This window comes from Salvelinus alpinus, chromosome 5 (assembly GCF_045679555.1).
Source record: "Salvelinus alpinus chromosome 5, SLU_Salpinus.1, whole genome shotgun sequence".
Taxonomy (NCBI): domain Eukaryota; kingdom Metazoa; phylum Chordata; class Actinopteri; order Salmoniformes; family Salmonidae; genus Salvelinus; species Salvelinus alpinus.
Window position 1 is genome coordinate 21953789 of NC_092090.1, and position 72089 is coordinate 22025877.

General features: G+C 42.5%; 1 protein-coding gene, 2 long non-coding RNA genes and 1 gene segment (V, D, J or C); 3 read left to right on the top strand and 1 right to left on the bottom strand.

Annotated features, from left to right (window-relative positions):
• The first annotated feature begins 6454 nt into the window (after nt 1-6454).
• LOC139575720 (uncharacterized) lies at nt 6455-13886 on the top strand. Its single transcript, XR_011674990.1, has 5 exons — nt 6455-6932; nt 8025-8077; nt 10700-11002; nt 11215-11271; nt 12240-13886. It is a non-coding gene; the product is annotated as an uncharacterized lncRNA (long non-coding RNA).
• Nucleotides 13887-19809: 5923 nt separating this feature from the next.
• LOC139575722 (uncharacterized) lies at nt 19810-28895 on the top strand. Of its 2 annotated transcripts, none has more exons than XR_011674992.1 (6): nt 19810-19991; nt 21108-21175; nt 23987-24285; nt 24631-24690; nt 25005-25051; nt 27526-28895. It is a non-coding gene; the product is annotated as an uncharacterized lncRNA (long non-coding RNA). The 2 variants fall into 2 exon arrangements; XR_011674991.1 differs by lacking the exon at nt 19810-19991 and adding an exon at nt 20006-20485.
• Nucleotides 28896-30592: 1697 nt separating this feature from the next.
• Nucleotides 30593-31915, bottom strand: LOC139575721 (Ig kappa chain V-II region 7S34.1-like). The segment is given in 3 exon segments: nt 30593-30753; nt 31085-31435; nt 31596-31915. Coding segments are annotated over 3 exon segments (495 nt in total).
• A 20300-nt stretch (nt 31916-52215) lies between these two features.
• LOC139575268 (aggrecan core protein-like) overlaps nt 52216-72089 on the top strand; it is a 22450-nt gene continuing 2576 nt past the window's right edge. The window contains exons 1-10 of the mRNA XM_071400228.1: nt 52216-52454; nt 63041-63150; nt 63394-63485; nt 65688-65979; nt 66336-66510; nt 67671-67798; nt 68076-68369; nt 69494-70123; nt 70497-70671; nt 71177-71304. Of these exons, the coding sequence (XP_071256329.1) occupies nt 63048-63150; nt 63394-63485; nt 65688-65979; nt 66336-66510; nt 67671-67798; nt 68076-68369; nt 69494-70123; nt 70497-70671; nt 71177-71304 (2017 nt within the window). The 5' untranslated portion in view covers nt 52216-52454; nt 63041-63047. The remainder of the gene's footprint in view (nt 52455-63040; nt 63151-63393; nt 63486-65687; nt 65980-66335; nt 66511-67670; nt 67799-68075; nt 68370-69493; nt 70124-70496; nt 70672-71176; nt 71305-72089) is intronic.

A 72089-nucleotide genomic window follows, 5' to 3' on the forward strand; every position in this document is an offset into this window, starting at 1 on the left:
TCTTTTTAAAAATGGCAGGTGGGGAAGCGAAACCTATTGCGTGATAGTGAGAAGGAGTGATGTTGTGTGGGGAAACCGCTTTTTTTCACTCTATCTGTCCAACTTATCACCTCTAAAATTTAAATAAAACACTATAAAGAGTTTATATAATGTGTCATTACATACCTATTTGAAGGTTTGTGTTGAATTTGAATCGGGTTTTTAGGGCGGTGCTAAAGTGATCTTCAGAAGTAAACAGCGGCTTTGGAGAGTCATGATAGCTTGTAATGATGATGCAAAAAATGACTAGGTATCCCCCCTTACCTTGTCCCTATCTTGTTTTTAAACAGTGAGAGAAGTGCTAGACCTGGTGGAGAGAGGCTGTAAGACAGAATTAGTTGCTTTATGCGTGCTGTACGTTACGCCATGACACGCCACGATGTAACGTACAGCATCGGAGGCGTCCGTTTTTTCAACTTTTCTCCAATACTATAGAGCCATTACCATGTCAATCAATGCTTGAATAGAAACGTAGTTCACACCCCAGATTTTGATGACAACACAGTCGCCATAGTCCACAAAAACAATCACAGTTAGTTTTCTTTGCAGCCTCGTTTGAATATCGCGGTTGTGCATATTTGTACAGAATGGGGTTAGCGTACGTTACTGAAATCGATGGCGCCAACTAAACAGACTTTTTGGGATATAAAGACGGATTTTATCTAACAAAAACGACCATTCATGTTGTATACCTTGGGATTGCGAACAGAGGAATATTTTCAAAAGCCTGTGATTTATTTAATTTTGTGAAGCCTGTGCTGGTTGAAAAACATGTTGATGTGGGGCGCCGTCCTCAGACAATCGCATGGTATGCTTTCGCTGTAAAGCCTATTGTAAATCGGACAACGCAGTTAGATTATGGCTTGGGGGCGCTATTTTCACGTCTGGATGAAATGTGTGCCCAAAGTAAACTGCCTGTTACACAGGCCTAGAAGCTTGGATATGCATATAATTGGTAGATTTGGACAGACACTCTAAAGTTTCTAAAACTGTTTGAATAAAGTCTGTGAGTATAACAGAACTGATTTGGCAGGCGAAACCCCGAGCACAATCCATCCAGGGAACAAAATGTTGATGTTAATCTGTTTTCCATTGGTTTTCTATGGCAAGGTCGTTTTAATAGAAATATCCTTGCAGTTCCTATAGCTTCCACTAGATGTCAACAGTCTTTAGAAATTGGTTGATGTTTTTCTTTAGAGAAATGAAGAAGTAGCCCTGTTATTTTCCTGTGTCACTCTAATGATTTGGTGCGGGTGACCTAGAACATGCTTTCTTTGTTTTCGTCCGGTATTGAACGCTGTTTATCCCGTCTTAAATTGTATTGATTATTTACGTTAAAATATACCTAAAGTTGTATTACGAAAGTTGTTTGAAATGTTTGGACAAAGATTACAGGTAATTTATGAGAGATTTTGTAGTCATGTAGCGTGAGTTGGAACCAGTGTTTTTCTGGATCAAACGCGCCAAATAAATGGACATTTTGGATATATAACGACGGAATTAATCGAACAAAAGGACCATTTGTGATGTTTATGGGACATATTGGAGTGCCAACAGAAGAAGCTCGTCAAAGGTAAGGCATGAATTATATCTTTATTTCTGAGTTTTGTGTCGCGGCTGGCGGGTTGAATTATGATTGTCTGTCTTTGTTTGATGAGGTGCTGTCCTCAGATAATAGCATGGTTTGCTTTCGCCGTAAAGCATTTTTGAAATCTGACACTGTGGCTGGATTAACAACAAGTGTAGCTTTAATTTGGTGTATTGCATGTGTGATTTCATGAGAGTTTAATATTTATAGTAAATTAATTTGAATTTGGCGCTCTGCCATTTCACCGGATGTTGTCAAATTGATCTCACTGAAGGGATTTGATCCATAAGAAGTTTTAACAAGAATTTAAGCTTTTAAATGATATAAGTGTTCATGAGTGTTTAATATTACGATTATTTATTTGAATTGCGCACCCTCCAATTTCACCGGATGTTGTCGACTGGTGTGCCGCTAGCGGGACGCCTATCCCTAAGAGGAACTTCTTCTGTGGATTTTATATGGCGGTTGGCAACCAACTTTAAGGTGCATCACCACCACCAACTGGACTGGAGTACAGAGCAGAGAGTGAAGAATCCTACACAATATTATTGTCTCCCTAAGGAAACGAAATACATAATTAAATACTACATCCCCTGAAGATTTCCCCAGCAGTTCACTTAATCCTGGCTCTTCAACCCCATTACTCCACAAATCTAATAACAATCGCTCCCTTTCCCTACCATATTTCTGCCACTGAAATAGAACGTGTTCCACTGTTTCCATCTCCTCCTGACAATGATCACACCTCCCAGTCGGATGTTTCCCCATCAATTTCAATGTACTATTGAGCCTTGTGTATCCCAGTCTCATCCTTGTGACTACACTTTCCTCCCTTCTCTCTCGGCCTGAGGACCTCCCTGCCCCCACCTTTTCCTGGATCTTATATCGATGTCTTCCTTTTTTCTCCCTGTTCCACAAGTCTTTGTTTTTAACCACTGTTCTTATTCACCCCTTGGCTTCTGCTTTACTGATTGACAGTTCCATCTCAACATTAGGATGTTTAAGAGCCTTCTAGGCGATAACATCCACCTCCTTATTCCCATCTACTCCCACGTAGGCTGGTACCCAGAGGAACATCACAAATACCCCAATCTGTTTCAACCTATACAAACACTGCTGAAACACAAATGAATTTAAGCTCATCAGTGCTGCACAGGAGTCAGAGCAGATGACTATTCTGTCTGGCCTCACCTCCTCCACCCACTCTGCAGCCAATAGTATGACCACCACTCCATTGTGTAAACAGATAAATGATCCATTGCTCTTTCTGTCACTGCCACCTTAAATTCAGGAACACTAAAAGCTGCACCTGTCCTCCCTGTTTTGTGGTCCTTAGATCCATTTGTGAATATATTCAATAAAGCGTAGTATTGTGTTCTTAAATGTTCACTTACAACTGAATCTACTCCTTCATCAACATCTCTTACCCTTTCAAGCAACCCTAGATCTATCACTGGCTGAGGGAGAAACCAAGACGGGATAGCAGAAAGAACCACAGAGGGGCTAAACTCCCTCCCAAACAACCCCATCTCTCTCGCCATGCAATTGCCTATATACCAAAAGCATGTATTCAGGTTTCGTTCATGTTCCCAGTCAACCAAGGAGTAACTTTTTTGTATGATGTGTAACCTTTTGTCCTTGTAGATTTACCCAATATGTCATGGCTAGCTCTTGTCTTCTTAACTTTAACGTCATTTCTCCCAACTGCACCTGCATCGCTGCCACCGGAGAGGACCTCCACAACATATCCTTAGGGCTTGGGCCTGGATTACATCTAGCTTTTTTAAAGATATCTGAGCTGCTGATCCATATGCTACACTTGAATAATCCAGTGATGATCTTAACAGCTATAGCATTTTCAATGCCATTCTGTCAGCCCCCCACTCCATTCCTGACAAGCAACCCATCACATTCAATATTTTCTTTTCTTTGACAACTACGCTGTTAATATGCTCCGCCCATGTCATTCGTATGTCAAACCAGACCCCCAAGAACCTAAACCCTCTCAAGACTCCTTCCATTCAACTTCAAGTATATTTCCTCCTCAACCTTCCTTCTAGAAAAAAACACAGTCTATGTTATCTCAACTGAAAACTTGAAGCCCCACCTGAGGGACCACTGCTCAACTTCACTAATCACTTCTTGAACTCTTCTGGCTGTATGGATAATATTTCTCCCTCTCTTCTACAGTGCCCCATCATCCGCAAACAATGACCTCCCAATATCAGGTCTCACCTGGGAGAATACATCATCAATCATAATGGAGAACAACAAACGACTAATGACACTTCTCTGGGGGGTACCATTATCTACCTTATAGCTTGCTGACAGAGCTCCCCACCCACACTTGCTTTTCCCAAGTGGTTGCACCTTAAAATATAAATGTATAATGTGTCATTCTGTAAGTGCTGTTAATGTGAAGGGGAAACGTCTAGGAGCAACAATGGCTCTGCCGCGAAGTGGTAGGCACACAAGCTCACAGAACGGGACCGCCGAGTGCTGAAGCTTATAGCAAGTAAAAATTGTCTGTCCTCGTTTGCAACACTCACTACTGAGTTCCAAACTGCCTGTGGAAGCAACGTCAGCACAATAACTGTTTGTCGGGAGCTTCATGTAATGGGTTTTCATGGCCGAGCAACTGCACACAAGCCTAAGATCACCATGCGCAATGCCAAGCGTTAGCTACAGTGGTGTAAAGCTTGCCATCATTGGACTGGAGCAGTGGAAATGCATTCTCTGGTGTGATGAATCATCCTTCACCATCTGGCAGTCTGACGGATTAATCTGGGTTTGGCGGATGCCAGGAGAACGCTACCTGCCCCAATGCATAGTGCCAACTAAAGTTTGGTGGAGGAATAATGGCCTGGGGCTGTTTTTCATGGTTAGGGCTACGCCCCTTAGTTCCAGTGAAGGGAAATCTTAACGCTACAGCATACAATGAAAATCTAGACGATTCAGTGCTTCCAACTTTTTGGGGAAGGATCTTTCCTGTTTCAGCATGACAATGCCCCCATGCACAAAGAGAGGTCCATACAGAAATGGTTTGTCGAGATCGGTGTGGAAGAACTTGACTGGCCTGCACAGCTCCCTGACCTCAACCCCATTGAACACCTTTGGGATGAATTGGAACACCGACTGCAAGCCAGGCCTAATCGCCCAACATCAGTGCCCGACCTCACTAATGCTCTTGTGGCTGAATGGAAACAAATCCCTGTAGCAATGTTCCAACATCTAGAGTAGAGGCTGTTATAGCAGCAAAGGGGGGACCAACTCCATATTAAAGACCATGATTTTGGAATGAGATGTTCGACGAGCAGGTGCCCACATACTTTTGGTCACGTATTGTATAAGAATACAAACATAAAGTAAATGGCTCAGTAGAATAGAATAAACATGTTAGCATCAGTATAACACAGGAAGGAACAATTTTTGGGAAGGGGGGTTGGGGGTCAAGTGTTTAAATTGTGCAGCAGCCTAGGCTATTAAGCAATCATAATGAGTCTGGTAGCAGCAGCTGTGATGTGTGTGTGTGTGTGTGTAGCATTAAGCTATGGATCCTGGGACTAAACACCTCCCTCTGCAACTGGATCCTGGACTTTCTGACGGGCCGCCCCCAGGTGGTGAGGGTAGGTTGCAACACATCTGCCACGCTGATCCTCAACACCGGAGCCCCTCAGGGGTGCGTGCTCAGTCCCCTCCTGTACTCCCTGTTCACCCACGACTGCGTGGCCAGACACGACTCCAACACCATCATTAAGTTTGCAGACGACACAACAGTGGTAGGCCTGATCACCGACAACGACGAGACAGCCTATAGGGAGGAGGTCAGAGACCTGGCCGGGTGGTGCCAGAATAACAACCTATCCCTCAACGTAACCAAGACTAAGGATATGATTGTGGACTACAGGAAAAGGAGGACCGAGCCCGCCCCCATTCTCATCAACAGGGCTGTAGTGGTGCAGGTTGTGAGCTTCAAGTTCCTTGGTGTCCACATCACCAACAAACTAGAATGGTCAAACACACAAAGACAGTTGTGAAGAGGGCACAACAAAGCCCTCTTCAGGAAACTAAAAAGATTTGGCATGGGTCCTTAGATCCTCAAAAGGTTCTACAGCTGCAACATCGAGAGCATTCTGACTGGTTGCATCACTACCTGGTACGGCAACTGCTCGGCCTCCGACCGCAAGGCACTACAGAGGGTAGTGCCAGTACATCACTGGGGCTAAGCTGCCTGCCATCCAGGACCTCTACACCAGGCGGTGTCAGTCGAAGGCCCTAAAAATTGTCAAAGACTCCAGCCACCCCAGTCATAGACTGTTCTCTCTACTACCGCATGGCAAGCAGTACCGGAACGCTAAGTCTGGGACCAAAGGGCTTCTCAACAGTTTTTACCCCCAAGCCATAAGACTCATGCACAGGTAATCAAATGGCTAGCCGGACTATTTGCATTGAGTGCCACCCACCAACCCCTCTTTTACGCTACTGCTACTCTCTGTTTATCATATATACATAGTCCCTTTAACCATACCTACATGTACATACTACCTTAATCAGCCCGACTAACCGGTGTCTGTATATAGCCTCTCTACTACCTCACTACTGTTATTTTTCACTGTCTTTTTTACTGTTGTTTTTATTTCTTTACTTATCTATTGTTCACCTAATACCTTTTTTTTTTACTTAAAAATTGCACTGTTGGTTAGAGCCTGTAAGTAAGCATTTCACTGTAAGGTCTACCTACACCTGTTGTGACAAATTGTGACACCTCGGCGCACGTGACAAAAACTTTGATTTGATTTAATGTGTGTGCTTGTGGATGTCTGGGTGGGTGTGTGTTAAGGTAAAGAGAATCAGAGCAGATCCAGTTCAAGTGTTCAGCAGTCTGACGGCTTGTAGACAGAAATTGTCTAAAGCTGTTGGTGTCGGACCTCTTGTTCCGATACAGTCTGCAGGACAGTAGTAGCCTAAGGGAGTGAACAGCTCCTGGCTGGTGTATGTGGGGTCCTTGATGATGATGCGGGCCTTCCTCAGGCACCGTTTCGAGTAGATGTCCTAGATGGAAATGTTTTCTTTGAAAATACAAGTCGTTGGCCCTGGCGGCGCATCGAGCTTATTGCGGTTGGACGCTTGGGTGTATCAGGTTGGGGGGAGGAAAAAGGATGCACTCACTGATATATGAACCGGGGCACAAAACGAACGCTACCTCTGACTCCGCCTACCACTGAACAACTGCCTCCAGTTTCCCGCCACAGCAGTTCAGAAACAGCATGCAGTGAAGAAGTGTGGTGGTCTGGCAATGGCGTTGGTACGTAGACGTATTTATTTTAACTAAGCAAAATGTTTATTTAAAGAGTTTGCTTCGTTTCGTCATGATACCTCAGTTTATTGAGCCAGATGTAAGATTACAAATAATATGCATGAGTTTAACGCTGTTGTAGATGATAGGCAACTAACGTTAACTAGATAAACACATTTTGTATAACTAAATCTAAACGGTTTCCCTTTTTATCTGTGGCTAAAACCTGCCTGAGTGCACTGGGTTTTTAGCTGCTTTCTAGAAAGCACTATGTACTCATGTTAACAGGAATTTTCCCCCTGCATTGATCTGCGTCTTCTGTGGATTGTATATGGCGGTTGGCAACCATCTGGATTGGAGTGTTGGCTCTGCGCTGCTTCGCTATTGGTAGAACTAGAGCGAATATTAACAAAGGAGGCGGTAGTTTACTTGACTGCCGTACGGCGGGAAGTTGATTATCCCCGGCAATGTTAAAATCCTGTAGCTATAGTCATTGCTTCCAGCATACCGCTAGTGCTGTTCGAGTTAGGTTATAGATTTCCAGCACTAAAATTAGTGTTCAGCTGTAACTAATTAATCAAGATGAATTTCCGCAGGTGAGTCTTCTACTTGTTCGTCGATGTATGTGGAAACAATTCTGACCGATATCTACTGTTTAGTCAAGGTTAACTATACTTTTTCTGCGAGTTTGCTCTCTCAGGCAAGCTAGCTAGCTAGCAAGCAGTCAACGCTAGCTACGGTCTCGGCTTGTATCTAGTTAACATGGCTACGTCGCTTTTTTTTCTTCATTGACCGGCGTCTGTGGTAACTTACATTAACGTTAAATCTGACGACATAGATCACTAGCTATAATATCTGTGTAACGTCAGCTAATTTGACCATGATGAAGTAACGTTAACGTTAGATAAGTTAAATACGAAGCCAGAGACCAAATGGGCTAGCAACGATCAGAGCCATCTATTAATAGCTAACTTTAGTTATATGGCTCTGGTTATGAAGTTTCAAACAGGTCTGATGACCTTTTATATTAATAATGGCCCTCTCTTAACAGTCTCTTGGTTATGAACGTTTGTCGATAACAAGTTGTCAATTTCTTTTTAGTTGTCTGAGTGTTGCAGTCATCTGGTTCCTGTCTTTCAGCCAGTCGAACTCAGGTTGGTTTTTAATTAATTAAATCAAATTTTGTCACATGCGCCGAATACAACAGGTGTGTAGACCTTACATTGAAATGCTTATTTACAAGCCCTTTACCAACAATGCAGTTGTAAGAAACGTAAGTGTGAGGTAAATGTATAAGAAATAAAAGTAACAAATCATTAAAGAGCAGCAGTAAAATAACAGTGGTGAGGCTATATACAGGGGGTACCATAGGGATGGTACCAGGTTTCCTCCAGATGTGACGCTTTGCTTTCAGACTAAAGAGATCAATCTTGGTTTCATCAGACCAGATAATTTTGTTTCTCATTGTCAGAGTCCTTTAGGTGCCTTTTGCCAAACTCCAAGTGGGCTGTCATGTGCCTTTTACTGAGGAGTGGCTTCCCTCTGGTCACTCTACCATAAAGGCCTGATTGGTGGAGTGCTGCAGAGATGGTTGTCCTTCTGGAAGGTTCTCCCATATCCACAGAGAACTCTGAAGCTCTGTCAGGGTGACCATCAGGTGCTTGGTCACCGCCCTGACCAAGGCCCTTCTCCCCCGATTGCTCAGTTTGTCTGGGTGGCCAGCTCAAACTTTGTCCGTTTAAGAATGATGGAGGCCACTGTGATCTTCTGGGCTCCCGGGTGGCGCAGCGGTCTAAGGCACTGTATCTCAGTGCAAGAGGTGTCACTACCCTGTTTCAAATCCAGGCTGAATCACATACGGCTGTGATTGGGAGTCCCATAGGGCGGCGCACAATTGGCCCAGTGTCGTCCAAGTTCGGCCGGGGTAGGCCGTCATTGTAAATTATTTACAATGACGGCCAAACCCTTCCCTAACCCGGATGACGCTGGGCCAATTGTGCGCCGCCCTATGGGACTCCCGATCACGGTTGGTTGTGATACAGCCTGGGATTGATGCCTCTAGCACTGCGATGCAGTGTCTTAAACACTGCGCCACTCGGCCTCGAATTAGCCTACACTATAATTCATTAAACTGGACTGGATTATTTTACCACACCTGCATTGCAATCCAATGCATGTACGATTTCTGCAATACACTGATATATACATTGCAGCGCTGTCATTTTTTGCGGCTGTGCTAGAGAAGGCTATATCTGTCTGCTAATACAGGACTAGTGAAGGTCCAGTGAACTACTTTTGTGAAAATATGATATTCAGATTTTTCAGGGGGTGCTGCAGCACCCTCAGCACTCCTACTTCCTGTGGCTATGATCTTAGAGGGGAAAAAACACATGTACATGTTTGTGAGAGTCCCACCTTTCCACAGAGGGGTCCCCCAAGATGTTTGTGGGGGTCGTAGAGCAAAACGGAGAACACCATCGCTACAGACAATTTTGTGTAACTTTCTCATCATTATTCATGATTCATTCAAGACTATCCATAATCATGGTAGCATCCACATTCATTGAGAAGTGTTTAGAAACATTCTATTTTTATTTACAATAAAAATGACACAATACATTATTTACTGTTCATTTCTGTTGGCCACAAAATAATTTGAAACACAAACTGCAAATGCATCCAAAAAGTTTGTAAAGTAACAAGTTTGATGTCATCATTACGTGCCAGGTTTATGAGACCAAATACTACACTTGACTAATTGAATACACATTTAAGTAAATTTGTCCCAATACTTTTGGTCCCCTAAAATGGGGGGCACTATGTACTAAAAGTGCTGTAATTCAGTTCACCTGATTATGGAGGAAAATACGTTGAGTCTGTACCTTTAACCTCCTAGTCATTGTATCAGTTCAAATCCAAAGTGCTGGAGTACCCCCCCCCCCCCCCCCAAAAAAAAGATTTGGTCATTATCCCAATACTTTTGGAGCTCACTGTACAATGCGGAGTAAGCATAGGCCTAGTGTTCTTTTTTGAATGTATTCATTCAAGTACGCAGTGCAGACTGGACCGAGGTCCCCGTGCCGACCGGTTCGGTATGAGTACTGTACCGTTACACTCCTGTTGTAAGTTGGATGCATGTTTGTGTTTTCTGCTGGTGGCTGGTAAAGTTTGCTGTTCTGACCAACTCCATTTTAATTAGCTGAGTGGAATTGAAGGTGTGAAACGCTCTATCCTTAATTGCAATACTGGTTTGGAAACCTTACACTCAACATAATTATCATCCTAAATTACTTTTCAAATAGAACATATACACTTTTACTGTTATCTGTTTTACCATATATTTCAGTATTTTTTTGGTGGGACATAGTTCGAGTGGATGTTTATTTTCTGTTCCTTCCCAAGTTTCCATTTGCTAGCTCGTTTACAAAATGTAACATGGCTGGACTACAGCAGAGGTTCCACCAGCATAAATTTGAGTCAGTCAACATGACTGACGGGGTTGTCCCATTTATAGGTTGCTTAGGGTACATTTTTAACCATCGTTATAGCCTTTTTTTCTTTCTTTTTTTGAATTATTGAAAATAATCTTGACACACTTTATTAGTCAATACATAAAAATACTGCTTTACTTGATTTTTTTCCTGTTCTGTATTGTTGGCTGAGGGAAAGTGTATGTAGATAGCACCAGCATCTTGAAAGTAACATTATTTAATGTTCAATCATTTTTGCTGTGGCTGTAAAAATTGTGCAGTGAATATTTTCTCCTATTTTTACAGTTTTCTTGGAAACACTTCGTTGTCGTGTGGGGGAGTCCTTATCCATAGAAATACCTGATGATGACCAGTGTCCGTTGTCAAACTTCAGTCTATGTACAGAGAAAATTGGCCAAGTGTTCGAGTATAGCAAGAAGCTGTCAGAGTTGACTGTGGATCCACGTTATCAGGACAGGATCCAGTTGAAGAATGACGCCAACGGCCTTGCTGTTGTAATTTGGAATGTAACCAAAGAAGATGAAAAGCAACAGTATTATGTGGACTGTGCATCTACAATTCTAAAGAGATTTGTAATTCAAATTCTAAGTAAGAAGCTTCCTGTCAATCTTTTTAATGAAAAAAAAAAAAGTTGGTTTGGAAGTACATGTGACAGTAGAGCGGTTTCTAAAGTTCCACTGTTGCTTAGCTGTACTGAAGGGATGAAACATCAGCTATAAAGCTGGTATTGCTATTGTAAACATTGCAGCACTATTTAACACAAACTAATTAAGCTTTTTGTTCTTATGGTATATTTTCAGACATTACTGAGAGTTCAACCACTACAGCAGCCCCACAACCATCTACACCCACACGAGGTATTATTGTCACCTGATCTTTAATCTGGAAGAAGATAATGCAGGGTTTCCCAAACTTCAACCGGGGGACCCCGGGGGGGTACACGTTGGCTCTCTTTTTTGCCTCTAGCACTACATAGCTGATTAAAAGAATCAACTTTCATCAAGCTTATTTAAATAAGCTGTGTAGTGCTCGGGCAAAAACCAAAACGTACACCCCTTGGGGTCCCCATGAACAAGTTTGGGAAACATTACATTACATTTACATTTTAGTCATTTAGCAGACGCTCTTATCCAGAGCGACTTACAGTAGAGTGCATACATTTTATTACATTTTTACATACTGAGACAAGGAGATCCCTACCGGCCAAGAGCAGACGCTCTTATCCAGAGCGACTTACAGTAGAGTGTATACATTTTATTACATTTTGTATTGGAATTTTTTTTAAACAATTACCAAAAACGTTACAAAAAATCTGAAAGTAAAAAATAAAAGGCCTAATTCCCTGTTCAAATGTATACATTTCCATGTGTTCTATATTGCTAACGTTCTCTGAATCATTGTTCTCTGAAACACTGAGATAAAGAGAACCATCTTTGTAGTGCAGAAATAATTAGCACACCATATTCTACTGTTCAATAGGACCTTGAAAATCAGAATTGGGTGTTTGAGCAGGGCTGTCACAAAAGCCTGCATACCCATTAGCTCTTCAGATGGAATGTTAGCCACATGTTTTATACAGTAGGTTGACTTACGCAATATTGTGAAAAAATGCCTATCTAATACCACAAGTATTATATCAAAGTCAATGTTAGTTTCGCGACAACAATGACTTCCCTGTAGTAGTGCTATCAAGTCATTTCCTGTCATGAGAAATCATTACATAACATGGGTTTACTTGTATGGAAATTTGTGTTCATTTATATGTTAGTACTAGAACCAGGAAATAATCTAGTACTATAACAGTTCTTTTTTTCTGTGTCTGCAGGTCTACATGTGGAACAGCTTGCTGGGCTGGTACCAGTAGGGGTAGTAGTAGTAGTAGTAGTACTACTAGTAGTAGTAGTACTACTACTAGTAGTAGTAGTAGTATGCATCAGGAAACACAAAAAGTTGAATGAAGATCCTCCCTTGGCCGAGCTCCAAGTTCTAAATCAAAACACATCAATGGACACAGCAGAACAATGAAATGATGTCTTTGTTACTAAGGTTGGCTAGACACTATGATTTTGCCCTGTCTGCGGGCTTGCCATGAGCATTTCTAATCAATCAAACTCAGGGGCATGTTTTTTTGCTGTCTGCTCCGGTGGAATCTTTTTGAAAGGGCTTTCTAAATGCAATGTCCCATTCACTTACTTCTATTGAGCGTTAGCTAGTGGTGGCTTAAGTTATGTGACGTTTTGTAGTGGCTGTTTAAAGGGAACTGAACCATGCATTACTGTTTCTCCTGGCCCAAAGACTACTGGCAGAGTGAGGAGCCTAACAATAAGTTGTGTAAAATCCTAAAGGATCCCTTTAAACCCTCAGCCTTACTGTACAACTACTGTACTTGTATTTTCTTCAACCTTTCTAACGGTTGATCATTGTCAGCATTATGATTACACCTCTTATGATAATGGGATTGGCAAGTTAAAATATTTTGTATAATGAAATACGGACCTATATCATTTTGCACCTGATTTGTTCCAGTGACCCGTTTCAGGACAGTGTTTTAAGCTATATTTTGTATAACCTCCCAAATGAGTTTTTAAACAACTAGACAATCCTCACCTTCCTCAGTATCTCAGGGTCAGTAGCCTACTTTGTAGAAAGTAAGTTAAGAGGGGTTCAATTATGAAACTGTTACTCACCCCTGGTAATATCCCACACTCATTGATCTTCAAAAAGACTACCAGCTGAAAAACGTTTTGATATACACAGTACAAATAATTTATTTGTGATCAAAGGTTTTAATGTCAGCATAGATCAACACTTTTTCTTCTGAATCTCATTTGAAAGTTAACAAATTGGACACATACTGCCTTTTTAAAATTCTCTTTTGAGACAGAACTTTAGGTAGTTCAGGTTTATCGAATCAATATCAATGCTCTTTTGCAGAATGTAGATGTGAAGTGGCCCCTCTTGCTATTCAGACTGGTCGATATCCAAACACTCCCTTAGATAGATGCGTTTTCTTTTTGTAACGATGGTTCCACTCAAACAGAAGCTCATGCCTTGTTTTACTGTGGGTTATACAAGGACATTGGGGATGACTTCTCTTGCCAACTGTCCAGCTATAATGAAATGCTACATTTGATCGGGTAACAATAATGTAAATGTATTTTCAAAGCTTTCTGCATTATCCTCCATCTGAGACCTTTAGAAGTGCCTGAATTCTCTTATCTACTGTACTTTGTTTTTGTTTCTGCAAATGTGTATAGATGTATGAGAACTGATAGCAATAATATTTAGATGATTTAATATATTATAGAGGACGCCAAAGGAAATACTGTGCAATGTTTGACTATTACTGTCTAAGCTCTGTGTGCCACATTGTGTTTTTTAAATCCTATTTTATATTTTCAACCAGTTGTGGAGTGACTTTTTATCCATTTTCTATCTCTAACATTTTGAATAAAATGTTCCTATAATCTGATTTGGTTGATGAGTGTTATATACAGCATAACATAGCAGGTTGTTCAGATAATTAACAAATATTTAGTTAGATTTATGGTAAAGCCCCTACTGTTTTGACAATTGGTCCTTGGATGGATTGGTAGATGTGACACATGATTTTTAAGATCGTATGTCTAAAATAATATTGTTCTATTCAATACATTTCTATCTCCACCACCCTGAACATTTTGCTCATGCAATCAACACGAGTCAAGACACACAAGGTGTGCAACAAATGTGTAAACATCTGTAGTACCCATCGACCACCTACTTAGATGTAAGAAGTGACAGAAGTTTGGCCCAGTGTATCACAGGACAGCTCAAACACCAGAAATTTTATTTTTGTCATCTTTTCTTTTATTATGTTTGGTCCTCTATCCTAATTTATATGCGTTCCTTTTTTCTGGATATTGGTCCACTAGATGGCAGGCTTCAACCAAGTTGTTCCAGAATCCTCAGGATCTATAACAGAGGACATATGTTTCGTTTTTTATCCATCCTCATAAATGTGAAAACAAAGAACAGCTGGATGACAGCGTGAGGTGCACCATGTAAATATTAAGACATTTCAAAAAGCTGATTATGTGAAAATGTTAGAATTATTGGGTGCAAATGATTTCTTAGCAGGTCGTCAACAGGCAGAAGACACACAGAGCAGGGGTGTATTTGTCTTTATAGTGATGGCTACTGAAAGAGTGGCATCAGGACGAAGAACAAACCACATGATCTCGTACTCCAGGGTAATTAATGTCACAGCTAAGGGTGACTGTGTCCCCTGGTTTCACTAGAATCTCATTTTGACCTGCTCCCAAAGCCTCAGAGCATGGACATTTTCATAAGACATTTAAAGGTTTTAAACCTTATTAACAGAATACTTAAACCTAATCAAATATAAACAATGTATCTACGAAGTGGATGAAATACATTTCTACTTACAGCATAGAATTGTTAGAGCTGTTCTCTTGTTCATTGTTTCCTGTCAGTTCCTGAAAGAACTGTGCATAGGATGTGAATGCATCAACACATTTCTTTTTTTCTGTGGGTAACAAGTCCACCTACCACCGGTACAGGAAACAAAGAGGGCCACCGAGAGCCCATCAAGCCATGGTTTGAACTGTATCAGAATGTTAAAAAAAAAAAATGCGCAAAGAACAGCCAATAGCACAATTCTATTGAATAGATACTGGAAATGAACAGCTCCATTTAGTGCAGAGGTCATGGACCAAATACATTGCTGTTAACAAACACTGTGGAATAAAACACAATGTTCTTCATCAAATTCATGAGATTTTTGCAAGTACGCTGTGACAGTGAAGTTTAACATTTACATTTTAGTCAAAACATGCAAAGGAACAGTAAATCTAGTCGTTGTTCTGAGAAATACATTCTTAATGTGCTTTTCTGATTGACTGATATGTCTGGGTGTAAACATTTTAGGAAATGGTTATTGTGCTCCACCACACCCCCAACACTTTCATTTCATGTTTAAGTTTTCTGTAGGTGAGGACTGGGAGGCTGTTCCTGTTACAACGCATGATGAGGACTGTGATGATTCTCATCAAAAGTGAGTATTGTCTATGAAAATCAAAAAATTAATATATGAGACAAATAGTTTGACAATTTAGAATAAAAGCACTATGTATTTAGTTCCACCATTTTGAAAAATCTGTAACACTTTACATTACAGTGCCCTTATTACTGTGTAATTATACTTGTACGTGCAGATGAACAAGTATTGCACAAGTTTGCAAACGTATTACAAATTAATAACAGAAATACCTTATTTACATAAGTATTCAGACCCTCGAGATTCAGAGACTCGAAATTGAGCTCATGTGCATCGTGTTTCCATTGATCATCCTTGAGATGTTTCTACAACTTGATTGGAGTCCACCTGTGGTAAATTCAATTGATTGGACATGATTTGGAAAGGAACACACCTGTCTATATAAGGTCCCACGGTTGACAGTGTATGTCAGAGCAACAACCAAGCCATGAGGTTGAAGGAATTGTCCGTAGAGCTCCGAGACAGGATTGTGTCGAGGCACAGCTCTGGGGAAGGGTACCAAAAAAATTCTGCAGCATTGAAGGTCCCCAAGAACACAGTGGCCTCCATCATTCTTAAATGGAAGAAGTTTAGAACCACCAAGACTCTTCCTAGAGCTGGCCCCCCGGCCAAACTGAGCAATCGGGGGAGATGGGCCTTGGTCAGGGAGGTAACCAAGAAAGGGAAAAGATCTAGTCAATTGTACAACTGAATGCATTCCACTGAAATGTGTCTTCTGCATTCAACCCAACCCCTCTGAATCAGAGAGGTGCAGAGGTCTGCCTTAATCGACATCCATGTATTCGGTACCTGGGAACAGTGGGTTAACTGCCTTGCCCAGGGGCAGAACGACAGATTTTTGCCTTGTGTCATGACGTGGCCCTTTCTGGGTATAGATTGTGGCATCCCCCTCTCTCCCTCTCTCTCCTACACCCAGGTTCTGTTATCTCAGGTCGTAAATTCCTGGCGGAGACTCTCTCCCCGTGGTCCGTGGACACTTAAGGGACGGGTATGATGAGTGTGTTTCATTTGGTGACCTCAGAGAGGACAGGAAACACACATAACTATATCTCTGAATATGTACATTTCTCAATTATGGGGTTTGCATCTAATTCTTGTATAAAATGAATGAGTAAAGATGAAACTATTTGTGAAATGATGTAACATGATGTTAAACCTTTAATGTGAAAGAATTGTATTCCCTAAAGTTTAACTAAGTCATTGGCCCGCCCCCGTGAGCACAGACATGATCTGGCTTCATAGACCCGCCTTTTCTATTGTTACGAATAAAACCCCCTCCTGAGGAAATCCTCTTCAGACCACAAAAACCTCAGTATAAGCTAAGGTTGTAATGGTTGTTGAATTCCTAACCATACCACATGGAGCATTGGCTACACGGCAGGAAATGGTGAGACTCTGAGACTATCGATCCCGACAGAATAAGAGCAAATCTTAGACGGACGACACACTGAGCGTAAATATATATTGATTGCAATTATTCCCGAATGAGTGAGCGTTCATGTGCAAAGGATTAGCATTTCAATTAATATAATCATCAACTGTGTAGTGAATCCTTTTTGTCTTTCCCGCTGTTCTCAGTCCACACCTACTTCCCTTTGTCCACCAAGCCGTCATATCGGCTTAGCCCACTAGGGAACCTTTCCTATCATTTCCTTGTAACCATATCTACTGTGTTGTTTGTTTATGCATTTATGTGATTATTTAGTTAGTAGATAAATTATTAAGCCAATTGGTGTATGAATGTTTCAAAGTAAAGGCTGGGTTCGTGCAGATAAACTAAAATTGTTGGTTATCTTTTTGTGGGGATGTTAACGTTATAAATTCCCCTTATATCTGCAAAAACCTGCCAGGAGCCTGCACTGGGTTTTTAGCTGCATTGGCTAGAAAGGAGAGCAGATGTACAGTCGTGGCCAAAAGTTTTGAGAATGACAGAAATATTAATTTTCACAAAGTTTGCTGCTTCAGTGTCTTTAGATATTTTTGTCAGATGCTACTATGGAATACTGAAGTATAATTACAAGAATTTCATAAGCGTCAACGGCTTTTATTGACAATTACATGAAGTTGATGCAAAGAGTCAATATTTGCAGTGTTGACCCTTCTTTTTCAAGACCTCTGCAATCCGCCCTGGCATGCTGTCAATTAACTTCTGGGCCACATCCTGACTGATGGCAGCCCATTCTTGCATAATTAATGCTTGGAGTTTGTCCGAATTTGTGGGTTTTTGTTTGTCCACCCGCCTCTTTAGGATTGACCACAAGTTCTCAATGGGATTAAGGTCTGGGGAGTTTCCTGTCCATGGACCCAAAATATCGATGTTTTGTTCCCCGAGTCACTTTTGCCTTATGGTAAGGTGCTCCATCATGCTGGAAAAGGCATTGTTTGTCACCAAACTGTTCCTGGATGGTTGGGAGAAGTTGCTCTCGAAGGATGTGTTGGTACCATTCTTTATTCATGGCTGTGTTCTTAGGCAAAATTGTGAGTGAGCCCACTCCCTTGGCTGAGAAGCAACCCCACACATGAATGGTCTCAGGATGCTTTACTTTTGGCATGACACAGGACTGATGGTAGCGCTCACCTTGTCTTCTCCGGACAAGCTTTTTTCCGGATGCCCCAAACAATCGGAAAGGGGATTCATCAGAGAAAATGACTTTACCCCAGTCCTCAGCAGTCCAATCCCTGTACCTTTTTCAGAATATCAGTCTGCCCCTGATGTTTTTCCTGGAGAGAAGTGGCTTCTTTGCTGCCCTTCTTGACACCAGGCCATCCTCCAAAAGTCTTCGCCTCACTGCGTGCAGATGCACTCACACCTGCCTGCTGCCATTCCTGAGCAAGCTCTGTACTGGTGGTGCCCTGATTCCGCAGCTGAATCAACTTTAGGAGACGGTCCTGGCGCTTGCTGGACTTTCTTGGGCGCCCTGAAGCCTTCTTCACAACAATTGAACCGCTCTCCTTGAAGTTCTTGATGGTCCGATAAATGGTTGATTTAGGTGCAATCTTACTGGTAGCAATATCCTTGCCTGTGAAGCCCTGTTTGTGCAAAGCAATGATGACAGCACGTGTTTCCTTGCAGGTAACCATGGTTGACAGAGGAAGAACAATGATTCCAAGCACCACCCTCCTTTTGAAGCTTCCAGTCTGTTATTCGAACTCAATCAGCATGACAGAATGATCTCCAGCCTTGTCCTCGTCAACACTCACACCTGTGTTAACGAGAGAATCACTGACATGATGTCAGCTGTTCCTTTTGTGGCAGGGCTGAAATTCATCCCCCTCCTCTCCCCTGTAACTATTTCCCAGGTCGTTGCTGTAAATGAGAACGTGTTCTCAGTCAACTTACCTGGTAAAATAACAAATAAAATAGAAATATATATAAAAAAAAAAAGAAAACGCGGATATCGACTCTGCAGCTCGAGCATGCTTTTGCGGCACAGTCGATAGCGCACTGGACTTCGGGCTAGAAGGTTGAGGGTTCGAGACCTGCTCCCTGCCTGTTTCATTACATTGGTGTCTTGGTGTCAGAAGTGATCGGACCTTGCATCCCCAACAGTGCATGTGCTTGGCCGGTGAGCTCCTTCCTGTAATACCCTTACTACGAGTTGCGCACGTGAGCGTTGCAAAATATATTTAGAAATCTATGTTATTCAATTATTGCACCCACACTGCTCATGCGTGTCAACGAGCGTCTGTGTTGCCAAGGGCTAAAATAAAATTCATTCCTATTTCTGACGCAGATAGCGCTGCAAGTCCTGCCTCTCCCATCTCCCCATTGGTTTATAGAAGCAGGTACCCACGTGCCATCTCCTCATTGGTTATACCCACGTGGGTGATTGAACGACAAACTTTTTTACCGGTTGTCGTGGTAATACTATGAAAGTTTAGATGCCAATCACCATGTAAATTCAAAGATGAAAAAGCCTGGAAGGAGGAGAGATGACTAGAAACGATTCGGTTGACCGTTTTATGTGTGGATTAATTGCCGGAGTAGAGGACCTTGTGCATTTCAGGTAAAATAACAACTCAATGTTTATATCCCAGGACAAATTAGCTAGCAACAGCAAGCTAGCTAAATAGCTTGCACTTGCTAGCTAATTTGCTCTAACTAGCTAAATTGCCATACATGTTTAATGCTTTTTGACCTGTCCCCAAATTAATGTCATTGGTTCAGAGTTTGTTTTGATATTTTAACCTGCGTGTCGTGATCGCGTTTGGTGTAGGGGGACAAAATACATTTATGCACGATAGCACACGATGGCGCACACGCGCAGCCGGTTTGGGCATGGTGTTACATGAAACCCAAAACAGCTGACCAGACCGGACAAGTCGCGTGCACGAGGGTTGCAAAATAAATTTAGAAACCCATGTTATTCAATTATTGCACCCACACTGCTTGCGCACGCCAACGAGCGTCTGCGACACCAAGGGCTAAAATAGATGTCGTTCCTATTTCTGACTCAGATCGTGCTGCAAGTCCTGCCTCTCCCATCTCCTCATTGGACAGATGCCCCGCTCTGGCAGGTAGAAATAAGTATTGCTTTTGATGAGAACGGTTTATCTAGTTTGAAAATTCAAACATGTATTTGATGGAAAATAGATGTTGGAAATGTTTCTGGACGATCTACCTAGATTCCTTGTTGACAACGTGACCGAGCGGAGCAGATTACTGTTTGATTTGAGAAGGGCGCTCTTCCCTCCCCGCTTTCAATGACCTGACGGCCATTGTTCGGTTGAGACCGGGACAGCGTAATAGAACTCCCTCAATGGCCACTTTAGCGCGAAAATTAAAAACAAGAAAGTGGTATTAGGCAACGAATGGTCGTGACGTCATTCGCTCCAGAGCAATCCTTTAAAAACAAGAAAGTGGTATAGGCGACACGTGAATCTAGATGGTCGTGTCGTCATTCGCTCCAGAGCAATCCTTACATAGCTAGTTAAACACTTTCAAGGCTTGTGTACACAACCCAGTGTAGCTAGCGGGTAGCTTGCTAGTTAATGAAGATGGATTTTCGCTGGTGAGTCTTCTGCTAGTTCGTCGATGTGTTAGCTACTGTAGCTAACGTTTGCTATCTCAGGCAAGCTCGCTAAGAAGACAAGTCGATGTTAACTAACGTTAGCTACCTTGGCTTTTCGAATTGTAAAGTTAGCTAAATTTAGCAAGCTTACGACGTTGTATATTACGATCTTTTTTTCATTGACCGGCGTCTAGTATAAAAGCTATAGCTAGCTAACGTTAGCTAAAGACAAAAGTATCTGTGTAATGTAAGGCTTGAAGTTAGGATAGAGGTTAACTAACGGTAACTGTAGTTAGCTTTCGAAATGATGTCCAGGAGCAAGTGGGTTAGCTTTAGCTAATTTACGTATGTTTCAAACGTAAATTATTGCCTTGTACTTATATCTGGGTCATTCGTTAATTCACGTTACTGAGTAACGCTATATTGATTCGAACTACAATGGAACATGATCCGTTTGCTAAAATTGATGTCAACATCATTGGAGTTAAATTCTTAGCTAAGGATATCATTAACTAATACTAATTAGCTAATACATAAATAATGGTAATATCCTAACAGTCACTTGGTTATAAAGTTACTATGAATGTGATTATTGAAAATGGGTTTGTCAATTTCTCTTTAGGTGTTTGAGTGTTGGCCCAGTTATAATCTGGTTCTTGTCCAGCCTGCCTTCCAGCCAGTTGAAAACAGGTTTGTTTTAATTAATTATACAATTGGAATTTAGTATTTTTATAACATACTTGAAAATGTACTACAACACCAGAAAATTTGTCGAAAAGACTGAGTGCAAAATAGTAGATCCATGTTACCTTCCCTAAAATTCTCATTCCTCAACTAAAATACCTTTTAATCCAAGTTGTAACGCTTCTTGACTAGTGATGAACAATTAACCAAATTTTTTTTTTGGTGGGGTGGGGGGGTATTAAACAACTAATTGACCGATGTCTGTTCAGATTACTTGAATTCCGTTTAGTCCGTTTTTTTGTGCAGCTAACGCGCAGTTTATCTGGAGATAAATCGAATCATTTTGTAGGCAAATCAAATTCGTGAAATGATGCCTTATCTAATTTGAAGAGCTAGTAAAATGATTTTGTCACAGGTCTGCAGCTAGCGTAGCTACACTGAAGAAAAATACTAACGCAACAATTTCAAAGATGTTACAGTTCATATAAGGAATTAATTCATTAGGCCCTATTCTATGGATTTCACATGACTGGGAAAACAGATTCCTTTAAAAAAAAAACATTTAAGGTAGGGGCGTGGATCAGGAAACCAGTCAGTATCAGGTGTAACCACCATTTGTTTGCCTCATGCAGCGACACATCTCCTTTGCATAGTTGATTGTGGAATGTTGTCCCACTCCTCTTCAAAGGCTGTGCAAAGTTGCTGGATATTTGTGTGAACTGGAACACGCTGTCCTACATGTCTATCCAGAGCATCCCAAACATGCTCAATGGGTGAGTATGCTGTCATGGAAGAACTTGGACATTTTCAGCTTCCAGGAATTGTGTACAGATCCTTACGACATGGGGTCATGCGTTATCATGCTGACATGAGGTTATGGTGGAGAATGAATGGCACAATGGGCCTCAGGATCTCGTCACGGTATCTCTGTCCATTCAAGTTGCCATCGATAAAATGCAATAGTATTCATTGTCCATAGCTTATGCGTGGCCATACCATAACCCCACCACCATGGGGCACTCTGTTCACAACGTTGACATCAGTAAACCATTCGCCCACACGATGCCGTACACGCTACGCTGTCTGCCATCTGCCCTGTACATTTGAAACCGGGATTCATCTGTGAAGAGCACACTTCTCCAGAGTGACAGTGGCCGTTGAAGGTGAGCATTGCCAACTGAAGTCAGTTAAGACGCCAAACTGCAGTCAGGTCAAGATCCTGGCAAGGATGACGAGCACAAGGATGAGCTTCCCTGAAACAGTTTCTGACCAAAAAATTATTTGGTTGTATAAACTAGTTATCGTCTGTACGGGTGGCTGGTCTCAGACGATACCACAGGTCAAGACGCCCGGATTTGGAGGTCCTGGGCTGGTGTAGTTAAACGTGGTCTGCGGTTGTGAGCGAAATTAACATTACATTCTCTGGCAACAGCTCTGGTGGACATTCCTGCAATCAGCATGCCAATTGCACACTCCCTCAAAACATGAGACATCTGTGACATTTTGTTGTGACAAAACTGCACGTTTTATTGGCCTTTTTATTTTCCACAGCACAAGGTGCACCTGTGTAATGATCATGCTGTTTTATCAGCTTCTTGATATTACATGCCTGTCAGGTGGATGGATTGTCTTGCCAAAGGGGCAAAGGGGTCTTGGCTCACTAAAAGGGATGTAAACAAATGTGTGCACAATTTAAGAGATACGTTTTTTGTCCATATGGAACATTTCTTTGGTCTTTTATTTCAGCTCATGAAACATGGGACCAACACTTTACATTTTGCATTGAAATTCTTGTTCAGTATAAATAGGATGACTAAAGACAGAACAGTATGGGGAGTACATAGTTAATGTTTGGCTGTTACTGCCTGAGCAGAGATGAGATGATGACTAAGGAATGGAAAAAATAAATTAATCAAACGCAAACTAAGTATATTTTCAATGTTTTGGCAATTTAATGTTCACAATTTTGGGCTTTTGAATTTCTATTTAAAAAGCAAAAACATTATTTGAATGTCATTTCTTATTGCATTTAATGAAAATCTGGGATTTTGCAAATCTTAAACACTCAATTATTATCCAAAATAACTTTAGAGATACAAAATGTTTTTTTCCCACAGATTTTTATTGAACACTGACCAGAGTTCTTATTAGCTCAGGATTCCCCTCTGTAGGAATCTGTGTTTTAAAATGGGGTGATATGAAAGTAGTTTGAGATTTCAAAGGCATATTGCACGTAATGATTATTAACAGTTAGACAGAGCGTCCAAGGTGTTGTACACATTTTCTGCTGTTGTCAATGGTTTGAATGAGAACCCAATGGCTGTATGGCCCCTTGGGTTCTTGAGAGCTAGTTGATAGTCTGAGTGGCTGGTGAATATTTTTTGCCCACCAGACACTGACACTGGTTCACCGAAATCTTAATGTCATGCCCTGGTTACAATGATTAGCTATTGCATGGTCAGCTGTTATATCAATAGCTCGTTTACAAAATGTAACATGGCTGCCCTACAGCAGAGGTTCCACCAGCATAAATTTGAGTCAGTCAACATGACTGACGGGATTGAAGAAAATCTGCCCTTGTCCATTTATAGGTCGCTTAGGGCACATTTTTGACACACCTTATTAGTCAATACATAAAAATACTGCTTTACTTGATTTTTTCCCCCTGTTCTGTAGTGTTGGCTGAGGGAAAGTGTATGTAGATAGCACCAGCATCTTGAAAATAAGCCTGGGGAGTAACATTATTTCATGTTCAATAATTTTTGCTGTGGCTGTAGAAATTGTGCAGTGAATATGGTTTTTCTCATATTTTTACAGTTTTCTTGGATATACTTCGTTGTCGTGTGGGGGAGTCTTTATCCATAGAAATACCTGATGATGACCAGTGTCCTGTGTCAAACTTCAGTGTATGTACAGAGAAAATTGGCCAAGTGTTCGAGTATAGCAAGAAGCTGTCAGTTGACTGTGGATCCACGTTATCAGGACAGGATCCAGTTGAAGAATGACGCCAACGGCCTTGCTGTTGTAATTTGGAATGTAACCAAAGATGATGAAAAGGAACACTTATGTGGACTGTGCTTCTACATTTCTAAAGAGATTTGTAATTCAAATTCCAAGTAAGAAGCCTTCTGTCAATCTTTTTAATGCAAAAAAAAGTTGGTTTGGAAGTACATGTGACAGTAGAGCGGTTTCTAAAGTTCCACTGTTGCTTAGCTGTACTGAAGGGATGAAACATCAGCTATAAAGCTGGTATTGCTATTGTAAACATTGCAGCACTATTTAACACAAACTAAAGAAGCTTATTTTGCTTATGAAGTATTTTCAGATAGTACAACCTCCACACCAGGAGGTATTGTTGTCCCCTGATCTTTGACTAGGAAGTAGATAATAAAGAATTGTTTTTGTAGTACAGAAATATGTTATTCAAGCATGACAAGTGTATTTTGCTTATGTATTTTCAGGAAGTATTGAGAGTTCAACCACCACAGCATTCCCCCAACCATCTACAACCACACCAGGAGGTATAATTGTCACCTGATCTTTAACCTGGAAGTACATAGAGCAGGGTTTACCAAACTCAAACCGGGGGACCCCAGGTGGTACACATTTTGGTAAATTTTTTTCCCCCTAGCACTACACAGCTGATTAAAATAATGAGCTCATCAAGCTTTGATTATTTGAATCAGCTGCATAGTGCTAAGGCAAAAAACAAAACGTGCACCCATTGGGGTCCCCAGGACCAAGTTTGGGAAACGCTGAGATAACCGTTTTTATAGTGCATAAGTATTTGTTATTCAAGCATGACAATTGTATTTAGCTTACAATATATTTTCAGGTAGCACTGACGGTTCAACCACCACAGCAGCCCCCCAACCATACCAGGTATAATCGTCGTTTGATCTTTAAATTGTACTAGATTGCTGAGCAGATTATGAGTTGGTAGTGCTGTAATAGCAGAACTGGGTTCAAATAGTATAAAAAAATTACCAAAAAGCCTCCCGGGTGGCGCAGTGGTCTAGGGCACTGCATCGCAGCGCTAGCTGTGCCACCAGAGACTGGGTTCGCGCCCAGGCTTTGTCGCAGCCGGCCGCGACCGGGAGGTCTGTGGGGCGACGCACAATTGGCCTAGCGTCGTCCGGGTTAGGGAGGGTTTGGACGGTAGGGATATCCTTGTCTCATCGCGCTCCAGCGACTCCTGTGGCGGGCCGGGCGCAGTGCACGCTAGCCTGGTAGCCAGGTGCACGGTGTTTCCTCCGACACATTGGTGCGGCTGGCTTCCGGGTTGGAGGCGCGCTGTGTTAAGAAGCAGTGCGGCTTGGTTGGGTTGTGTTTCGGAGGACGCATGGCTTTCGACCTTCGTCTCTCCCGAGCCCGTACGGGAGTTGTAGCGATGAGACAAGATAGTAATTACTAACAATTGGATACCATGAGATTGGGGAGAAAAAAGGGGGTAAAATAAAAATAAATAAAAAATCTACCAAGCGCTTAATGAGCTTGTGTGTTGCAGTAGAACCAACAGAATTGTATCAAGTGAAAACCCTGTCAATCTGTCATGGAAAGGCCACATTTTAACATCACAGAGACAGCTATGGTGTGAACTAATGCACAGCAACATTCTAAATAACGGGAGATCTGTTTACATTTGAATTAAAATACATTCCAAGTTATTTTGGAATCTTTCATGTAGAACTAGAAAGTAAAGTTGTCAAACTCGATGTTATGATCACCTCTGATCAGGAGTTAGAAGTTGGTCGGATATGGTGTGTGTGCCAATATGTTCTGGAATGTGTATGATTGTATGTATGCGCACATCTGGCTCCTCTGGCCATATTTAGTTTGACAGTTAAGATACTTGACTGCCTTTTGGCTAAGATAAAGTGTAGTATCTGTTACAAAAAATCTGTTCCTGTCAGTTTAATATCTGATACGTCCCTTATCTGGGGACCATTAATGAAACGCTGAGACGCGGTAGTCCTGTTGTGACATGGCTACGCAAACCTCCCCACAATTCCCAACAATGCATCTCCCAGTACGCGTCCTCTATTCATTTGAATGTGTAGACAGTTGGAGAAATTGCTTGAATTCGAAAAGTAAACAATCCCAACGCTCTTATATTTTACAACACTGTTCTGCGTACACATTTGGTACTCTGCTATACCACAGGACTTCTCCTCTTCCTCTCTGTGTACCACCACTTCGGTGATGCCTCAGCAGTCCCCGCTGGCTCACCACACTAAGTTCAGAGTAGTAGCCAGTTGTCCACTCTACAAGCCCTCAGCACTGCAGGATTCCACTATCTCCCATTCCTCTCACACTTCAGGCGGCGACTCAAATGATGTTCTCAAAAGATCAGGAATTTGCAGCCAGCTGAATCAAAACAGATTGTACTGTGTCCAGATGTATTTTTCTAACAAAAACACTAGCCAGCTAGCTAGCCAAGCCAAAAAGTGTTAACCTGTCAGTCAATTTGCAAATCCGTGGCTCCAAAACGCCAGATATATGCAATAAAAACAATGTTATCAAAAACAAGAGATTTTTTTAAATAAACAACAATGTACAAATTTACGGGAGCTCTGTTCTTAAGCCACTACTAGGACACCATGGAAACGATAGAACATGTCCTAAACAACACCTTTCCAGCGCTGCGGGTGCATTACCTTTGTAAAAGTATCATTTGTACAAGTCAATTTGTCATTCGCTCAAGTTTTGGACCACATGAAAGCTGCTGAGATTGCATTCTTCCCTACAATGATACAGAAAACGTTAGCAATATAGAACACATGGAAATTGATAATTAAATCTAATTTTGTCAATATATCTCCCCTGATACCTGAATGCATACGCTACTTTGTAAGATATTAATCACATTAGCTTGCTTCAAAGTATACTAGTCAACATTTTAACTGGGAGTTAGGTCTTTTTCTTTTTTTACTTTCAGGTTTTTCAAAAAGTATTGTAATTGTTTCAATGTTTTATTAATACTTTAGCACACCAGATTCTACTGCTCAATAGGACCTTGAAAATCAGAATTGGGTGTTTGAGCAGGGCTGTCACAAAAGCCTGCATACCCATTAGCTCTTCAGATGGAATGTTAGCCACATGTTTTATACAGTACATTGACTTAGGCATGTTTTTTCACCATATTGCGTATCTAATACCACAAGTATTATATCAAAGTCAATGTTAGTATTGTGACAACAATGACTTCCCTGCAGTAGTGCTATCAAGTCATTTTCTGTCATGACAAATCATGACATAACATTGGTTCAATTGTATGGCAATTTGTGTTAATTTATGTTAATGCTAGAACCAGGAAATAATCGAGTACTATAAGTTATTTTTTTCTGCCTTTAAAGGTCTACCTGTGGAACATCTTGCTTGGCTGGTACTGGTACCAGTATGCCTAGGCGGCGTAGTACTACACATCAGGAATCGTTAACAAAAGTTGAAGGAAGAACCTCTCTGCCGAGCTGTAGATCCCATCGTCCACCTATGTTCTAAATCAAAACACATCAATGGACACAGCAGAACAATGAAATGATGTCTCTGTTACTAAGGCTGGCTAGACACTATGATTTTGCCCTGTTTGCGGGCTTGCCATGAGCATTTCTAATCAATCAAACTTAGGGGCATGTTTTTTGCTGTCTGTTCCGGTGGAATCTTTTTGAAAGTGCTTTCTAAATGCAATGTCCCATTCACTTCTATTGAGCGTTAGCTAGTGGTGGCTTAAGTTATGTGAAGTTTTGAAGTGGCTGTTTAAAGGGAACTGAACCATGCATTACTGTTTCTCCTGGCCCAAAGACTACTGGCATAGTGAGGAGCCTAACAATAAGTTGTGTAAAATCCTAAACGATCCCTTTAAACCCTCAGCCTTACTGTACAACTACTGTACTTGTGATTTTCTTCAACCTTTATAACGGTTGCTCATTGTCAGCATTACATTGTGTTCCCTATTCGGGGAGACGTTTATACAGATGTGCACAATTTACTGTACTGTCATTATACTGTATCACATGTCTGATACCAGAACCATTATGTTCTATTGTATGATTACACCTCTTATGATAATGGGATTGACAAGACTTGTTCAAATACATATTTATGATCAAAGATTTTCTTTAAGGTCAACATAGTTGGATTTATTTATATTTTTTTACTGAAGGTAATTAGAAAGTAACAAATTGTGCACACTGCTGTTTTTAAATGCACTTTTGTGACAACCTGATGCATGTACAGTTATCTAATTAATATTTTTGCTAATGTAGATGTGACGTGGCCCCTCGCGATATTGAGACTGGTCGACACACAAACATTCCCTTCAGATAAACCTGACTGTTCTTTTTGTAAAGATGGTTCCCTTGAAAAATTTGATCTTTTTTGCCAACTTTCCAGCCATAATGAAATGCTACTTTTGATCAGGTAACAATGTGAATGTCTTTTCAAAGCTTGCTGTCTCATCCTCTATCACAGACCTCTTAGAAGTTCCTGAATGTCCTCTTATTTACTGTACTTTGTTTATGTATAGATGGCAATAATGTTTAGATGATTTAATCTATTTTAGAGGATTCCAAGGAATTCTGTGCAATGTTTGACTGACTGTTTTTAGTGTCTCAGCTGTGTGGTCCACAATGTGTTTAAAAAATATATATGTATTTTGTATTGTCAACCAGTTGTGGAGTGACACAAATGTTTCTAACCTTTTGAATAAACTCTTGCTCTTTTCTGATTTGTATCCAGGGTCTATTTGTTATACATTGCATTCCACTTTTTGTTACGTTACAGCCTTATTCTAAAATGGAATATATTTGTTTTTTTCCCTCATCAATCTACACACAATACCCCATAATAACAGAGAACAGGTTTTTTGAAATTGTATCTAATTAATAAAAAATGTAAAATGACTTATATACATAAGTATTCAGACTGGAAATTAAGCTCAGATGCATCCTGTTTCCATTGATCATCCTTGATTGTTTCTAAATCTTGATTGGAGTCCACCTGTGGTAAATTCAATTGATTGGACATGATTTGGAAAGATACACACCTTTCTATATAAGGTCCCACAGTTGACAGTGCATGTAAGAGGTAAAAAACCAAGCCATGCGATCGAAGGAATTGTCCTTAGAGCGCCGACACAGGATTGTGTCGAGGCACAGATCTGGGGAAGGGTATTGAAACATTTCTGCAGCATTGATGTCCCCCAAGAATACAATGGTGTCCATCATGCTTAAATGGAAGAAGTTTGGAACCACCAAGACTTCCTAGAGCTGGCCAAACTGAGCAATCGGGAGAATGACCTTGGACAGGGAGGTGACCAAGATCCTGTTGTTCACTGATAGAGCTCTAGAGTTCCTCTGTGGAGATGGGATAACATTCTAGAAGTACAACCATCTATGCAGCACTCCACCAATCAGGTCTTTATGGTGGAGTGGCCAGATGGAAGCCACTCTTCAGTATAAGGCACATGACAGTCCACTTGGAGTTTGCCAAAAGGTAGCTAAAGGACTGACCATGAGAAACAAGATTCTCTGGTCTGATGAAACCAAGATTGAACTCTTTGGCCTGAATGCCAAATGTCACGTCTGGAGGAAACCTGGCACCATACATACGGTGAAGCATGGTCTGAATACTTATGTAAATGTGATATTTACTTTTTTTTTAATATGTGTATATATATACATGTGCCAAAATTTGTATATTTTTTTGCTTTGTAATTAAATGGTATTGTGTGTAGACTGATGAAGAAAAATATAATTTAATCAATTTTAGAATAAGCTGTAACGTAACAATGCGGAAAAAGTCAAGCGGTCTGAATACATTCCGAATGCACTATATACAGTATAACAGCAGGTTGTTGCGTTTCAGATTAAAATATATATTTATAGTTGCAGATTTATGCTTAAGCCAGTACTGTTTTGATAATTGGTCCTTGGATGGACTGGTAGATATGACGTAAATGATTTAAGATCAGATGTCTAAAATGATCTTGTGCAATACATTTCTATCTCTAACACCCTGAACATACTGGTCATGCAATCAACACTGGAATAGCACCAGAAATAAAAAGATGTGAAACAAATCTGGACACATGTAGATCCCATCGTCCACCTACTTAGATGTATGGAGAGGCAGAAGTTTAACCCCGTGTGTCACAGGAGACTTCATAAAACACCAGAAATGTTACTTTTACTCTCAGCATCTTTACATTTTATTCCTGTTTGTCCTCCTATGCTCACTCTTGGTCCTCTAGATGACAGGCTTCAACCAAATTGTTCCAGAATCCTCATTTTGTCAGGATCTACAGTATAAGAGGACAGCTATTTTTTTTTATCTTCATGAAATGCGCAATAAACACCAATACCTGATTTACAGACAGTGAGTTGCACCACATAAGTATTAAAAAAATACATTTCAGAAAGCTGATTCAATGTGGAAATTTGAATTATTGGGTGCAAATTATTTCTTAACAGGTCGTCAACAGCAGAAGACGCAGAGAGCAGACCCCAGTACAGAGAACATGGGGGCTATGATCAAGATGATAAACCATGACAACTTCATCCCAACAACAGTAGTAGAGAGCTGATCTGAAATGACAGAACATTCATAACAGTTCAACTGTCATTTACAGCGTTCTTGGTGTGTGAATATAAAGATTATCAGATTTTATTATATTTATCACAACTGAAAAACAATTCTAAACATACTGTATTGAAAACAATCAAGAAATGTATCAAGTGCATGTGAGTACATAAATATTATATTTGTTTATTCCTACTGTGTTTTGGTATAGATTTATAATTTAAATACATATCCTGAATGGACTTGAGATTAAACTTTATTGAACCAGGTGTATATTTTTCGAACACTCCCAATGCAAAACCACAGTTATGCAGTCATAATGCAGAGTTTACTCACCATCACTGATAAGGGAGAGCTTGGTCCCACTTCCGATCTCAAATATGTTAGCCCTCTGCTCAACACAGTAGTACAGACCCACGTCACTCTCTGAGATGTTCAGTATGCTCAGATTGCTTCTGAACAGGCCTGTGTCATACACTGACTCGAAACGGTCATCAAACTTTTTGTTGAGGCTCAGGGGTGTATTTGTCTTTATAGTGGTGGCTACTGAAAGAGTGGCATCAGGACGAAGAACAAACCACATGATCTCGTACTCCAGGGTAATGTCACAGCTAAGGGTGACTGTGTCCCCTGGTTTCACTAGAATCTCATTTTGATCTGCTCCAAAAGCCTCACAGAACATGGAACCTTTCATAAAGACATAGACCATATTATTGACTGAGGCTATTTAAATAAAATGTTCATAACACATTTACATTTAAAAAAAATCAAATTAACAGAGAGTACTTAAACCTAATGAAATATAAACAATGTCTCTCCCAAGTGGATAAAATACATTTCTACTTACAGCATAGAATTGTTAGAGCTGTTCTCTTGTTCATTGTTTCCTGTCAGTTCCTGAAAGAAGGATGTGAATGCAAGTTATTTTCTTTTCTGCGTGTACAAGTCCACCTACCACAGGTACAGGAAACAGAGAGGCCCACCGAGAGCCAGTCAAGGAAAGGTTTAAACTGTATCAGAATGTTTTTTTAAACTGCTCTCAAGTGTGTAAGATTCCTCCATTAAATTTAATTTTTTTGCAAGTACGCTGTGACAGTTGAAGCTGAACTATCATTTAAATTTGAGTCTAACCGTGTAGGAAAAGTACATCTAAGCCCAGTTCTGAGAAATACATTCTAAATGTGCTTTTCTGATTGGATGCCTGGGGGTAAAGCTTTTAGGAAGTGGTTATTGTGCTCCATCACACCCCCAACACACTTTCATTTCATGTTTAAGTCAGAGTTTAAGATTTTCTGTAAGTGAGGACTGGGAGGCTGTTCCTGTTACAACGCATGATGAGGACCATGATGATTCTCATCATCAAAAGTGAGTATTGTCTATGAAAATCAAATAATGAATATATGAGACAAATAGTTTGTCCATTTAGAATAAAAGCACTTTATGTACAGTTGAAGTCAGAAGTTTACATACACTTAGGTTGGAGTCATTAAAACTCATTTTTCAACCACTCCACAAACTTCTTGTTAACAAACTATAGTTTGGGCAAGTCAGTTAGGACATCTACTTTGTGCATGACACAAGTAATTTTTCCAACAATTGTTTACAGACAGATTATTTCACTTATAATTCACTGTATCACAATTCCAGTGGGTCAGACGTTTACATACACTAAGTTGACTGTGCCTTTAAACAACTTGGAAAATTCCATTAAATGATGTCATGGCTTTAGAAGCTTGTGATAGGCTAATTGACATCATTTGAGTCAATTGGAGGTGTACCTGTGGATGTATTTCAAGGCCTACCTTCAAACTCAGTGCCTCTTTGCCTGATATCATGGGAAAATCACAAGAAATCAGCCAAGACCTCAGAAAAAAAATTATAGACCTTCACAAGTCTGGTTCATCCTTGGGAGGAATTTCCAAACGCCTGAAGGTACCACGTTCGTCTGTACAAACAATGGTATGCAAGTATAAACACCATGGGACCACGCAGCCGTCATACCGCTCAGGAAGGAGATGCGTTCTGTCTCCTAGAGATGAACGTACTTTGGTGCGAAAAGTGCAAATCAATCCCAGAAAAACAAAAAAGGACCTTGTGAAGATGCTGGAGGAAACAGGTACAAAATATATATCCACAGTAGAACGAGTCCTATATCGACATAACCTGAAAGGCCGCTCAGCAACGAAGAAGCCACTGCTCCAAAACCGCCATAAAAAAGCCAGACAACGGTTTGCAACTGTACATGGGGACAAAGATTGTACTTTTTGGAGAAATTACCTCTAGTTTGATGAAACAAAAATAGAACTGTTTGGCCATAATGACCATCGTTATGTTTGGAGGAAAAAGGGGGAGGCTTGCAAGCCGAAGAACACCATCCCAACTGTGAAGCACGGGGGTGGCAGCATCATGTTGTGGGGGTGCTTTGCTGCAGGAGGGACTGGTGCTCTTCACAAAATAGATGGCATCATGAGGAAGGGAAATTATGTGGATATATTGAAGCAACATCTCAAGACATCTGTCAGGACGTTAAAGCTTGGTCGCAAATGGGTCTTCCAAATGGACAACGACCCCAAGCATACTTCCAAAGTTGTGGCAAAATGGCTTAAGGACAACAAAGTCATGGTATTGGAGTGGCCATCACAAAGCCCTGACATCAATTCTACAGAAAATTTGTGGGAAGAACTGAAAAAGCGTGTGCGAGCAAGGAGGCCTACAAACCTGACTCAGTTACACCAGCTCTGTCAGGAGGAATGGGCCAAAATACACCCAACTTATTGTGTGAAGCTTGTGGTAGGCTACCTGAAACGTTGGACCCAAGTTAAACAATTTAAAGGCAATGCTACCAAATACTAATTGAGCGAATGTCAACTTCTGACCCACTGGGAATTTGATGAAAGAAATAAAAGCTGAAATAAATAATTCTCTCTATTATTATTCTGACATTTCACATTCTTAAAATAAAGTGGTGATCCTAATTGACCAGGGAATAATTTACTAGGATTAAATGTCAGGAATTGTGAAAAACTGAGTTTAAATGTATTTGGCTAAGGTGCATGTAAACTTCCGACTTCAACTCTATTTAGTTTCACCATTTGGAAAAATCTGTAACACTTTACATTACAGTGTCCTTATTACTGTGTAATTATACCTGTACATGCAGATTAACAATATTGTCATTTCTCATTGTTACAGTGTACTTACACTAATTTACAGCAGTAACCTACCCTAAGTAGAGTGTAATGATTGTAATGAGTAATTGCAATACTTAAATTGTACTTACAGGACTAATTACACAGTAATATGAGCACTGTAATGTAAAGTGTTATCAAAACATCATACCGTAAATATTTGTTAACAAAGACCTACATACAGTACAGAGAAGAAGCTAGCCTAACATGGGGGACTGCGATGGTAAAAACTCTCTCTCTCTCTCTCTCTCTCTCTCGATATACATATATATATCGAGAGAGAGAGAGATATATATATATATATATATATATATTACATTTTTATATATATATATAAATTACATTTTTTGTTTTATTCTATAAACTACATACAACATTTCTCCCAAATTCCAAATCAAAATATTGTCATTTAGTGCATTTATTTGCAGAAAATGACAACTGGTCAAAATGTTGTCAGACCTCGAATAATGCAAAGAAAATAAGTTCATATTCATTTTTAAACAACACAACACTTCTTGGCATGCCCTCCACCAGTCTTTCACATTGATGTTGGGTAACTTTATGCCACTCCTGGCGCAAAAGTTCAAGCAGCTTGGCTTTGTTTGATGGCATGTGGCCATCCATCTCCCTCTTGATCACATTCCAGAGGTTTTCAATGGGGTTCAGGTCTGGAGATTGGGCTGGCCATGACAGGGTCTTGATCTGGAGGTCCTCCATCCACACCTTGATTGACCTGGCAGTGTGGCATGGTGCATTGTCCTGCTGGAACAACCAATCCGCAGAGTTGGGGAACATTGTCAGAGCAGAAGGAAGCAAGTTTTCTTCCAGGACAACCTTGTACGTGACTTGATTCATGTGTCCTTCACAAAGACAAATCTGTCTGATTCCAGCCTTGCTGAAGCACCCCCAGATCATCACCGATCCTCCACCACATTTCACAGTGTAGACCTGGAGAGGCCTACAAGTCACAGTGTCTCAAGGGTTTTTCTTTATTTGGACTATTTTCTACATTGTAATATAATAGTGAAAAAAATGAAATAATACATATAGAATCATTTCGTAACCAAAAAAAGTGTTAAACAAATCAAAATATATTTTATATTTGAGTTTCTTCAAATAGCCACCCTTTGCCTTGATGACAGCTTTGCACACTCTTGGTATTCTCTTAACCAGCTTGATGAGGTAGTCACCTGGAATGCATTTCAATTAACAGGTGTGCCTGAATTTCTTTCCTTCTTTTTTTTTTTTTTGCATTTGAGCCAATCAGTTGTGTTGTGACAAGGTAGGGGTGGTATATAGAAGATAGCCCTATTTGGTAAAAGACAAGTCCATATTATGGCAAGAACAACTCAAATAAGCAAAGAGAAATGACAGTCCATCATTACTTTAAGACATGAAGGTCAGTCAGTACAAGAACTTTGAAAGTGCAGTTGCAAAAACCATCAAGTGCTATGATGAAACTGGCTCTCATGAGGATATATATATATATATCGAGAGAGAGAGAGAGAGAGAGAGTTTTTACCATTGCAGTCCCCCATGCCACAGGAAAGGAAGACCCAGAGTTACCTCTGCTACAGAGGATAAGTTCATTAGAGTTAACTGCACCTTAGATTGCAGCCCAAATAAATGCTTCACAGAGTTCAACTAACAGACACATCTCAACATCAACTGTTCAGAGGAGACTGCTTGAATCAGGCCTTCATGGTCGAATTGCTACAAATAAACCACTACTAAAGGACACCAATAATAAGAAGAGACTTGCTTGGGCCAAGAAACACGAGCAATGGATATTAGACCAGTGGAAATCTGTCCTTTGGTCTGATGAGTCCAAATTTTAGGTTTTTGGTTCCAACCGCCATGTCTTTGTGAAAAGCAGAGTAGGTGAACGGATGAGCTCAGCGTGTGTGGTTCCCACCATGAAGCATCGAGGAGGAGGTGTGATGGCGTGGGGGTGCTTTGCTGGTGACACTGTCTGTGATTTATTTAGATTTCAATGCAAACTTAACCAGAATGGCTACCACAGCATTCTGCAGCGATATGCCATCCCATCTGGTTTGCGCTTAGTGGAACTATCATTTGTTCTTCAACAGGACAATGACCCAATACACACCTCCAGGCTGTGTAAGGGCTATTTGTCCAAGAAGGAGAGTGATCGAGTGCTGCATCAGATGACATGGCCTCCACAATCCCCCGACCTCAACCCAATTGAGATGGTTTGGGATGAGTTGGACCGCAGAGTGAAGGAAAAGCAGCCAACAAGTGCTCAGCATATGTGGGAACTCCTTCAAGACTGTTGGAAAACTATTCCTCATGAAGCTGGTTGAGAGAATGCCAAGAGTGTGCAAAGCTGTTATCAAGGCAAAGGGTCACTACTTTGAAGAATATATTTGGATTTGTTTAACACTTTTTTGGTTACTACATGATTCCATATGTGTTATTTCATAGTTTTGATGTCTTTACTGTTATTCTACAATGTATAAAATAGTAAAAAATAAAGAAAAAGTGAAGTAAAGAGCCACATAAAAATGTTTTCAGTGTTTGGTCAATTATGTAATAACATTCCTATAAAGCAGACACGTACCACGCTAACACATGCTCTTCCTTTTCCAGGTGCTTTGCTCTGGGTGATGGCCACAGCTGATGTGACTGTCAAACAGGTGACACTTGGGGGCACCATCAATCTAGAATGTGATATCACGGTGAAATACGACATCATATGGTTTGTCCTGCGTCCCAATACCACACTGTCGCAGGCCACCTTTACCTTTGTTAAACAGGATAAGAATCTAAGATCCACGGCCCAATATGGCAGCCGCTTTGTGCCTGTATATAACAAAGCCGTGCCAACTGTTGACCTGACCATATGGAACCTAACAGACAGTGACCTGGGCCTGTATTACTGTGGCATGTGGAGAGATAATGTCTTTGAGATTGGGAATGGGACTCAGCTCACCTTTACAGGTGAGTAGTTTCCACATCACCATCTGGTTCTTTATCATGTAAAATGTATGAAATGTAAGAATAGTGTTTGTTTTAGTGTGATCTGATAAGAGTTCCCATGATTCTGTGATTTATTTTGTCCAACGTTGTGATAAAGGCCATACAGTGCCTTCAGAAAGTATTCATCCCCCTAGACTTGTTCCACATTTTGTTGTATTACAGCCTGAATTCAAAATAGATTAAATTGATTTTCTTTCTCACCCATCTACAAACAATACCCCATAATAACAAAGTGAAAACGTGTTTTTAGATTTAAAAAAAAATGAAATACAGACATATCTATTTTACATAAGTATTCACACCCCTGAGTCAATACATGTTAGAATTACCTTTGGAAGCAATTACAGCTGTGAGTCTTTCTGGGTAAGTCTCTAAGAGCTTTCCACACCTGGATTGTGCAACATTTGCCCATTATTATTTTATTAGTAGACAAACATTTTCAAGTAGATTTAAGTCAAAACTGTAACTTTGCCACTCAAGAACATGCACTGTCTCCTTGGTAAGAAACTCCCGTGTAGATGTGGCCTTGTCTTTTAGGTTATTGTCCTACTGAAAGGGGATTTCATTTTCCTCTAGGATTTTTCCTGTGCTTAGCTCCATTCCGTTTCTTTTTTATCCTGATTAACTCTCCAATCCATAACGATTACAGGCATACTCATAACATGATGCAGCCACCATTATGCTTGAAAATATGAAGAGTGGTACTCAGTAATGTGTTGTACAGGATTTGCCCCAAACTTAACACTTTGTATTCAGGACAAAAAGTGAGTTGCTTTGCCACATTTTTTGCAGTATTACTTTAGTAACTTGTTGCAAACACGATGCTTGCCTCCCGGGTGGCGCAGTGGTCTAGAGCATTGCATCGCAGCGCTAGCTGTGCCACCAGAGACTGGGTTCGCGCCCAGGCTCTGTCGCAGCCGGCAGCGACCGGGAGGTCCGTGGGGCGACGCACAATTGGCCTAGCGTCGTCCGGGTTAGGGAGGGTTTGGCCGGTAGGGATATCCTTGTCTCATCGCGCACCAGCGACTCCTGTGGCGGGCCGGGCGCAGTGCGCGCTAGCCTGGTAGCCAGGTGCACCGTGTTTCCTCCGACACATTGGTGCGGCTGACTTCCGGGTTGGAGGCACGCTGTGTTAAGAAGCAGTGCGGCTTGGTTGGGTTGTGTTTCGGAGGACGCATGGCTTTCGACCTTCGTCTCTCCCGAGCCCGTACGGGAGTTGTAGCGATGAGACAAGATAGTGATTACTAACAATTGGATACCACGAGATTGGGGAGAAAAAAGGGGGTTAAAAAGAAGAAGAGAAAAAAAAAGAAACTCGGTCAATCAGGTTAATATTGTGAAGTAACTACAATGTTGTTGATCCATCCTCAGTTTTCTCCTATCACAGCCATGAAACTCTGTAACTGTTTTAAAGTCACTATTGGCCTCATGGTGAAATCTCTGAGTGGTTTCCTTCCTCTCCAGCAACTGAGTTAGGATGAATGGCTGTATCTTTATAGTGACTGGGTGTATTGATACACCATCCAAGTAGTAATTAATAACTTGACCATGCTCAAAGGGATATTCAATGTCTGCTTTTTTTATTTATTTTGACCCATCTACCATTAGGTGCCCTTCTCTTTGAGGCATTGGAAAACCTCCCTGGTCTTTATGGTTGAATCTGTGTTTGAAATTCTCTGTTCGACTGAGGAACCATACAAATAATTGTATGTGTGGGGTACAGAGATGAAGTCATTCAATAATCATGTTAAACAGTACACTTTTAGAAAAAAGGGTTCCAAAAGGGTTCTTAGGCTGTCCCCATAGGAGAACCCTTTTTGGGTCCAGGTAGAACTTTTTTGAGTTCCATGTAGAACACTCTGTGGAAAGGGTTCTACCTGGAACCAAAAAGGGTTCTCCAATGGGGACAGCCAAATTACCATTTTAGGTTCTAGATAGCACATTTTGTTTTCTAGGAGTGTATTATTGCACACAGAGTGAGTCCCTGACACTTATTATATGACTTATTTAACAAATGATTACACCTGAACTTATTTAGGTTTTCCATAACAAAGGGGTTGAATTCTTATTGACTCAAAACATTTCAGCTTTTCATTTTTAGTTAATTGATAAATATTTCGAAAAACATAATTCCACTTTGACATTATGGGGTATTGTGTGTAGCTGTAACACAACAAAATGTGGGAAATGTCAAGGAGTGTGAATACTTTCTGAAGGCATTGTAGATGTTGTGGTCCACTATCTGCTGATAAGAGTCCCCATGATTTAGTGATTTATTTTGTCCATGTTGTCATCCACAGCTGGTAAGGACCTAGATGTTGTGGTCCACTAACTGACTCTGTCTCATACATGGTTTGTGTTTTCAGATCAGGGTTCTACTGTGGTTGGTGTAGATCTACCATGGCTCATCACTCTGATCTTCACCCCCATAATCTCAGTGTTTGGGTCCTTTCTCTGTATCCGATACATGCTTTAAAGGCAGCTGATAAACTGTCCGTCCATCTGTCTGTCTGTTTTTCCACCCACCGACCTTCTGTATAATTTTTTTCTCCAGAAAAACTTTAAACTTCAGTGGGGAAAAAAAAACATTTTAATCTAATTCAAATCTGTGGTTGGCGGTATGTGTTACTCTCCTTTACTTTATTATGTACTTTACCTGTCAACCAAATGCACTTCCATTGGCCAGGCCCTTTTGACCAGAATCACTAGATACTGTATGCATCAGTTTTCTTACTTTTAGCTGATACACTCCTGCCATCTAGTGGACATAAATATAATGGTGGTGACTGAGGCTGGAGCTTCTTGTGACATTCTGCAGGCCTACCACATATTGTTTCTCATTGTAAGCGCATATCTCCTGTCATAAAAAACAGAACAATTGTAATTGTAATATATCTCTTACAAAAAAACGAGTAATAATGGGTTGACATCATCAATTGAACTGCTTTGTAAAGTTGTATGATTGACTGGTAATGAAATTAGCTTTGTTTTTTAATGAATGATCACATTTAAAGTGGACATGAAAGCAACATTTAAAATGAGTAATTGTCTTCATTACAACAACTGAAGCAATACACCTATTCAATGACACTTATTCAAGTATTCAATGATGGTTGTAATGCTCAATAAAAACTGTTAATAGCAAAATATGGTTATATTATCTGACAGAAATTGACTAAATATGTAGAAATATTGCATGTATTTGTAATTAAGAATTAAAGGGATAGTTCACCCAAATTACAAAATTACTCGTTACCCTGAAACAGTCTATGCACAAAGAGAGACTGTGATACACACTTTGGATTTGTTTCTCTATCACCAACCGCTAACTTTAGCGTTTGAATTTCTAACCAAAACCAATGGAAGTCAATGTACCTGCCTCTATTATCAACTTCACCTACACAAAGTAGTCGATTGGTGGTTGGAACAGTTTGTTCAAAGTACTCTCCTCCCTTTTCTAACAAATGTGAGAAAGCTGGAAGTTGAGGATACAAGCTAGACAGCTAACACGGGTTAGCAGATCAAACATCTGCTTTGTTTTTGATTAATGGCACCAACTGAAAACACACCTTGATTCAAATACTAATGGAAATCATTTCAAATACTTTATCAGTGCTTGATTGAGCTTGCCTATTGCCATGGAACCATTAGAAAAGACCAAACAGTGCAAACCCCTCCCACCTGGCACTCCAGGCAGGCTTAATCAAACACTCAAAGTATTTGAAAGAACCGTCTGTCTATGATCTGAACCCAGGTCTGATTGAAAACACTGAAACGGTCTAATGGTTTTAGAGTTTATCTCTGTTCCAGGGAGAGATATGATTGGCTTACATAACATCACCAAATCAATGCTCTAATGTTTACCAGGTAACACAGTCTACACATGTACAGATACAGCATTTGGTTCAAACTTCAGCCCTGCCCCTCACTGGTTCAGTATGTGTGATCTGTGAGACCTCCCTTGTTCAGGACAGAAGAGTCAGGACACTGAACTGACTGTGGCCTGCTCTGGCCTGCTCCTCGTCTAATGCCCAGTGGCTCGGCTGATGTCAGAGGTGGGACTCTGTCTCTGAGCCTTTCCTGTGGGACCAGACTCGTCTGGGTGTGTACAGCTATGCCAGTCCCTCAATGGCAAACTGGCCTGCTAGCTGCCCACACAGCCTGTTGCTAGTATGGGCTATGTGGGGTCACAGTGGACCTCTATGCTGCTTATGAAAAGGGCATTTTATAAACAGCAAGGTCAACAACTTATGCTAACAAGGTTCCTCTTTGACCGAGCCGAAGATGCACAGAGAGAGAGAGAGAGAGCACACCCTCTTGCTCTAACACCAGTGGTACGCAATGAAAATCTCCACTCACTCTTTTCCGGACTCTTAACAAAGTCCGAAAAGGTTTTCGAATAAGCTACGAGTGTTAGTCTGAAATGTCAAATAAATGCCCCACTAGTATGCTAGATCTGGACAACAGTGACTTGATCAAAAACATGGCTAACACAAATATGATTTGTAAACTGGTGCTATAGGTAGATGGACTCCATGATAGAAAGGAGAAGCAGAGGTTTATTTGTTGCCAGGCCCTGGTACGTAGAACTCACATTCCCTAGCGCTTCTCACCACCTCCAACCCTCTATTCACAGAGAGCCTCTGTTATCAGCCCCTTCAGCAGTCCACCGTGGCCCAACACATATGTTTTCTATTTGCCCTCGCCAGGGATGTTACACTCTCTGACACAGTGGGCCAGGCCAGGGATGTTACACTCTCTGACACAGTGGGCCAGGCCAGGGATGTTACACTCTCTGACACAGCGGGCCAGGCCAGGGATGTTACACTCTCTGACACAGTGGGCCAGGCCAGGGATGTTACACTCTCTGACACAGCGGGCCAGGCCAGGGATGTTACACTCTCTGACACAGTGGGCCAGGCCAGGGATGTTATACTCTCTGACACAGTGGACCAGGCCAGGGATGTTACACTCTCTGACACAGTGGGTCAGGCCAGGGATGTTACACTCTCTGACACAGTGGGTCAGGCCAGGGATGTTACACTCTCTGACACAGTGGGCCAGGCCAGGGATGTTACACTCTCTGACACAGTGGGCCAGGCCAGGGATGTTACACTCTCTGACACAGTGGACCAGGCCAGGGATGTTACACTCTCTGACACAGTGGGTCAGGCCAGGGATGTTACACTCTCTGACACAGTGGGTCAGGCCAGGGATGTTACAGTCTCTGACACAGTGGACCAGGCCAGGGATGTTACACTCTCTGACACAGTGGGTCTAGCCAGAGATGTTACACTCTCTGACACAGTGGGCCAGGCCAGGGATGTTACACTCTCTGATACAGTGGGTCAGGCCAGGGATGTTACACTCTCTGACACAGTGGACCAGGCCAGGGATGTTACACTCTCTGACACAGTGGGTCAAGCCAGGGGTGTTACACACTCTGTGACACAATGGGTCAGGCCAGGGATGTTACACTCTCTGTGACACAGTGGGTCAGGCCAGGACAAGGAAGCTCATTAAAGATGCAGTTCCCATCGCCACACTCCCCTCTCTGTCTCTGATTGGTTGGTTGATTGCTCCAGCCTCTGCATAGTCCCTGGGTACCACTGGTTGGCTTGCTGTGTTCTCCATGGAAACCTATCAGTGAGTTCTATTGATCAGTCAGCTAACTGGCAGAGATGGTGCCCACCATTGGATTTCAGAGACTGGTACTGGCTGTATTTCTGCTATCTACTGTTTACATCTCACTGTGGTAGTTGGAGAATACAACAGATCTTAAGAGTGTGTGTGTTCCCACCAGATGCCATCTGAGCTGTCCAGTTGATGAATGCAGACACTAACCGTAGACTACACCCCCTTACCTTATCCAGTGGGTATCTCAGGGTTGGTGGAAGTGACGTTCAACTCTTAAAAAGCAGGAACAAACTTCATGAGTAACAGACAGCCACCAACAGACAAGACAGCCAAACATGCTTTTTATTCTTCCCTCTCAACTTTCATGGGACCAGTCAAATGTTTGTTTCTGTCAAAGAAGTGAAGATTAGAAATAGATTAACCCGTATTGTCGTAGTCAGGGGTTAGATCGGAGGGAGTTGGGTTTTACACCCATAGAACTAGATTGAGTTCTATTTCATGAATTTTTGTTCTATTGTTCCACCACCATAGCGCAAGGAAATGTGTTGTGGGAGTGATTTCTGTTAACATTGCCATGACAAAGGCAAGAAACCTTTAAGGGATACATTCACCACTCACAACACCCCAAATCAACCACTTGTTGTAGTTTTTATGAGTTTTCTCGGCATGGTACCTATCCGACAAGGAACAAAGAGGCAATGGTAATCCTTTCTGATCTTCTCTGGCTACACAGAGAGATGGGGCTGACAGGCCTGTGTTTTGATTCTTTGGCCCTGGAGCCCAGAGGAAGGCTTCATCAGGGGTTCCATGTCATCGAGACCACTGCAGTTCCTGTGTGGAGGCAGTCTGAGCTTCTGAAGTTTCCAACACAGACCTCTTAAGATGGAGGAAAGGGCCTGCGATGGTTATGGGGTTCCATCCATCATAGCCGATCATCCCCATTGGAAGCATAGCAGCAGGATGTGTAATATACCATTACAGATCCCCAGGCCGTAGTCAAGTTTAGGGGGGCCGATCGGCCAATACTGGGGCTTGGTGTGACGAGTTCCTTTCTGTTTCAATGGATCCCTTTGTTGCTCATCAGGTGCAGTCACATGGCAACCCTGCATAAGGAGAGGAAGATATGGAGTGGAAGGGAGGGGTTCTGGGGTTCATGCATTTATGCGTATTAATATGCACCTCCTTGAAGTGTCCTCAAGTGCAAAGGTATTTTAGGAGAGAACTCAATTCTTAAGTGGTTTAACACTGAGTGAACATGCACCATTGGACCTGATTGAATGTGTTTTGGTGTTGGAGCACATATAAAATAAAGTCACAAGGCTTCTTTCAGTCACAAGGCTTCTTTCAGAGGAGGAGTGCACATGTGCATTGCAGCACCACCCATGCAGGTATGTGAGAAATGCTGTGGTTAACGACTCCAGGGGTCTTGTAAAGGTGGGCTGGAGGTGGTCTGGTCGGTGGGTGGACATGGGCCTTTATCAGCTGCTCTGAGAGAAGAAAGTCAGGTCTGTGCTCCGGCATAAGGAAACAGTGTTCCGTCAACGAACGCCTCTCTGAGCAACTTGGTAAAGAACACAGGTAGGCAAACACAAGTAATCCTGCACACATGTACTGACGTACTCATGTGCCATTTTATCTCAATGGGATGCATCATACACATGCACACGTCACACACACACACACACACACACACACACACACACACACACACACACACACACACACACACACACACACACACACACACACACACACACACACACACACACACACACACACACACACACACACACGGTTTTGTATTGCTATCCTTGTGGGAACAAAATAATTGATTCCCATCCAACATCCTATTTTCCCTAACCCCTAACCCTAAATCTAACCCTAACCTAACCATAACCTAACCATAACCTGACCTTAACCTGACTCCAAAGCTCTAACCCTAAACTATACCTAACTCCTAACCCTAATGCTAACCGTAACCTCTATCCCTAATTCTAACCCTAACCCTAATTGTAACCCTAAACCTAAACCTAACCCCTAAGCCTAAAATAGCATTTTTCCTCGTGGGGCCCGGCAAAATGTCCCCACTTGTCCAAATTTTCCTTGTTTTACTATCCCTGTGAGGACTTCTGGTACCCACAAGGATAGTTAAAAAAATACACACACACACACACACCAACCTGATTGGCACGTCATGGTACACTGATTGACCCATCATTAACTATGATCATTACTTAAAGTTTGCATAGTGTTACTATAAAACATGCCCAACCTTCTGGTATGTTCCTCCTATAAATACAAGTGCAGTCCAAAATCAACTCCCTGAAAGTGGCACTTCATACAATTATTTGCTTTTCCTTTTTCCCCTGATCTCATGAAACCTCTGTATCCCTAACCCTGAAGTCTCCAACCAGAGGTCTCTGCTCTCCAACGTTAAACAGTATAGACTTAGGCATAGCCATGTCTGTGCCCCACAACACAAACGCACCAGACACTTAGGGAACATTACAACTCATTGGTTCTCACTGTTTGATGGTTTTCGTTCTGTATCACTTGATTCAAGTATTATTTAAGTTGGATCATTTGGCGCAAACATTGAGTCCGCTTCAAGTCTCATGTTTCCATATACAACAGTGGAAGTGAGTTTTGTCCAATCAGGCCAAGCTTATTCTGGAAAATCATAAAGATCCTTCAACATCCTTAATTAGCTCATCAATTTCATCATGTATTCAAAAATCTCCTGGGAGACTCGGCCTAACAGGGTGGGTTGGCAGCCCTATAGTCCATGACCAAGTGACCAGGAGCAGTATGTACTGTATCAAGTGTCTCAGAATTGGAGTGCTGATCTAGGACCAGGTCCCACCTGCCCATGTAAACTCATCATTATGATATAAAAGGCAAAGCTGATCCTTAATCAGCACTCCTACTCATAGGCTGCGTTTACACAGGCAGCCCAATTCTGATATTTTTTCCAATAATTGGCCTTTTGACCAATCACATCAAATCTTTTCACATCCAATATTTTTCAGAGCTGATCTGATTGGTCAAAATACCAATTATTAGAAAAAATATCAGAATTGGGCTGCCTGTGTAAACGCAGCCTATGAGTAGGAGTGCTGATTAAGGATGGGCTGCTTGTGTAAACTCAACCTTATACGCTTCTTAAATACGGCCCCAGAACTCCAGTCTAAGTCATAGTTCTGTCTGAGTCCTGGACCTGAGTCTTACAACAACACTACTAACAGCTAATGAGCTGAGTGAACAGTCCTGCTACAGTAAATGGGAACCATTGAGAGGCAGCTAACACCAGGAGCCCTCATTCTACCCTGGAACCTAGCGAGACGTGTGCATACAGTGTTCACCATTCAACTGGAATCAAAATAAATACACAGGGCTTTCAACAAAAGAAGCACTGAAGGTTTTATAACAGAGCTTTTCTTTGGGAGTCAGCTTCCCACTCCAGCACACTTCACAGTGTTTAACCCCTAACAGATTAGATCTGCTTTGATTTCCCCTTGGACTACCTGGTCTGATGGCTAATGCAATACCCTCCAATAGAGGGTATAATAACTTGTGGTCAATGGAAAATGTGGGCCCAATTGTAAAAAACATACAAGTGATCAACTGTCCTTCTCGACACCAGTTACACTGTAGATGAAAACATTCACTATCAAAAGGAGGGGGAAAATCATCAACGCATCAATATACAACAAAGCTAGTGACAGTGGTTCTACATGCAGCTTTGCAGCAGACATAGCTCAGAGGCCTTGGCTCCAGTCATAATAAGCCCATTCATTTCATTGCGAGTGTAAAACACCCTCTTCTCCCCTCTGAAGCTGCAGTAGAAGCCCTAGCTGTAAGAGGCTGTCTCAGTGCACCAGTGTGGAAGGGAAATGGGACACACTCAGCCAATAACAGGGGTTGTAACAGCTGTAATAGCCTCCTTTGTAACGACTTCCTCCGAAGTCGGTCCCTCTCCTTGTTCGGGCGGCGTTCGGCGGTCGACGTCACCGGCCTTCTAGCCATCGTCGATCCACTTTTCATTTTCCATTTGTTTTGTCTTTGTTTTACACACCTGGTTTCAATTCCCCAATTAAATGTTCCTTATTTAACCCTCTGTTTTCCCCATGGTTTTTGTGCGTGTTTGTTTTATGTATTTCGGTCCTTTTGTGTGGGCTTGGTATTACTACATTTTGCGTAATTTTGAGTAAAGTTACTTTTATTACTCATCTCTGCTGTCCTGCGCCTGACTCCTCTGCACCAGCTACACCCAGACCTTTTACACCCTTTGACATCCTCCTTTTGCCTCCGGGTCAAAGTACCAATGTGACTGACTGGGTTTGAGCCTGGGTCTCCTGTACGCCAGAAAGAGGCCAGTTTACTAATCACACCAGTGTGGGTCACCAGCCCTGAACAGGGATTGGACTAGTCTAATGTACTACATACAAATCATGGATGGACCACTGGAGGCCCCAGGGAAGGAATATCTGCCATATTCAAATGATATTAGTGGTAGAAGACTAAATACTACATACTCAATGACAGCAGATAGATCTACTTGTTCATAAACAGTGCAGTATTGACAACAAGCTACTGTACCTACTGTGGTTTGAATCACTGTCAATATGTTCTGTCTACCACTAAAATGTATAGCTTCTCCCAAGAAGCTGTCACTTAACAAAACCAAAGTCCACAGGAGGAGTGCCTGCTGAGCATTAATTAAACTGAAAGGTGTGACTGTTGTTGTTTAAACTATTAACATAATTCCATAATATTTCAGTTGAGTCCGTTTCCTCTCCAACCTTGCTTTCCAGACAGTAAAGCAAACAGCACAGGAGAGGGGCAGTAGGTATGAGAGAGAAATTAGAGAGAAGGTGAGAGGGAGTAAGGGGGAAAGAGAGAGACAGAGAGAGAGAGAGAGAGAGAGAGAGAGAGAGAGAGGAGGGGAGGGGAGGGGAGGGGAGGGGAGGGGAGGGGAGGGGAGGGGAGGGGAGGGGAGGGGGGGTAATGACAAACTGGTCTGATTTACTGTACTCACTGTACCAGAGGGGCTTGTGAGGGAGCTTTGTGTGTTCTTCTCTCCTGCTCAGCAAGGCTGCCTGGTGGCTCTGAAGAACGTGGTATTTTGCAGTGAAAAGAGCTTCTGAATGAGGGGAAATGTCCACTGGTCCCAAATGGTTTCATCTGAAGCTGCTACGTCAATCAATCCTGTGTCAACTCTGTTACAACAAACTCCTCTATCTGTCTATCTGATCAGTGACAGATTCTATGGCTGATTCTGCTGATAGTAACAGGTAGGAGACCTGTTCTGTCAGGGCCTGGGGTAAATATAATCTTTAGGATTTTCTTCCACTACTATAGTATCGGGTATACAGTTAGAAAAAGGGTTCCAGGGGGTTCTTCGGCTGTCCCCATAAAAGCACCATTAGATTCCAGGTAGAACCCTTCTTAGTTCCAAGTTCCCTTTTGGGTTCCATGTAGAACCCTCTGGTTCTACATGGAACCCAAAAAGCTTCTACCTGGAACCAAAACGGGTTCTTCAAAGGGTTATCCTATGGGGACAGCCGAAGAACACATTTAGTTTCAAGATAGCACCTTTTGTTCTAAGAGTGTAGAACATTGACCTGATTTGCCTCTATGCAATGTGTTTCTCTCAACAGTTCCTAAAACAGGGTTACATGTAGAACACATGATGTAAAAACAGTGTGTTACGTGGCTATGCCTCTACACTCTGGACTAATTATGTTATTAAAACATAGTTAATCCCAGTGCAGTATATGTCAGTAATGGAAAGGAAAGTAATGGCGGTTACTGTAACTTCATCTACAGTCTAGAGGAAAGGGTCTCGTTGTAGCCTTTTAAGTTCATGGTCATCACAAACCTTTGGGATGACCTCACAGTTTATATTCTACCCATTGACAACAGGCCATGGAGGGTTTTCAGTTATAAAACAGTTTGTGAGGACTTATTTGTATTCATGAAGGTGTGGTTTCCAGGTGTAGCACTGCTTTTAAGAGGTGACCATATTATTCCTCCGTCTGAGTCAGCTGGTTCTAACCATCACCTGTCCTCAGCTGTGTATTTCCACCTCACTTTTCCTAAAGTGCCGGTTTGCCCACAACTCTGACTAATATTCCAATTACAACATGATATAAATGAACATATGACTGGTCCATTTACAGCACATGGAACCTGTGAATAATGCAACTGTAGCTAAGGTCAGTTAGTCGTACCTAGCTTAAGCTCGAGCAGCGACGGCACAGTTCCTGAGACCTGAAGTAATTGAGCCCCCAGCCCGAACAATAACAGCTGATGGGCAACATTTTTATAGTGGAAAAGCATTTTGCAAAGTGCAAAAATTACCATAGGCCTGAACCAAATTCAAATCTGGCAGCATGATTTAATTGTGAAACGTTACTTCAACAATGTGCCATATAAATAGACGTTTATTTATGTATTGCTCAGTTTACTAAACTCCAGTTAAATAATCGCCTCCTTACAACCTTCTAGCATACATTGTTGAAGAAAACGTTCAAATGTAATAAGAGTGTGAGATTATAATGAGGTTTACGGTACTGTTTGGACAGAAAGGTTGCCTGATTTGTTCTTAGGGTAAAACACAAACTTTGCACAGAAGTGAGCGATTGAAGTCAGAGCATTTCACACAAACTGTTAAGAAGAGTAAAATGTCACCGTAGAGGGTGTATTTAAACAATAAGGCCCAAGGGGGTGTGTGTTATATGGCCAATATACCATGGCTAAGGGCTGTTCTTAAGCACGATGCAACGAGGAGTGCCTGGATACAGGCCTTTGCTATGGTATATTGGCCATATACCACAAACCCCCGAGGTGCCTTATTGCTATTATAAACTACTTGCCAACGTAATTAGAGCAATAAAATAAATGTTTTGGCATACCCGTAGTATACGGGCGGATATACCACGGCTGTCAGCCAATCAGCATTCAGGGATCGAACCACCCGGATTTATCATTTCAAATAATGCCTACTTTCAGTATAACCGGTTACGGTTAGAGCTAGTCCCTTGGCGTTTTGCTTTTGTGAAGGATGTCACGCTGCATGCTTAGCAAGTATTACCTCCCCTAATCGGCTCATAGAGAGACTCAAACTCAGGACCTCTGGCTTGCAAACACACGTAACCACCCTCCTGAAACATTCCGACTGTAAAAGGTCTTCTTCAATGGCACAAGCGGCAACACACACATCCCCATCTGCTACACTGTTCATTAGTGGATTACACACGGTACTCACACAGTAAAATAACTGTAGTAGTAAGGGGTCACATTAAGCATTTGAATCACAGTGAACTATGTTGCTAACCCATAATCAGAGCAGATGACACAGAAAACTAAATCTCATGGAATTGTTGTAAATGCAGGTATTGTCTTTTCCCCTGTTATTCCTTTTATTTGTGCATTCAGCTCTTCCTTTTATGTTCTGATGTGAACATTGTATTGGAGAAAATCTAAGTCTGGCTAAGTCTGTCCCTTGGATTGGTGACACAGTGCGGACATACAGGCCCGCTGTGGGATACCAGGACCGCCCCTTACGAAGTTGTCTCCAGGCACTTCAGTTACACTGTTCAGCTTAAACACATGTGAGACAGATCGGCCAAACACACCCCTCCCCAAACCTCAAGTCACATTCAACATTCCCCCCATTCCTGCATCCCTTGACTCCCTTCACCTTCTCTTCTGTGATGCTTTCTTACAGAAAGGGAAGCAGGAGGAAAGAGCAGGTAAGCATGTGGGCAGGAAACGCTGTTCCCTTACACGGCCTCAGTCATACATGAACATGACACACCCTGTGGGTTGTTGGGAGGGCTGGCAATGTAGAGGCTGCTTCCTTTACACGGCCTCAGTCATACATGAACATGACACACCCTGTGGGTTGTTGGGAGGGCTGGCAATGTAGAGGCTGCTTCCTTTACACGGCCTCAGTCATACATGAACATGACACACCCTGTGGGTTGTTGGGAGGGCTGGCAATGTAGAGGCTGCTTCCTTTACACGGCCTCAGTCATACATGAACATGACACACCCTGTGGGTTGTTGGGAGGGCTGGCAATGTAGAGGCTGCTTCCTTTACACGGCCTCAGTCATACATGAACATGACACACCCTGTGGGTTGTTGGGAGGGCTGGCAATGTAGAGGCTGCTTCCTTTACACGGCCTCAGTCATACATGAACATGACACACCCTGTGGGTTGTTGGGAGGGCTGGCAATGTAGAGGCTGCTTCCTTTACACGGCCTCAGTCATACATGAACATGACACACCCTGTGGGTTGTTGGGAGGGCTGGCAATGTAGAGGCTGCTTCCTTTACACGGCCTCAGTCATACATGAACATGACACACCCAGTGGGTTGTTGGGAGGGCTGGCAATGTAGAGGCTGCTTCCTTTGGAGTCAGAAACCTAATTGGACAGGGTCCTCTGTGTTAGACTTGCCAACAACTATGAAGGTTAAGAGACTTAATGAGAGCAAAAGACAGTAACAGAATAACCGTGGATGGAGGACAAAGGATGAAGCTGACACATAATAAAATTTATAAATTTTGCACACAAGAAATAAGAATGTAAATGTACTCCTTTCACAGGCTGCCTGGTCAATAAGTCAAGTCCATTATTGAATGCAATCTATTATCAACATAACAATTAAGACCAGACAGAATGCTTCGGTGGATAAATCTTCACTTAAACAAAATTCCAGAATGTGTCATTTTTTGTAATTGCATGTGTTGCTATTTCCTGCCCCAGTGAGCATTCAGTGGTACCACAGGAGTGAGTCTGGACCTGAAAGGGTCTCTGTTTGCCCCCCACCCGGTTTATATATTTTTTCCTACTCTTTTATCAGCACGTTGGGATCCATTTTGATACCCCTGTGAAACAAGATATGAGTAATGAGAAACAGCGAGAAAAAAGGAAGTGGGTGATTTAGTCACATTAGGCCGGAGTTTGACCTTTCACCTCATTTATGCTGAGAGGAATGACATAATAGAGAGAAGGGGACACAATATACATGTTTCTGCTATACATAAGAGGCAACAGAGCTATAACTGTAGCACTATGTACAGTACACCACATACATAATCCATCATTGACTTCTGTAGCTGCCAAAATGAATTGGGTTCCCAGAAACATCATCCAACCTTTTCCATGCACCCAAGTGATGACATAGTTTTTTCCCCATTTTACAAACCCAGATGGTTTACTGAGAACAAATATGAATAGGCCTACTATGGTGACAATTCCTCATCATAAGGAGTCAGTTGACCAAAATATCATCAGCGGGTTGGTGCCCTCTAAACTAGGCTAATTCAGGTGGTTGCCTCTGAAGTTGATACCTTAAAGTCTTTGAAATGCTAGGGCCAAAACAAATGGTATGGAAATATGACTAGGCCTATATGAATAAATCACAGAAATGTAACTTATGTCACTTGACTTATCTGGATCATTTGACTTGTGTCTGCCGTTAGCTAATTTCACTGGGAACAAGAGTTTGGTGTCATGAGGTAGCAAGTTTGAATATGTTTTCTCCATCCTCCCCTTCACTCACTACATCCTCCCCCCCCCCCCCCCCCCTTCCAGGTTTGTTACAGCTAAACCTGCTCCCCGTGGGAAAGTGGATTCTTTTCGCTCTCGACACTCCCGCGGACCAACGTCCTCTACCGCTCGTGGGCTGTCACTGGGATTTTAAACTTGTTCACGCGACCATCAACGGGACAAGAAACATTTACGACAGAAAACTCCCTGAGAATAAACGTCCCTCGAAGAAATAAGAATACCAGAATAATTGACCTTTTCTGCAGGTCCAGTTTTTATCTTTGAGCTGACGGTCGCGGAGAGACTCTGCATTTCCACAGGTGAACAAAACGTAATTATTTGGTTCGGGCTTTTATCAACTTGCAAACTTTAGCTTTGTGCTGTAGTGTATTGTCCACGAGCGCACATAATTCATCATCTTCACACTACCTAAAATGATGCGCAAGTCGTGCGTGCCGATAATGCAACCTTCTTACCTAGACTAATCTACACATTAGCTATCTGTAAAGATGCCGCCCTACTCCCTCCTCTATGTTTAATATAACACACATACATTCATTATTCATTTCGGTTGCCTATCCTGACGTGAAGTTTGTTCTATAGAAAGTATTTGAACCTGATGTGTGCCACAGAAACTATTTGACTCTAGCCACAAAATTAAGGAAATTAGAAGGGGGGAGATTCTCGGTGTTGTGCCGAAAGTACTATTATAACATAATAGTATTTTTGGGGGGTGCTTAGATTTGTCCTGTTAACACACAAATGTGTATGGGAATGTGATTTTTTGCATATCCCAACCCCCCCTGAGACACCCTGAGGGAGTGGGGTCACAGCCAGGGATTCCATTGTACAGTACCCCTGGAGCAATTAAGGTTAAGTGCCTTGCTCAAGGGCACAGCAACAGATTTATATATTTTTCTCCTTGTCAGCTCTGGTATTTGAATCAGCAACCTTTTGGTTAGTGGCCCAACACGCCAACCTCGAGGCTACTGCCAACCCTAAATGTGATAGATACATGAATCTAGTCCACTTCACTCACCTCAGCCCCACCTAACAGTTAGCCTAGCTAGCGACCTCGTCAAGAGGTTTGGACCTCTTAGTGTAACTTTTAAGGTGTTGGGACTGACAGTCAGAGGGACCTGTAGATGAGTCCCAGTCAGGGCTATTCACCACATTGGTGTCAGAGGTAGGAGGCACCTGGGTGCAGCCATCTAAAAGCATGTCCCATCAGTATGGACACAAGGGACTTACAAGAGTCAAGCGTTGGTACACGCTTTCCGAAAGAAGGGGTATTCTGTATTGACCTAGTACAACACCTATCCCTTTTTACCTCAGCAGTTGTCACAATTACAAAGTGCTTTACAGATACCCAGCCTAAAACCCCAACGAGCAAGCAATGCAGAGGCAGAAGCACAGTGGCTTGGAAAAACTCCCTAGAAGGCAGTAACCTAGGACGAAACCTAGAGAGGAACCCGGCTCTGAGGGGTGTCCACTGTCCAGTCCTCTTCTGGATGCCTAATGAGTGACTTTGTTCCAGGCGTTCAGACCTCTTGGCATAATGATCAAGGTGTTGGACTGACGGTATCGATAACCTAACCAGATTTGTCAATGAATTTGTCTGTGTGACACAGTTTAAATGAGAAATAGTATTATATGTGATATAAACATACTGAATTTAAATGTAAAAATAAAAATAATCAATGAACTATACAACTATACCCTAATGTCATTCAATGCTGTCATAATACCATACTGATAGTGTCTATGCCTTGTTCCCGTTCCACACTACTGAGCTGAACCGTGCTGAGCCAAGCCAGACTGTGCTATCCTGGTTAAACATCCATCATAGTTGCTGGGACCGTGCTTGGCAGAACAATGTGAAAACGAGCCAGCACAGTACTGTTCAAGTCTCCATGATGGTGTGAACCAGGTAGCAGTGCAAAAGAGCCTATAATTTACATTTTAGTCATTTAGCAGACGCTCTTATCCAGAGCGACTTACAGTAGAGTGCATACATTTTTACATACTGAGACAAGGATATCCCTACCGGCCAAACCCTCCCTACCGGCCAAACCCTCCCTAACCCGGACGACGCTATGCCAATTGTGCGTCGCCCCACGGATCTCCCGGTTGCGGCCGGCTGCGACAGAGCCTGGGCGCGAACCCAGCCCAGCCTGGGCGCGAACCCAGAGACTCTGGTGGCGCAGCTAGCACTGCGATGCAGTGCCCTAGACCACTGCGCCACCCGGGAGATCTATAATGGGATGAGTATAAGCTAACCTTGCCTCGTACCTGCAGATTTGCCTTGATAATGCCAAAGCTTGAACACTGTCATGAGTTTCACCAATAATGGAGACTGCTGTGCCAATGCTCGTCAATGTCCAAGCAGTCATCATCGACACAAACGCCAAATTAATTGACAAAATGTTCTCTAATGTGGTTTCTGTTCGATGCTAATTTGCAAAAGGTGTGTCCCTCTCACTTTCAAAATCCTATATTCACTATGAGAGCTCTGATCCAATCAGTGTGTTAGTCAGCAGTAGCCATCACATCCATTAGCCATGGACCCTAACTGCTGCCATCATGTCTTACACTGCTAGCTAACCTCTCTACCTGAATGTGAGCAGTGTTACCCTGCCACTCGTCTCTCAGTGGAATGGAAAGGGCCTTGTGTTTACATTGGGCCTAATGTTGTCAGAGCTCCTATAATACCAGCTTCAGGGGGAACAGACCGGGTCTTATGGGCCCCAGCCACACCGGGAATAGACCGTACCACACCAGCTCAATGGAAACACTGTGGGGGTTAGCTGTTAGCACGGCGCTCAAATAACCTGGCGGCTAATGAACTGTCACTTTTTTTCTCAAAACAAGACGTTTTTAGTCTATGTTCGCCTGAAAAGCTCTGGCCCTGCCAGCTTTGAACCTTGATTCCAGGGTTGGCTATGTCTTTCGATGCACGTACCAGTTGTTAACTCTTTGCTAGTGGTTGGTTTTTAGATGTCTGATTCTGTTAAGGTTTATGGGGTTTGATAGTATTGAGAACAGCTATTCTCTTCATATTGACCCTACTACACTGATTCAAAGAAGTCAGCAATATGTCAAACAATGATTTCATTGTTATGCAGCTAACGTTTTTCTAGAATGATGGAGCTTATATGATGACCTTGCCTCTTTTTGCACATACTGTATTAGATCATAGAGGCAGAATAGAGACAGTAGTTACCTAACTTTCAGAAGGCTGAAAGGTTGAGGTGGACTAATGGATTGAACCCTCATCTCCAGGTGCCGTATGTGGTTTGGAAGTGTCAGTAATACCGCTAGATCAGCCTCCTGCACTACTGTCCCATAGTGTCTCTTAGAACCCCTCCGCACCACATGTATCATCATGTCACGGTAGAGTTTGCAGGGACGTGCAGAATCCATGGGCTCTGCCAGAGTGGGATCCCTCTCTATCTGACTGGACAAATATTGTCTGTCCTCCTGGGAGGTTATCCCAGGACAGTGGTCTAATACTGGGATTCTTCCTGTCCTGCTGAGAGGTTATCCCAGGACACTGGTCCAGTACTGGGATTTTTCCTGTCCTACTGAGAGGTTATCCCAGGACACTGGTCCAGTACTGGGTATCTTCCTGTCCTGCTGAGAGGTTATCCCAGGACACTGGTCCAGTACTGGGATTAATCTGTCCTACTGAGAGGTTATCCCAGGACACTGGTCCAGTACTGGGATTCTTCCTGTCCTACTGAGAGGTTATCCCAGGACACTGGTCCAGTACGGGGATTATTCCTGTCCTACTGAAAGGTTATCCCAGGACACTGGTCCAGTACTGCGATTATTCCTGTCCTACTGAGAGGTTATCCCAGGACACTGGTCCAGTACTGGGATTCTTCCTGTCCTGCTGAGATGTTATCCCAGGACACTGGTCCAGTACTGCGATTATTCCTGTCCTACTGAAAGGTTATCCCAGGACACTGGTCCAGTACTGCGATTATTCCTGTCCTACTGAGAGGTTATCCCAGGACACTGTTCCAGTACTGGGATTCTTCCTGTCCTGCTGAGAGGTTATCCCAGGACACTGGTCCAGTACTGGGATTATTCCTTTCCCTACTGAGAGGTTATCCCAGGACACTGGTCCAGTACTGGGATTCTTCCTGTCCTGCTGAGAGGTTATCCCAGGACACTGGTCCAGTACTGGGATTATTCCTTTCCCTACTGAGAGGTTATCCCAGGACACTGGTCCAGTACTGGGATTATTCCTGTCCTACTGAGAGGTTATCCCAGGACACTGGTCCAGTACTGGGATTCTTCCTGTCCTGCTGAGAGGTTATCCCAGGACACTGGTCCAGTACTGGGATTCTTCCTGTCCTACTGAGAGGTTATCCCAGGACACTGGTCCAGTACTGGGATTCTTCCTGTCCTGCTGAGAGGTTATCCCAGGACACTGGTCCAGTACTGGGATTCTTCCTGTCCTGCTGAGAGGTTATCCCAGGACACTGGTCCAGTACTGGGATTCTTCCTGTCCTACTGAGAGGTTATCCCAGGACACTGGTCCAGTACTGGGATTCTTCCTTTCCCTACTGAGAGGTTATCCCAGGACACTGGTCCAGTACTGGGATTCTTCCTGTCCTGCTGAGAGGTTATCCCAGGACACTGGTCCAGTACTGGGATTCTTCCTGTCCTACTGAGAGGTTATCCCAGGACACTGGTCCAGTACTGGGATTCTTCCGTTCCCTACTGAGAGGTTATCCCAGGACACTGGTCCAGTACTGGGATTCTTCCTGTCCTGCTGAGAGGTTATCCCAGGACACTGGTCCAGTACTGGGATTCTTCCTGTCCTACTGAGAGGTTATCACAGGACACTGGTCCAGTACTGGGATTCTTCCTGTCCTACTGAGAGGTTATCCCAGGACACTGGTCCAGTACTGGGATTCTTCCTTTCCCTACTGAGAGGTTATCCCAGGACACTGGTCCAGTACTGGGATTCTTCCTGTCCTGCTGAGAGGTTATCCCAGGACACTGGTCCAGTACTGGGATTCTTCCTGTCCTACTGAGAGGTTATCCCAGGACACTGGTCCAGTACTGGGATTCTTCCTTTCCCTACTGAGAGGTTATCCCAGGACACTGGTCCAGTACTGGGATTCTTCCTGTCCTGCTGAGAGGTTATCCCAGGACACTGGTCCAGTACTGGGATTCTTCCTGTCCTACTGAGAGGTTATCCCAGGACACTGGTCCAGTACTGGGATTCTTCCTGTCCTACTGAGAGGTTATCCCAGGACACTGGTCCAGTACTGGGATTCTTCCTGTCCTGCTGAGAGGTTATCCCAGGACACTGGTCCAGTACTGGGATTCTTCCTGTCCTACTGAGAGGTTATCCCAGGACACTGGTCCAGTACTGGGATTCTTCCTGTCCTACTGAGAGGTTATCCCATGACACTGGTCCAGTACTGGGATTCTTCCTGTCCTACTGAGAGGTTATCCCAGGACACTGGTCCAGTACTGGGATTCTTCCTGTCCTGCTGAGAGGTTATCCCAGGACACTGGTCCAGTACTGGGATTCTTCCTGTCCTACTGAGAGGTTATCCCAGGACACTGGTCCAGTACTGGGATTCTTCCTGTCCTACTGAGAGGTTATCCCAGGACACTGGTCCAGTACTGGGATTCTTCCTGTCCTACTGAGAGGTTATCCCAGGACACTGGTCCAGTACTGGGATTCTTCCTGTCCTGCTCAGGTGTAATGTATTATTACGTAATCAGGCTTGGGTGTTGAAGGGAGAGTTATTGATCTGATGTTTGTTGTTTAAGGCAATGTGACAGCTGACTAACGCTTTACGTTGACTTATACCTATGTAACTATACGGGAATAACTGAATAATTGTATTCTGTGTCTAAGCTTTCCATTCTGTGTCTATGTTGACTCCCAACAGTCATACTAGATATTTTTGTGCACAATATTAACTATGTATACGTACGATGTTGTAACTGGAGATCAAAGATGAAATAACATGAACGTAAACTCACACAAGATCTGAAATGGCTTCATGCTGTTATGACTATCTTCACACAATATCTGAAATGGCTTCATGCTGTTATGACTATCTTCACACAAGATCTGAAATGGCTTCATGCTGTTATGACTATCTTCACACAAGATCTGAAATGGCTTCATGCTGTTATGACTATCTTCACACAAGATCTGAAATGGCTTCATGCTGTTATGACTATCTTCACACAAGATCTGAAATGGCTTCATGCTGTTATGTTATGACTATCTTCACACAAGATCTGAAATGGCTTCATGCTGTTATGTTATGACTATCTTCACACAAGGGGGTAAACACAGTTAGGTACTCAGAGAAGATGAACAGTAAGGAAATTGCATTTGCTTTTTGCTCAGAAAATGACTTTATTCTGGCGTGACAATATAGCCTAGAGCTGGGCGATATGGACAACAATCCATATGGTGATAAATTGCCTGAATTGATGCAATAAATAGAACGATACGTTTATAACATTAATGTACACCATTGTTTTTTACTACTAGTTTGATGGTTGTATCCATTAATTGTCCCATTAATAATCACATACATTATCAAACTTATTTAATTTAAAACTTCACATTTCTCTAGTATAGGCTACTTATGGTAATGAAGGATATCAGCAAAATGCCTGCGATTAGTGATCGGTATGGTCGGTGTCGATCATTTTCTGTTTATTGTCCCAGATCTAAAATAGCCCCTACCTGTAACACGCTATAGATATAATCAGTACCCTGTTTTCTTCTTATGTTAGGATAAGTGTGGGAAACATGCTGTGTTAGTGGGTGTAACCATCCGGCATGGTCTGGTAATAGCACAGTGCTCATAGTTACCCCAGTGTTAGGTTAGAGTCTTAGGATGCATCCCAAATGGCACCCTATTCCCTATATAGTACACTTATTTTGACAAGAGCCCTATGGGACCTGGGGTTATGATTATTTCATTACCATTAATCTCAGCAGCCAGAACCAAATAAACTACTGTTAAAGATGTCATGAGAGATTAGATCACCATAGCTTGCCACTAGATTTGGTTTATATTGAGTTATTTAACCTTTATATTCAGGTTGCTATTGCAGAGATAAATCTATTTTTCGAAAGTGACCTGGTCCAAGTGGTCCTAAGCCGGGTACCATATTCTGAATAAAAAATATAAATTGAAAATACATCATTATATACTTAGATCAGTGAGGGACTGAACCTCGTGAGACATGTATGCACACACATATGCACACACACACACAAGCATGCACGCACACACACGCAAACACATGCATACACACACGCAACCACGCACACACACAAACCCACACACACTGCTATTCTAGTCAGATTTATGTACTGACCAAATCATGAAAGACAAAACTATGACTGCTCTGGGTTTACCAAACTCATATTTTATTGGTCCATGTGTTTGCTACCGTTGCATTCATTACTTTCCAGCCATTGTGATGAGCCTGTCCTCCCCCCTCCCCATTTGTCCCTCCTTCCAACAGCCTCCATTGATCTGTAATCAGATGCCTGTTTCAAGTTTACTATACGTGGCTAATACATTGATCCTTCTCAGAGAAATGCACCCTGGTCGGCTATTCAAAGTGTTCAGCGAGAAGCCACCTCCCCTCCACCTCCCCTCCACCTCCCCTCCACCTCCCCTCTCTCTCCAGAAATGTTGTAGTCTTTACTTAAAGAGGAGGGAGGGGCTGTTACTCAGAAATAACCGAATCGAGCTCCAACGCAATAACACAAAACCTGAACATTTACTTCTGAAATATAACTGAGTAGCTCTTTGTTAATGGTGTGAGAACAGGGAGGTTGTGTATGAGTGTGAGTACATGTATATGAGGATGTTACTAAGCATTTCTGTTGACTGCTTTCGTCCCTGGCTACCTCCTCCCTCCGGTTTAGAGGTTTGTGTTCTACGCCTCCACCACACTGACAGCGGTGTTGTGTTTCGGTACACCAGAAGTACATTCATTTCCAATGGAGCGCTGCGTTTGCCTTGCAGCATGGCGTTGCAGAGACAGTTGTAGTGTGTTCTGTGTGCTGCATACGTTGGATTTGTCGAACGTATGCATTAAACTGTATGTTGATGTTGAACTTTTGTTTCACACATATCCAGATGATGCTGCGTACTATTTTGCACAATGACGCTGTCGGTGTGATCGATGCGTTAACAACAGAACGGACTGCTGTGTGAGATGAGGAGTGACATTTGTAATGCTTTATTTCATGAGCTTGGAGTTGCAATAAACTAACGTATATAACACTTACCACATATCAAACTCTTTCAATTACATGCAGAATTACAGGACGTTGATATTATCATGGTATTATTATCCCTTACTTGTAGCAGTATCAATACTGATGTTACAATGCCTTTGTCTATCCAATTCACCTTCTAACTTTATACTGTCACAAATGATATTTGCTTTTTTACAGTATATTAATTTGGTTGAATTTCATACAATGATGACTTATATGCTTATTTTATATCTATGAAAACTGGGGAGAGTTCATCTGGGGGGGGGGGGGGGGGGTAACTGAGCTGCAGGCAGGGAGGGGGTTCATCCATCCAGCCCTTGTTTAAAGTTGCCTGGAACGAATAGGCCACTGTAACTTTATGTACACAGTTGTTAAACTATAGCAATTCATTCACTCTAACAATATAGCCCTTTGTGCTTCCAATTCAATCAGAATTAATTCTGTAGTTTTGATACAACCTACATAATGAAACTGTTTATCTCAGTGAAGCTAGTAGTATAGGATGGCGTTTCAGTGTGCTTCATTCATTCTGATGTCATTAATGCCCAGATTGAACTGGTCTAAAAATGGATATTAAAAAACAGGACTGGATTTACTGCAGGTATAATGGTGTACTGTGCATGCCTTCCACACAGGCACCTCTGAGGTAATGGGTTTGTTTGGGAGGAGTTGGGAAACTAGTTCACAAATGTGTAGGCCTCTGTAGCTCAGTTGGTAGAGCATGGCACTTACAACGCTAGGATAGTGGATTCGATACCATCCGTACGTAAAATTTATGCACGCATGACTGTAAGTCACTTTCGATAAAAGTGTCTGCTAAATGGCATATACAGTGCATTTGGAAAGTGTCCAGACACCTTGACTTTTTCCACATTTTGTTACGTTACAGCCTTATTCTAAAATGGATTAAATAAAAACAAATTCTCATCAATCTACACACAATACCCCATAATGACAACGCAAAAACAGGTTTGTAGAAATTTTTGCAAATGTATTAAAAATAAAAAATAAATACCTTATTTACATAAGTATTCAGACCCTTTGACTCAAAATTGAGCTCAGGTGCATCCTGTTTTCATTGATCATCCTTGAGATGTTTCTACAACTTGATGGGAGTCCAACTGTGGTAAATTTAATTGATTGGACATGATTTGGAAAGGCACACACCGGTCTATATAAGCCCACAGTTGAGAGTGTATGTCAGAGCAAAAACCAAGACTTGAGTTTGGATGAATTGTCCGTAGAGCTTCGAGACAGGATTGTGTCGAGGCACAGATCTGGAGAAGGGTACCAAAAAATGTTAGCAGCATCAAAGGTCCCCAACAACACAGTGGCCTCCATCATTCCTAAATGGAAGAAGTTTGGAAGCACCAAGACTCTTCCTAGAGCTGGCTGCCCGGACAAACTGGGCAATCCGGGGAGAAGTGCATTGGTCAGGGATGTGACCAAGAACCCGATGGAGCTCCAAAACTTCCTCTGTGGAGATGGGAGAACCTTCCAGAAGGACAAACGTCTCTGCAGCACTCCACCAATCAGGACTTTATGGTACAGTGGCCAGACGGAAGCCACTGTACACAGCACATGAGAGCCCACTTCGAGTTTTACAAAAGGCACCTAAAGACTCTCAGACCATGAGAAACAAGATTCTCTGGTCGGATGAAACCAAGATTGAACTCTTTGGCCTGAATGCTAAGCGTCACGTCTGGAGGAAACCTGGCACCATCCTTACGGTGAAGCATGGGGGTGGCAGCATCATTCTGTGGGGATGTGTTTCACTGGCAGGGACTGGGAAACTAGTCAGGATCGAGGGAAAGATGAACGGAGCAAAGTACAGAGAGTCTATGAATGTCCTTGAGTGGCCCAGCCAGAACCTGCACTTCAACCCGATCGAACATCTCTGGAGTGACCTTAAAATAGCTGTGCAGCGACACTCCCCATCCAACCTGACAGAGAGTATTAGGATCTGCAGAGAAGAATGGGAGAAACTCCCCAAATACAGGTGTGTCAAGCTTGTAGCGTCATACCCAAGAAGACTCGATGCTGTAATCGCTGCCAAAGGTGCTTCAACAAAGTACTTAGTAAAGAATCTGAATACCTATGTAAAAAAAATATACATTTGCAAAAATGTCTAAAAACCTGTTTTTGCTTTGTCATTATGGGGTATTGTGTGGAGATTGATGAGGTAAAAAAAAAGATTTAATCAATTTTAGAATAAGGCTGTAATGTAACAAAATGTGGAAAAAGTGAAGGGGTCAGAATACCTTCCGAATGCACTGTATTACTATTGTATTATGATGATCTATTATAGATGTAGTCAGTGGACTGGACTGGGGCCAGAACCTGAGGCACCCAGTACCTGAGTGCCTCTAGTTACATTAACAAGGCATTCTAGTAGATGTCAGAGGCCAGGAGAGGTACAGAGGGTTTGTGTGGAAGTGATCCTTAATGGTCGACATTCTTAGACAAAACTGGTCTGTCTTTGATTTTAAGGTCTTTTAATGAATTTGAATGAATTTAGGCCAATGAATGCCTTTGTATAACATTAACCTTAAACTACAATGTAACAGAACACTACCTAGGGCGCATAGTCAGCGTTTATTCTTTTGATTTCAGGTAAACTATGATCAGGTGGATTGTATTACTTTGTGTTTGTCTGTCCGTCACCTCGGCAACATTCAACAATTATCAGCAAATCAGCAGCTATGAGGAGCACTCCTTTCTGGGTATGTGGACATATTACTCCTCACTATACAGTGCATATGAAATGACATATTTATCTGTGTCTGGTTTCATGGCTTTTTGTGTGTGCGTGTGTGACTGTGTCTTTACCTGTGTCTGTTTGTTAATCATTGTGTGATTATATATATATATATATATATATATATATATATATATATATATATATATATATATATATATATATGTCTGTGTGTGTGTGTCCATCTCTCTGCCCTCTTCCCCTCCAGACCCTGAGGACACACTGAGTGTGAGCGTCCCACTGGAGCTGCCTCAGCGTCCTCTACTGGGCAGCACCTTGGTACTACCCTGCTACTTCCAGGTGGGTCGGCCTGGCACCAATATCAATACTACACAGTTATGAGAGATAAGGATGTTGGATTTAGCAATACATATCATATTATTTCTTTTTTTTCATTTAAAATTAACAAGATTACTACCTCCTGTTTCAGGGACCCTCCCACCAATGTTTTAACTCCCTCCACTGTGTTAACTCTCTCCACTGTGTTAACTCCCTCCACTGTGTTAACTCTCTCCACTGTGTTAACTCCCTCCACTATTTTAACTCCCTCCACTGTTTTAACTCCCTCCACTGTTTAACTCCCTCCACTGTTTTAACTCCCTCCACTGTTTAACTCCCTCCACTGTTTTAATTCCATTCTGTTTTAACTCTCCACTGTTTTAACTTCCTTCACGGTTTAACTCCCTTCACTGTATTAACTCCCTCCACTGTTTTAACTCCCCCCACTGTTTTAACTCCCTCCACTATTTTAACTCCCTCCACTATTTTAACTCCCTCCACTATTTTAACTCCCTCCACTGTTTTAACTCCCTCCACTGTTTAACTCCCTCCACTGTTTTAATTCCATTCTGTTTTAACTCTCCACTGTTTTAACTTCCTTCACGGTTTAACTCCCTTCACTGTATTAACTCCCTCCACTGTTTTAACTCCCCCCACTGTTTTAACTCCCTCCACTATTTTAACTCCCTCCACTATTTTAACTCCCTCCACTATTTTAACTCCCTCCACTGTTTTAACTCCCTCCACTGTTTTAACTCCCTCCACTGTTTTAACTCCCTCCACTGTTTTAACTCCCCCCACTGTTTTAACTCCCTCCACTGTTTTAACTCCCTCCACTGTTTTAACTCCCTCCACTGTTTTAACTCCATTCACTGTTTTAACTCCCTCCACTATTTTAACTCCCTTCACTGTTTTAACTCCATTCACTGTTTTAACTCCCTCCACTATTTTAACTCCCTCCACTGTTTTAACTCCATTCACTGTTTTAACTCCCTCCACTATTTTAACTCCCTCCACTATTTTAACTCCCTACACTGTTTTAACTCCCTCCACTGTTTTAACTCCCTCCACTGTTTTAACTCCCTCCACTGTTTTAACTCCTTCCACTATTTTAACTCCCTCCACTATTTTAACTCCCTCCACTATTTTAACTCCCTCCACTGTTTTAACTCCCTCCACTATTTTAACTCCCTCCACTGTTTTAACTCCCTCCACTATTTTAACTCCCTCCACTGTTTTAACTCCTTCTACTATTTTAACTCCCTCCACTGTTTTAACTCCCTCCACTGTTTTAACTCCCCCCACTGTTTTAACTCCCTCCACTATTTTAACTCCCTCCACTGTTTTAACTCCCTCCACTGTTTTAACTCCCCCCACTGTTTTAACTCCCTCCACTATTTTAACTCCCTCCACTGTTTTAACTCTGTCCACTGTTTTAACTCCCTCCACTGTTTTAACTCCCCCCCACTGTTTTAACTCCCTCCACTATTTTAACTCCCTCCACTGTTTTAACTCCATTCACTGTTTTAACTCCATTCACTGTTTTAACTCCCTCCACTATTTTAACTCCCTCCACTATTTTAACTCCCTCCACTATTTTAACTCCCTCCACTATTTTAACTCCCTCCACTGTTTTAACTCCCTCCACTATTTTAACTCCCTCCACTGTTTTAACTCCATTCACTGTTTTAACTCCCTCCACTATTTTAACTCCCTCCACTGTTTAACTCCCTCCACTATTTTAACTCCCTCCACTGTTTAACTCCCTCCACTATTTTAACTCCCTCCACTATTTTAACTCCCTCCACTATTTTAACTCCCTCCACTGTTTAACTCCCTCCACTATTTTAACTCCCTCCACTGTTTTAACTCCCTCCACTATTTTAACTCCCTCCACTGTTTAACTCCCTCCACTATTTTAACTCCCCCCACTTTGTTTTGACTTGTTTTCATGTTTCTCATAATACTGTTTTATGTATCAACTCTTTTCACATATTTGATTCCTGGTGAGGAGAAAAAACTCACTCAGACAGGACTGCAGTTCAATTGACCAATGAAGAGTTACAGTGATACAAAGTTCCACGATAAGAAATCCCATTGTAGTTCCACCATTATGTGACTTGATGTGTTTTATTTCAGAGTGGTCATCAACATAAAAATAGTATTTACTATTGTATTGTAATGTAATTATGTTTTTCTAATAAACTTGAACCTTACTTCCAGGATCACACCGTCCACGACCCCGGCGCCCCCACCATTGCCCCCCTGTCCCACCGCATCAAATGGAGCCGCGTCACTAAGGAGCGTGTCTCTGTCATCCTGGTGGCCATGGACGGAGAGGTCAAGGTGGAGGAGGACTATCTGGACCGGGTCCACATGGTGGGCTACCCCCAGACCCCCACTGACGCCAGCATCAAGATCACAGAGTTGAGGTCCAACGACACCGGCACCTACCGATGTGAGGTCCAGCACGGCATCGAGGACAACCATGACACTGTGGACGTCCTGGTTCAAGGTAGGGACAGAGGGTAGTGGGAGTGTGACGGCAGCTTGCTGCCAAGGAATTCATCTTTGGATATTGCTCTCTTTGTAAACAAAGTTGGTGCTTAAAGCTACCCCTGTACACATGTGAGTTTCTATCTTTTGATTTTAGGACATTAAAAATGTTATTATTTGCCTAATACTAAGGATTTGTATTGTTTCATGAGTATTTTCTATAATCTGCTCTATGTACTGTATATGAACCATACAGACAACTTTGAAGCAAAATAAATCATGTATCTTTAAGCCACACAGATAGACCGTGATCTAATTATTTTATGGAGACATTAGTGGCTGCTCTGTCGCTGTTACACTGTTGTCTCTCTCCAGGTATCGTGTTTCACTACCGGGCCATCACGACACGCTACACTCTGACCTTTGAGAAGGCCAAGGCAGCCTGTATCCAGAACAGTGCTGTGATCGCGACCCCAGAGCAGCTCCAGGCCGCGTATGATGACGGCTTCCACCAGTGTGACGCCGGCTGGCTCTCCGACCAGACTGTCAGGTCAGTCTATATCCCTCTCCTTCAGCTGCACTGATCTGAAATCAGTTGTTGAAAGCAGTGAAGTGAATGAAGTGACTGGAAATAACTGAACTGATTTGAGAACAAAGTGAAGGAGGGAGTCTATAAGGATTGTCTTTAAATAGTGTTTGTTTTCTTTAAAATATTAAGTGAGCTTCAGTGAGCTTGCCTGACGCAATGGAATAATCCCAAAAGTGCAAGCTCTGCCTATCTGGCACTCCAACTAGGCTCAATCAAATGCTTTGAAAGAAAACAATGATCTAAAAAATTGAACAAATACTTAGAATTTTGAACCCAGATCTGTAATCTATCCAATGTTTGAAAATAAGTTAAACGATTTTATTACACAGTTTATAATGACTGTGCATACAGTTCTCTAAGCATCATGAGGTCTTGAGATCATTTACTTTGTATAGGAATTATAAATAAAGTTGTACTTGACGGTTTGTATTTCAACATTGTCCATTTATGTAATGTTTCCATTTTCACGTCAGTATTTGGTTTGATCCTCCATCTAAACACAGACGTCTGCCATGCAGAACTTCCTGTTGAATGTTTGACAGCTGAGCCTCTGAACATGCCACTTCCTCTCGACACACAGCCTCTCTTGTCCTCCAGCCATCCCTCCTTCCATCCCTGGCAAAAACCTAGAGGATTGTGTTTACCTTTCTCTGATCTCACCTGTACGTTTTTTTCAACACCTCAGAATGAAAGCCCTCATTCCATAAATCTCCTCTAGTTGATTTGTCAGAAATACTAGAAGGTTTAGAAGAAACATTGCGGACCGGTTTCCCGGACACAGATTAAGCCTAGTCTTGGACTAAGAAGCTTTTTAAAGCTTTTAAACCTTCAAAATAATATGTTTGAAATAATATGTAACCCAGTAAGGAAGACAAAGGCTCCAGTTGAATCAATAAAGTAACACGGCTCTGCCTCAACTGATTCAGAATGTTGATGTTGTAATGGAGGTGTTTAACTCTATTAAACCAACACACTGAATATAATTTATTTGGGTCAAAACATATACAACGAGACATACATCAGATCCCCACAGGATACCACTTTAAAAGATCTCTCTGCAAGGTAGGCCTATCACTCTGCACTGGTATGGATTTTACACTCATTTCTGTTTTCTGTGAAAGGTACCCAATCCATGATCCACGTGAGAATTGCTATGGCGACAAAGACGAGTTCCCCGGGGTGCGAACTTACGGAGTGAGAGATGTCAACGAGACTTACGACGTGTACTGTTTTGCCGAGAAGATGACAGGTAACCAAGGCAACATCCTTGATCTTTTTTTCATAAGTGAGTGACAGGATGAGATCAGGACATGTTCACTTTGGAGAATACAGTCGTTTTCACAGACGCCTTTTTCTCTCTGATGTGAAAATTGTGAACATTTTAATTGTGATTAATGTGGATTGCCTTAATCAAATAAATTAGTTACATTGACTCAAATATTCTTAACTACACAACTATCAACCTCAAGTTACACTGAACATGTCACTATCTCACGTCCATCCTGTCCTGTTCTCTCCTCTCCCAGGCAGCGTGTTCTACTCTGGTTCTGTGGCTAAGTTCACCTACTCTGAGGCTGAGGAACAGTGTAGTAAGCAGGGGGCCCTGTTGGCCACCACAGGACAGCTGTACCTGGCCTGGCAGGCTGGTCTGGATGTGTGCAATGCAGGCTGGCTAGGAGACAGGAGCGTCCGCTACCCCATCAATGTCCGGAGGCCGCAGTGTGGAGGGGGTCTGCTGGGGGTACGGACCGTGTACCTCCACGTCAACCAGACGGGGTACCCCCTCCCCGAATCCCGCTACGATGCCTACTGCTACACAGGTAGGTTGCATTTAGCCTGGTCCCAGATCTGTTTGTGTCGTCTTGGCAACTCCAATAGGAGTTGGCTATATAGCACAAACAGATCTAGAACCAGGCTAGGTTACACTGTGAATCAACCATAGACTGGAATGTGTTATCATTGGAATGAACCTACCGACACAAGATTATTTTAATATTTCATATTGGTAAGTGTTTTAGTGTCATATTTGTAAGCTTGTGTGTGTGTGCGTTTTAGTGTCATATTTGTAAGCGTGTGTGTGTGTGTGTGCGTTTTAGTGTCATATTTGTAAGCATGTGTGTGTGTGCGTTTTAGTGTCATATTTGTAAGCGTGTGTGTGTGTGCGTTTTAGTGTCATATTTGTAAGCGTGTGTGTGTGTGTGTGCGTTTTAGTGTCATATTTGTAAGCATGTGTGTGTGTGTGCGTTTTAGTGTCATATTTGTAAGCGTGTGTGTGTGTGTGCGTTTTAGTGTCATATTTGCAAGCGTGTGTGTGTGTGTGCGTTTTAGTGTCATATTTGTAAGCGTGTGTGTGTGTGTGTGTTTTCGTGTCATATTTGTAAGCGTGTGTGTGCGTTTTAGTGTCATATTTGTAAGCGTGTGTGTGTATTTTAGTGTCATATTTGTTAGCGTGTGTGTGTGTGCGTTTTAGTGTCACATTTGTTAGCGTGTGTGTGTGCGTTTTAGGGTCATATTTGTTAGTGTGTGTGTGTGTGTGTGCGTATTAGAGTCATATTTGTTAGCGTGTGTGTGTGCGTTTTAGTGTCATATTTGTAAGCGTGTGTGTGTGTGTTTTAGTGTCATATTTGTTAGCGTGTGTGTGTGCGTTTTAGTGTCATATTTGTAAGTGTGTGTGTGCGTTTTAGTGTCATATTTGTAAGCGTATGTGTGTGTGTGTGTGTGTGTGTGTGTGTGCGTTTTAGTGTCATATTCCTAAGCGTGTGTGTGTGTGTGTGTGTGTGTGCGTTTTATTGTTTTATATTTGTCAAATGGTTGAATTTGTTCAGGATCACAACAGTGTTAAGTGAAACAGTAAACAACCATTCTCACCACACGTTTCCGTTTGGAAACCGTTCCCAACAGTTTAGCGATCACGAGCATGAACCCTTTCTTTGGTCTCCTCTAGAAACGGACGAGGAGGGCTCAGGCATGGTGGTGCCCACCGAGGCAGGCAGCGGCGTGCTGAGCGTTGCCACGGTGACCCAGGGTCCTCCCGAGTTGTTCTACAGGAACATGACCACAGAGAGCGAGGCGCTGGGTGAGGACCTGGCCACCCAGAAACCCACTAGCGTGGACTTCACCTTTGGCACTGAGTTGCCCCTGCCACAGCCGCCCAGTGTCACCGAGCTGCCCCTGCCACAGCCGCCCAGTGTCACCGAGCTGCCCCTGCCACAGCCGCCCAGTGTCACCGAGCTGCCACAGCCGCCCAGTGTCACCGAGCTGCCACAGCCGCCCAGTGTCACCGAGCTGCCACAGCAGCCCAGTGTCACCGAGCTGCCTCTGCCACAGCCGCCCAGTGTCACCGAGCTGCCTCTGCCACAGCCGCCCAGTGTCACCGAGCTGCCCCTGCCACAGCCGCCCAGTGTCACCGAGCTGCCTCTGCCACAGCCGCCCAGTGTCACCGAGCTGCCTCTGCCACAGCCCCCCAGTGTGAGAGAGTTGGTTGTGGATGTGGTGGGGAGAGTAACGGCCAGGCCGGATGTGGGGAGTGAGATCGGCGAAGGGAGCGGATCAGGATATTTATTTTCTGCTACAGGTCAGTGACTGGATATCTGCTGGGTTTGACTGTAAATAGCATACATAGTCACTTTTCATGGGACGCTGTGTTGGAAAAGTTGTTTCTGGAACAACTGAGTGTACAAGCCCTACTTTCAATACTACTGAGAGTTTGCATGTTGAAATGGAAAGAGAAGAATTGCAGTCATTGCTGAGGAGACTTGTCAGCTTTATAGGTTGACTGTGAGAGGATATTTGCAATGTTGTTTTTACACTCTGAAGAACACAACAAATAATTGATAAAAAAATCTGAATGATTACAAACTGTGAATAAAAACACACTTGGGTGATTAATGTGTTTGGTGCATGAGATCAAGCACATTATATCAGCATCATTACCCCTCCATCTGTAGGCGTGGTGTTCCACTACCGTGCTGGATCTAGCCGCTACGCCTTCACCTTCGTGGAGGCCCAGCTGGCCTGTCAGAGTGTTGGAGCCTCCATCGCCACCCCAGAGCAGCTCCAGGCTGCCTACGAAGCCGGCTACAACCAGTGTGATGCAGGCTGGCTTCTGGATCAGACCGTCAGGTAGGAGGGAAGACACACACACACTTGTCTGTACACATGGGCACACAAACATATTTAAAGACAGATGAATACATGCACACACACACACACACACACACACACACACACACACACACACACACACACACACACACACACACACACACACACACACACACACACACACACACACACACACACACACACACACACACACACACACACACACACACACACACACACACACTAACTACAGGAGGCTGATGAGAGGAGGATGGCTCATAATAATGGCTGGAATGGAGTCAATGGAGTGGTATCAAAAATGTGTTTGATTTGTACGATACCATTCCATCCATTACTATGAGCCCGTCCTCCCCAATGAAGGTGCTGCCAGCCGGCGGCCACCTGTACCACATACAGATACTGTACTTGTTTCAAGTCCCTGTTCCTTACCATCAGTACAACCCTCTTCTTCTTCATTATACTCCCATTCATGGCCGTGAATAAAGGTTGTTTTCATGCCCAGGTATCCCATCGTGTCTCCTCTGGAAAAGTGCCATGGGGATCTGGAGACTTTACCAGGAGTGAGGTCCTATGGACTGAGGCCCGCTGATGAACAATATGATGTGTACTGCTACGTGGACAGACTCAGGGGTGAGAAAACACACTAGGTTTTGTTCACTCAAATTGCTCTTGAATCACTTTGTAACACAGAGATGTTGTCATACCTTTTGTCTATTTCTTGTCTGTCTATTGCAGTAGTAGTCTTTAAAGATAAGTCAAGAGGTTGGGCTAGTTTATTATATATACTCTGTCTTAACTATGTGGGAAATGAATGGCAATTGAAAAAGAGGTTTGGCTTTTATCACAAACCACATCGCTGTGGGAGTTGTTTTGAGCACTGACTGTCCATGTCCTCTCATCCCTTAACCTGACTGTCCTCTCATCCCTTAACCTGACTGTCCTCTCATCCCTTAACCTGACTGTCCTCTCTTCTCTTAACCTGACTGTCCTCTCTTCTCTTAACCTGATTGTCCTCTCATCCCTTAACTTGACTGTCCTCTCATCCCTTAACCTGACTGTCCTCTCATCCCTTAACCTGACTGTCCTCTCTTCTCTTAACCTGACTGTCCTCTCTTCTCTTAACCTGACTGTCCTCTCTTCTCTTAACCTGACTGTCCTCTCATCCCTTAATCTGACTGTCCTCTCATCCCTTAACCTGACTGTCCTCTCTTCTCTTAACCTGACTGTCCTCTCTTCTCTTAACCTGACTGTCCTCTCATCCCTTAACCTGACTGTCCTCTCATCCCTTAACCTGACTGTCCTCTCTTCTCTTAACCTGACTGTCCTCTCTTCTCTTAACCTGACTGTCCTCTCTTCTCTTAACCTGACTGTCCTCTCATCCCTTAACCTGACTGTCCTCTCATCCCTTAACCTGA